General features: G+C 36.8%; 2 protein-coding genes across 2 annotated transcripts; both read right to left on the reverse strand.

The window, feature by feature from the left end:
* Window positions 1-6470: 6470 nt before the first annotated feature.
* On the reverse strand, window positions 6471-13619 carry LOC121740378 (UDP-glucosyltransferase 2-like). Its single transcript, XM_042133059.1, has 9 exons — window positions 13478-13619; window positions 13234-13321; window positions 12212-12377; window positions 11514-11708; window positions 11143-11362; window positions 10573-10789; window positions 10265-10484; window positions 6725-6828; window positions 6471-6634 (listed from the first exon to the last, which is right to left on the reverse strand). Exons 1-9 carry the CDS (start codon window positions 13616-13618, stop codon window positions 6474-6476), a joined length of 1512 nt encoding a protein of 503 aa, XP_041988993.1. The 5' UTR covers window position 13619; the 3' UTR covers window positions 6471-6473.
* A 13947-nt stretch (window positions 13620-27566) lies between these two features.
* Window positions 27567-40188, reverse strand: LOC121740375 (UDP-glucosyltransferase 2-like). Its single transcript, XM_042133054.1, has 9 exons — window positions 39971-40188; window positions 39040-39127; window positions 32505-32670; window positions 32110-32295; window positions 31575-31794; window positions 30851-31070; window positions 28864-29083; window positions 28590-28693; window positions 27567-27804 (listed from the first exon to the last, which is right to left on the reverse strand). The coding sequence occupies exons 1-9, from the start codon at window positions 40115-40117 to the stop codon at window positions 27638-27640; spliced, it is 1518 nt and encodes a 505-aa protein (XP_041988988.1). The 5' UTR covers window positions 40118-40188; the 3' UTR covers window positions 27567-27637.
* Window positions 40189-57349: the final 17161 nt, after the last annotated feature.

Below are 57349 nucleotides of genomic sequence, written 5' to 3' on the forward strand. Positions count from 1 at the left end.
CAGACATCACTATATACTAGGTCACCCGGTTGTAGTTCTGGCCGACTTGATTTCTGAAAAGGAAAACGAGATTGCTTCCCATAAGCACACGCTTCACATATAAAATTATTTTCATTCCCTTTTTCAATGTTTAAGCCTTCAACTATTCTGTTCAAACTCATTTTTTTAATTTCTTGAATGTTCAAGTGCCCCAATCTGTCATGCCACTTTTTCAGATCACTTTTGTTTGTTTTTTGTACTAAATTGCATGTGTTCGGGATGATTGTTTTAATGTCTTATTCATATAAATTATTTGATTTGAGTTTTCCAGACATTACAACTTTATTGTCTTTATAAATTAGGGCGTTTTTGTCCTTTTTTATTATAGAATAGCCCTTTCTAGTTATTACTCCTTCTGAAAATAAGTTTCTTTTTAGGTTAGGTACATGCAGTACTCCTTTTAATATGCTTTCCTCCCACTGACCATTAACAAGTCTTTTTATTAAGATGTTTCCTTGTCCACATACTTCTATGGATTCTTTGTTTCCCAAAGTCAATGATTTCTGCATACAAGTGTATTCTTCAAATAATTCTTTCCTATAGGTCGGTTCCTATAGGTATCCACCACTATCGAGTATCCAGGTTTCTTCTTCTGTATCATTACGAGCACACAATTCTTCAGCGACATTAAATGCGAGCATATTCTTATCTTTCTGCACTTTCTTTAGTGCACGACACTCTCTGGCAAAGTGTCCCCTTTTGCCACAGTTGTAACATTCAAAACGATGCTTCGCGGGTTTCTCTTTCTTGTTCATCCTATTTGGTTCATTTCTTGTCGATTCCTTCTTTGGCTTGTTTTTAGCTATAAGAAAAGCCATTTCTTGCTCATCTTCACCAATATTATTGGCCTCCTCATCAAGCAAACGTGCAGTTAAGTTGATCAAAGTTTGCTGTTTAGGATCCAGCGACATCCAAGCTTGCCTAAGTGATTTGTACTTGGGCGGTAGAGTGCCCAAAATTTTAGTGATAATAGCAGTGCCACTAATGCTTTCACCGCTTTCCTTTAGCTGTTTGGCAAGATTCTCAACTTTAGCTATATGTTGAGCTACGCTATCACTTGGTGACATTTTGTACTGGTAGAATCTTTCATGGATATACATTTTGTTCAACTAACTTTTTTGTTCGTAAATTGATTCTAATTTAGTCATTATTTCGACAGCGGTGTCACAGTTTTCTATTAACGTAATTTGATTTAATTCCATTGATGAGGTTATGATGTACATAGCCATGCCATCATCCTTTAGCCACTTACTTGCATTTCCTTCAGTTTTCTCTGCAGAGATATCAATTCCTTTTGCTTTCAGTGCGCATTTTATTTGAAACTTCCACTGGCGAAAGTTTTTTCCATCGAATTTGTCCACGCTCAAAGTTCGCTCCATTTTGACTTGGGCGTGCCGCGTGCGTGCTAAAGTCAAAAATGCCCTTATGATTTTTTCTTTACTGTTTTCTAATTTCTTCAGTTTTAATAGTTAACTGGGCCCATAACCTTTTGGAATAAGGCTTTTTATATCAATAAAACTGAGAATAACTACTGAATATTGTTTTATTTAAAGTAACTCACATTTGCACAGTAAGAAATCAGAAATCAAAAAGAAAGCAGGAAAAGACGCCATCTCATAGACATTGACATTAACTTTTTTACTATTCCACAAAACCAGAGGCAAAGACATAATGGCTATTCAGCCAAGATTAAAATTTTCTAATGCAAACTTAAACTTAATAGGAACTAAATCGGGAATCATGAAAAATTGGTTTGCTAGGCATGAAATGCAATTTTCAAATGTCGAGTACAATATTGATATACCAGATGTACCAATATCCTTAAGAGAAGCTGTGTCACGGGAGTCTTTATTTGGAAGGCAAGGTGCCAAATATGTATTTGTAAACCAGCACAAAAACAGTGCTGCACATTGCACAAATAGACTAGGACCAATAATTTTTAAAACAAAAAAAAATATACAGTAGGATGAAACACATTACAAAAGGAGGAGAATATTATAAAAATTAAGGGAAAAATAATTTACGGGCTTATAGCTTCAAACTTGGTAGGAAACGAAATAACAGCAACAGATTGGGGCTGGAAGCAACATCAACATGGCATCATACCCAAATTTACAACAAAGGAGATTAATTCGGAAATATTGCTCCAAACAATTTTCTGCAAAACTGTGAAACTGAATGTAACAGTTTAAAATGTGGCTGCCAAAAGCATGGTTTAAAATGCACAAATTTATGTTCACATTGCCATGGTTCTGAATATTGCTCCAACATTGAAAAAGAAACCTACGAAGAAATTAATGACTCAGAAGAAATTGTGGATGTGCCATCGCAGTCTGAAACTAATAATAATAATAATTTATTTATTTTCTCCCAAAAATCACAGTGTAGTAATTTGTGGGAATATTGGAGAGGAAGAAGAATGGGAGAAGTTTGTCGAATGTAACGATAAAGAAATACCGTCAAAAAGACAAAAAGTAATGGATAAGTAATTTGAATTATTAAAATACGAACACCCAAAAAAGCCCAAGGTCCGGCACCAAAGTAAGGTGTCTCAGTTTTTTGTATACTTTATTAGTAAAAGAAATGTATATGTGTTATTGCCGCAAAAAGTGGCTTAAGTAAAAAAAATGCTATTTTATTATTTTCAGGCGTACTTACCTAACAATTTTAGTTTAAATTACTTTTATGAAATGTTTTAAACAATCACTAAACATACAAAAACACTTACTTTTTTCCTTTTAAGAATAAAGATAGGTACTACAAATTCTGTCTGCTAAAAGTAATTTACAATGAACTCTCTACAAGGAACACGTACACACCCTAAAGTATTATGACTTATTTTTGTTACACCCTGTATCATGGGCGCCGGCAGGGCGGTGCCAGGTGGTGCTCTTGACTTCCCCTTGGGAATCTTGGGATCAACAGGAATTATTGAAATAAAAAGCAATACGTTGGAAGCCGTACAAAGATAGTTCGTGATGTTTCGGCACTAAAATATGTATAATATATTCTGTTGACGTAAATAGAGTCACAGTTGTTCGTAAAAAGTAAAAGGAAAAGAAAAAAAACTAAAATCTGTTTTTTTTCTTTTCCTTTTACTTTTTACGAACAACTGTGACTCTATTTACGATTTTTCCTCGTATATTTTGTGTATCTAAAGGACCACGGTCTACTTTAGGAACACTGATTATTACCATTTGACCAATATTCAAGGAGTTTAGTTCCTTATGAGCTTCATTTCGTTGCGATTGTATGTTTTCTTCGCTTTTGCATAAAAAACAAAGAATCTTTGAACCGTAGCCTTCATTTTCCTCGTCATAGAACCATGACCTGCATGTATGTGCCCCAGTTCAATCCCTATGACACACAATACACGTGAAGTTCGGCTCCAGTTTCTCTAACTCTTCAGTTTCAGTACAGTATAAATTGTTGTCACCTGGTTGTTCTTGAACATGTGACTTATTTTTATTAGCTGCAGATTCATTCCTTAATTTTTTTGAACAACAGGGCTTTAATTCAACATTTGGACCACATTTAATTTCAGCAGGAACTTTAATATTTCTTATTACACATTCGTTAATTTCAATCTCTGAATTTACAGGCCTTCAGGCATATGAATTCAGTTAGACTTAATCCACAATAGGTATTGTTTTCACTGGTGGATTTTTGCAGCTAGAGGTCTTGTAATTGTTCTTCTGTTTGAATATTATTAAGAATCGAAAAGGTATAACTGAACCATTTAATCCAGCTTTAGGATTACAGCTAAATAAAGCTTTATGTATGGAGATCTTCCAATTATTCGATGAAATGAAGCATTTTTTTTATACTGAACATGATAGCATCCTACAGACCAATTTGTCGATTGTTGTCTACATTTTTTAAATATTTTCGACATCCTGGTTACTTCTTTCTATACTGCCCTGGGTCTAGGGATGCCTAGGACTCCCATGAACTATTTTACACTCAGGCAGGCCACATTAAAGTTAATTCTTCGATAATTTTTGCTGTGAATTCACGTCCATTAACTTTTTTTATTTTATGATTGTAAGATGTAAGGTGCAAAAATCATAAATATTTTCATTACTTCCATTGCAACCGTGATTTTTGTGATTTCCTGTGAATTTTTCTTTCCCTCACGGTGGCAAAGTGGCGGCCATTTTATTTTTAATCGGGCTCGTATACTAATTACGTAGACTCCAATCATCAAGACATTATGTTTTGATTTTCCTGGAATAAAACATAGAAAAAGAAAAAAGTTTGGATTTTTTGTGTACATAAGTATTTTTTTTGTTATTGGCTTTTTATGAAAAGGTACTAAACTGATTTTTGTTTTATGTTAAACGATATTAGTGGTTTTAGCTAGAATAAATTCCTAAAATTCATTGAAGTTGCTTATATTCATAAATCATTATATTTGCGGTATTTAGGTTATTGTTAAAAATTCACGCCTGATTGAATGTAAATGCAATAGTGTTTAAAATAAATTTAACACAATATAAAAGACAAGTATTCAAATATTTTTATTGTTATATTTTTTCATCACTTTTTAAATCCATACTCACTTATATTTTTATAAAGGCGGAAGGTCCGTCTATTTGTGACCTCTTCACGCCTAAACCACTGAAACGTTTTTGCTTAAATTTGGCATGGAGATATTTTGAGTCCCGGGAAAGGACATAGGATAATTTTAATTCTGGAAAAATGTACGGTTCCCGCTCTATAAAACAAAACGGAGTTGCGGGCGTCATCTAGTAACTTATAAAGACACCTAAAGACAATATTATGCGAGTGTACCATCGAGGAAATTGATTTCTAGGTAGTTGACAGACCAACGTCATTGGTCTAATCATGTCAATTAAATGTAAATTGTAAAAAAAAAAACCCAGCGGACAGATCACAATTAACATTGAATTGACATATTCGACCAAATAACGTTGGTCTGTCAATTGCATAGGAATCAACTTCCTCGATGGTACATTATAATATATACCCAAGCAGCAAAACAGTCGAATAAGGATTTTTTTACTCAGCCTTTAATCGTATAAGAGCCGGGTAACCGTTCATAAAACACCTATTTATCGTATAATAGCGGTTATCTCGACTATTTGGCAATATTTGCTAATGTGTGCTTTAAGGACGTCGAATAAACGTTTACAGCACTATGTTTTAGCCCTTTTACTCCACCTTTTAGCAGATGCTGAATTAATATGGCTAAAATACTCATTATTCGATCGTTTGATCTCTAACAGTCGTATAATAGCTGTAGAATAGATAATTCGCTGAATTGGGTGCTTTTATACAGCCGTTACTCAGCTATCTTTTATGTTTCTATAAAAGCTCTATAAACGCAATCGAATTGCTTATGGCAACATTGCTGCTGTTACTGCACGCTTACAGACTAACTCTTATAGTAGAATTAAAAACGTTCGTATAGGAGCTGTAGTGTAATTAAGAGCTGTTATACGATATTTACGAAGCGAACCCTAAATCCTGTTATCATGGCGACACCTTGTGCTATAAATGTGGTGACCAGCACTCTTACTCGACTTTTAATGGAATAAGTTAGCTGTAACTGCAACTAGATTATCAATGTGGACAATGGCAGTAAAAAAATATATTTTAAGTAAATTTAATTATATTAATTAGTCTTCAAATTTAAGAAAATAGGCAGCGCATGAATGTTTATGTAAAAATGCCTTTGGGTTTATCAATAAAGCTTGTTGCGCATGATGTTTTGGAGTAGCTACACGAACAGTAAAAATAATCACATATTGATTTCTCAAAAACTTGATAATATAAATAAGGATTGAGATGTAGTTTAATAACTATAATTTTTTTACATTAAATTTATGTAGCACACAAGCTCGCACTCTTTACAGCACTAATTTGTCGAGTAAAAGCATTCTATTCGCTGTTATAGAACTAAAAAGGAGAATAAAAGCAATTCGTCTGCTATTATAGCACACTTTATCTGTATAATAGCAAATCAATTGCGTTTATTGAACTAAATATCCTATATACGCATTTTGGTTACTCTTAAAACTCTTTTAGTGTTTTCTACCACTTTTACTCAAATCTTACAGCATCTTTTTGTTGCTTACTCAGCGCTTATTCCACTTTAATAGGACTTTAGTCTGAATAATTTGCGCCTTTTTCGCGTCGAGTAAACGTTTACAGCACTTTTACTCGACTGTTTTAAGAACTTTTATAGAACTTAAAGCGAAAACAAGAACGTGCTCTCGACCATTATAGCACGTCCATTTGCTGCTTGGGTACGCTACACAACTACTTAGTACTTACTAGCGACAACTGGAAAGAACTGCCTTTGCAAGATTAGGGTTAAATAAGTTTCTATAATTACTTTCAATTATTTATATTACGCCATGTTGTTAGCCACATTTAACCAGTTAAAAAAAAGAAACAGAGTATGGTTTTTAGTCATTTTTTATTTTTTCACTTTGCTTTAATGACATCCATACTTTCTTCACACCGCTGAAGACGATCAAGAAGAAGAGGAGAAATAAGACCAGTTGGTCCAGCATCAGTATTTCGTACCAACTGTAGAGCTGACTTTTCGAACGCAGGTGTTGTGCACCTGAAAATAATGTTTTTCAGTTTGACTATATATATATATATATATATCTTGGTGCCAAAATACTTAATGACTAAGCGGTATTGCTTTTACCTTTGCTTCGTATGGCTAATTCTACGTAGTGCTTTATTAGCTGGGAAGATGTTACTGGACGGCTCATAAATAAATAAGACACTTCTTTCGCTCGCTTGTAATAACTGAAAAGTAAATTGTTGATTAATTTTTACTTTTTCAATGAATGCAAATTACAGGCCACAACAACGATATTATAATAAAAAACCGGCCAAGTGCTAGTTGGACTCGCCCATGAAGGGTTCCGCAGCAGCAATAAGGTTTATTTCTATGAAATGAAAAGGTTTTTGGTTTATTTTTATATTTCAGATTGTTTAATCAAAGTTAAATTGAGGTTTACTATTTATGACGTAGAAAAAAAACTACTTGCTAGATCTCGTTCAAACCAATTTTCGTTGGTAGTTTCTATAATAATGTACATCATATATTTTTTTTAGAATTGTCATGCCCCTATTTTAGAAGTTAGACGGGGGGGGGGGGGGGGGGGCGGCACATTTTACCACTTTGGAAGAGTCTCTCTCGCAAACTATTCAGGTTAGAAAAAAATGATTTTTTTTTTTTTATTATTAAATTGGGGCCGTCTATGGACTGTTCGTCCATATCCTTTTTTTGTTATTTTATTATTTAGATTTTTCGCACCAAGGATAATTGAAATAATATTATAAATTTTAATTAATTGTGGTCCATCACGCCATGGACACTTTTTTTTTTTTATAATTTTTTTTTTTTTATATATGTGTGTATATATTTAATAGAATAGAGTATAATATGTTATACATATAATAAATAAATATATATATATTTATTGTTTTATAAATTGCATAATAATAATATTAATGTTTTGAACGGTGAGGTCCCAGTCGGTGTGGCGGCCAGTAGATCCGACATTTTCCGATTTCTTTAGATTTTATGCTGCTCCACCTTTGCCTTTAGATGTTGTGACATTGGCTTGGTGGAGAGGGGTCACTCAAGCTGGGTGGAGTTTCTAAGTTGTTAAAAAGATATCGTTCTGTGTCGAATCTACCCGCTATGTGGCTTAGGACTTTATCGTTCCTGTCTTTTATAGCCATTTTTATATTATAATCTTTTATGTGTTCGGTTGACACCTCCGTGGCTCTTTTTATGAAGCTTGCCACAGCGTCTCCATCAGTGTCAGTGTAATAGACACAGGTGTTAGTGTGCCGGGATATAGCTACAACTGCATGAGGAACGCTATCATGGATTGCCAGCTTTCGGGACTTGGTCTGTATGATGATCACCGAAGGACTCGTTAATCCCTGAGCTTCATGGATTGTGAGGACGCGAGAGTCCGTTCCCGATCCATAGCCTGTATTAGTGAGGGCTGCTTTCTCCTCTTGTGTGTGGACAAGATACAGGGTATTTAGATCGGTTTTAGGTATTCTCGCTCCTGTATACTTCATTAGCTTTAGGGACCGCACAATTTCCTTCGATGAATAGATGTTATTATAGACCATGTTTAAGGCGTATGCCACATCCATAGGGCTCCTGTGTGTGCAAGACAACTCCTGGGTGATGCTGGTTACCAGGTTTGGACGAGTGTAATTAAGTTTAAAGAGGTTTTCACGCTCTATAAACGGAAGTTGGTTAATATCTCCAATGAGGATGACATCGTTGGCGCCTGTTAACTGATTCGCCATGACGATTGAGCCGAAATGGTTCATGAGGGCCTCGTCAACTATCAACCTTTTGTAGGTTCCTTTTGTCCCATTTACCAGCAAAGAGGCCATGGTACGAACTTTATCTTTAACTTTGTTGCCAGTTCGTAGCGATAGCCTTTGCTTTAGATCCTCGGCTGCTTCGATTGTAGTTGTTATTATAACGTCTGTTTCCTCATTGAAGTTATTAATGATCCAAGTTGTCTTCCCACATCCAGGAACCCCATTGACCCACGAGTAGTTGATAGGTTTCGCGAATATGTCCCAGTCCATACTGGATTCGGGGTCCCCAGATAGGACTTCTGCCATTTCTAGTATCCTGTCTTCCAGCATTATTCTGGTACATTCCGCTATTACCACTATTGGATCCTCAGATTTTGTGATAAATTTGAGTGTTCCCGTGCGTTTTGTCTCATCCTCGTCCAGAACCACGAATCCGCAGTCGGCACTTAATGCCGCCATATACTGCCCTGTCATCGCCCCGGCAATTATTGTGGAGGTGACATTGTCGTATATGGCAGCTTTTGCATCCTCGAGTCTCACTTCTAACAGCTTTTGATTTTTCCGCTGATAGGCCTGCATGATCTTATTGCAGGTCAAGAGCTTTATGGTCTTGTTTGCTCTTATTATCGCCTGGAACTCGAGGAAGGCATTTATTATATGATCTTCGGGGTTCTGGGCCAGTCTGAGTTTTGGCGGGAGCACTTGCCCGAGATCGGCCCTATATCTTTTGTTTTTATTTGCCGGTGTTTGTGTAGATGGTTCCCTCAAAAAAGCCTCCATTGCTAAAGCCTGCCGATTTGTTTGTGACGAAGCCTTGATCCGAGAAAGGGTGTTTTTATCCTTGATCATTCTTTCACGATGAAGTACTTTTTTGATGGATCCCACAAACGCTTTTAATTTGGCCATTGAGTTTAGAGACTTCTTAATTTCATTTTTATCTCTCTCTTTCTCATCCTCTTTTTTGTCCTCCCGTGATGCTTGGAGTCGTTCACTTGCGGAGGATGAGTTCGCCTTATTGCTGGGTTGGGAAGCTGCTGGCTGATCATCACGATTCCTTTTGAGGAAGCTTAGGTCATCCCCTCGGTTCTCGTAGACGATTATCTCATGATGTTCTGAGGCTTTTACTATTCCATAGTAATTTGCAGCCCTGCCTTTGTCCTGTCCCAGTGACATGGCGTCTACGCTGATTATGCGTGGGGTGGTACTGTATCTTATCCCCATTGCTCCCAACTCCTTCAAAGACGAACATGCCCGTTCAAAGGCTGTTTGCGCGTCCCATTCGAATACTATTATCGTTTTGGTGTCTGATTTCAGTACTCTGCATGGTTGGCCAGGTCTGAAGGTAGTTGTTGGGAGAGCTAAATATTTGCTCATTTTCATGTTCGTCTTTGATGTACTTCCGTTTAGGATTGCTGCTAGTCCCGGTGAGATGTTGACGTGGTTGGGAGTGATAAGACGGCTGTATGTTATACCCAATGTTTCCGTTGGATTTGACATAAAGAGAGGGATCGGCCTTAGTTTAATTTTCGGTTCCCCGTTTAGTCCACGGGCTAGTAATTGTTGGGTTTGCTCTAGGGTCGGCTGTGTTACAATTTCGGTCGAAACTGCCCGTTGTGTTTCTGTGTGTGCCTGTGATTGTGTTGGCGCATGTATTTCTCAAAACAAGAAACAAGAGAGAAAAAATGATATTAGAAACCTCAATATGATTTTTGAAGACCTATACATAGATACCCCTCACGCATAGGTTAGATGAAAAAACATTTTTTTTGTTTGGCTGTGACATACGGACGGACAGACAGACACAGACAGATAGACATGACGAATCTATAAGGGTTCTGTTTTTTGCCATTTGGCTACGGAACTCTAAAAAGAGCCTAGTTACCTTGCATTGGACATAATTTCTCTAATAGCAATATCGAGCTTATCTGCCATGTCTTCCGAAAAGTCGACCCTCAAACCATAGCCATCTTTTGCTGCCCGATTTGCATTACTTGGCTGATCCCCATAGACTGGCACTGCCAATATTGGCACTCCATACTGCAATGATTCTATTATACTTAGAAGACCACCGTGGGTGATGAACAGCTTAATATTTGGGTGAGCTGTAAAATTTGAATATGGGTATATTATTTACAATCACTGTGAATTTCGATATACATTCAACTATTTTAATTCCCCTACAAAACATACCAAGAATACTTGTTTGTGGCATCCAATGTTTAACGTAAATGTTCTTCGGTAACTTTTCAGTTGGTCCATCTTTCCACAGCACAGTGTATGGTAGCTGTTCAAATATCTTTGTTAAAGCTTTTTTGGTGCTTTCTGGGAAATATTTTGCCTGAACAACTGATCCCATACTGAAATAAATATATCCTTGTTTCGACGAGTCCAATAATTCTTGAAGATCCTAAAATGTTATCAATTAATGTAGGTACTATTAGAATTTATTTTAAAGTTCTTGATACTTCTAGAAGGCTTCAAGGAGAGAGACCCGGGTCACAATCATAAACCTATATATTAAGTCTATGGTCACAATAGACATGTTCTGTCTACTCTGCTCGGGTCGTCCTTTTAATCGGCGTCAAACTAACGTCGAATAAATATTTATGTCCACAAATTCCACGACAAAATTTATTATTGTCGTTTGATAGGTCTGTATCTGTTAATTTGTCTGGAAATTATAATTTTGCAAACTCGTGTCGCAAGCCAAGATCAATTTTAGGTCCCTAAGCCATCGTAGTAAGTTTAGATAATATTTACCTTTGGCAAGGGAGGCGCGTCGTCTATGTGGTATCCCGCGATATCTATAACGTTTGGCGGTACGCTCTGAGCAGGAGCAAGCGATGGATGTGAATTTACGAACAGCACAGATATGTTATGCTTCACTTCTTGCAGCGGGGGCAGGGTAATCTGCCTAGCCTCGGCTATAGGACCAAAATTCTTTCTGTAGTCGTTCTCAGTTATTGACATTTCTACTAACCTGAAATATAAGCATATTAAATGATTGAAATTTAAAATTGAGAATATTTAATAGTGTTATCATAGTATAACAATCGGATAATTATCCGACCGTTTCTCATACGACTTCGATGTGACGCACAATGGTAATCAAAATGTAAAAAAAAACTTACAACTCGTTTATTATGAATGCAAAAAACATTATCGTGTTTTTGATGCGCTGCCACAAGCTCATCGGAATATCGGCCTCGTTTAGCATCAAAGGTATTGTCGGTATAGATTTGACAGAGTCCACCAGGTGCTCCATATACGGAGACAAGGTCGTGCCCAGGAGCAAGATCCATGGAGCTTGCTGTACTGCAGCGTATCTATAAAATTAAGATGCTTTTTGGCAGGAGCGCAGAAACAATCTGTAGCGTTATTTTGCGTAATTAATGTGGATTCTTTTTCAAATATTTTACTAAAGTATCCTTGCACATAACTACTTCTTGTTTTGTCTTATTAACATATTTTATGTTAATTATAAAAAGTAATAAAAAATTCACAGATACTAACGAATTTAATTAACCACAAAATGAATTTTTAGGTAAATTTTTTTGTTTATTAAACGTTGTTTTTAAACAAGAAAACTCACGTTTATTTTAAATATAATATGAACATGTAGCAAGATGTTACTGTATAGGAGTTTTCTATTTCCTAAAATATATTCTTAAGCTTTGCGGACTTAAAAAACAAATTCAGACGGCCATTTCTCTTTAATGTGTGCGTATTAGTATACGCACATATTAAAGAGAAATGACCGTCTGAGACCGTATAAAAATATGATAATATTATGATATGAAAATAGCGTCTAAAACCAATAATATCATACCCAGCATCGGCGTCTGTGATAAACCACTCATTGATGACAGCATCAAACTGTTTGATGGTGAGGACGTCCCTGACTGCGGGCGACGAAATCACCGTGTTTGACACGTTCCGAGCAAATTCCTTTATCAAACTCATACCCATCGTACTTTTGTCCAATACGTTTATTCCTGAAATAACACGGATTTAAATGGCCTCATTAAATTTAGCGCTTGTCCATAGTTTTCTCAAAAGGTAGCTGTTTTAGTAATTGCTCGGTGAAAGTTGCCTGGCACCCTTGTGAAGTAGAGATATTGGATATATTGTATCGAATGAGAAAGGGCTCCCACATTCTCGCCTCTTATTGCCCGAATTCACAGTGCATACGAAATATCTGCCGATTTCTTTAGATCAACACTTTTTCTTTCATTATTAAATATATCTACTTAAAAGCTAATTGATCTTGTCCAATTAAGTAAATAAGTAATTTACTTAATTGTATAAGTTCAATTAAGTAAATAAGTAACAGGGTAATTGAAAAAAAGGGAAAAATGATTCAGTACCTATAAAGATTGCGATAATTATTGTTAAGGTTTTATGCTATGAACTATGTATCGTTATATTAATATTTTTTTATTTTTTTTATTTTATGAAATAAGGGGGCAAACGAGCAAACGGGTCACCTGATGGAAAGCAACATCCGTCGCCCATGGACACTCGCAGCATCAGAAGAGCTGCAAGTGCGTTGCCGGCCTTTCAAGAGGGAAATGGGGTAATAGGGGAGGGAAGGGAAGGGAATAGGGGAAGGTGGGGAGGGGAAGGGAATAGGTTAGGGGATTGGGCCTCCGGTAAACTCACTCACTCGGCGAAACACAGCGCAAGCGCTGTTTCACGCCGGTTTTCTGTGAGAACGTGGTATTTCTCCACCGGAGAGACCCATTCGGATGCTACGCATTCGGTAATCCGGTCGAGCCGGCCCATTCGTGCCGAAGCATGGCTCTCCCACGTATAAATTATTATTATGTTTTAAATATCGATACACAATACCTTCAATAGTCTCCTGTAAATGACTGACGTCGATGATGGTTAAATTCTTCACTGGTTTTGTTTCTGGATAAACTGTTACCAATGTGATCTGAAATCATAATTTTAATACAATATGAATAAAATTGAACTATATAAGCAATCTCTTTGGAATGAAATGACAAAGACAAAGTATCTACAAATTTCTATACCGTAGCGTCGATGATAAAAATAATTGTTTATTATAATTTAAGGCAATCTTGGGTACCTCATGACCGGCTTGCAGTAGCGGTTTAACAATTCCAAACATTAAATTGTAATGGCTTCGGGATGGTAGACCCTGGATGCACAGGATATTATATCCCTGTACCAGCCCGAGACACGACAAAAGTATTATTCCCACTCTCATTGTTACCCTAAAATATATCTTTAAATTAACACATTTAAAAGTATTTTATAAATTATATAGAAAGGGCGCTGGGTGGAGTAAAAATGGACCAAGAGAACTTCTGACAATATTTGAGTTGGATATCATACAACAAAGGCGGAACTCACATTTTGCATACTTTGCATTAACTCCATCCAGAGCTTATAGCTCTATACTAATAGAATTAACGTGACAGCATCGATTTCCAAGCAAACTCTCAGCGACTTTTTAAAATTTTTTTAAAATTATACTAGAAATAATAATTTTTAGTCGTTGGTTGTCAGGTGTTTTTAGTGTTAAGGGTCAATTCAGACGCGGCGCGGCATAAATTTGTATGGATTTGCCAGATTTCTAATTGCGCGAGGCGACATGCCAATCTATCAATTCAGTACTTTAGAAATGCATCTACGCGTCGCGTTGAGGTCTGAATCAACCCTTAGGGTCAATAGGCTACTTGACCTAATTTTTTTCTTCATGCTAATCGCTTCTTAATCATTCATTTTCACAAAAAAAACTATTATTTTAATATTTAACATACTAGAAACCCATAAAAATACTGATTGAAAAATATGCCTTATAAATGGCGCCGAAAACACTGTCCGCCATAGTGTGACGTCATACGTTTTGTATTTTAAACTCTCTTTATTGAAAATTTTTTTATGTGCTAAATGTACGTGTCTAAAAGTGCCCAAAAATCATAATTAAATAAGAAATTATAAATCATTTGTAATGTTGAAAACTTTTGGAGAAAAGTTTTGGCCATTTCATTTCCCGTCTACAATAAATGGAGATAATATATAAAACTGATGTTTTATTTGAATTATTCAAGAAAATCTATTTTACAAATCTTTCTAGGCTTATTCTTATTATTTATGTACAAATAAACTTACATATAACGAGTGCGATAAATAAAAGATATTAAATTACGAGTATGATGACGTCACATCCAAATCGGAAGTACCGCAAAAGCGTTTTCGTCAGTACAAATCATATTTTCATAAAATCATATTTTCAAATCGACTTTATTTATCAATCATAAGCTTTTATTTGATGATAAGGGTGAAATGCGGTTTCCTAGGCCAAGTTCTACTAGAAATATGGATTTGTTCAATGAAATTGAATATAGGTCAAGTAGCCTATTCAGACCGCAACGCGACGCGTAGATGCATTTCTAAATTTCACAGTAATAATATACACTTTTCATGCACTTATTCCATTTTTATTAACTTATTTTTTGTTTCACACAACCGGTTTCATAAACCGGATAAAATCATCAGGTTTATCGAACCCGGTCCGGAAGCAATTGAAATCTGTCAAATCCATACAAATTTATGCCGCGCCGCGTCTGAATTGACCCTTAACACTAAAAACACTTGACAACCAACGACTAAAAATTATTATTTTTAGTATAATTTTAAAAAATGCCTTCAACACTGAGTTATAAGTACTACGTACTACAGTCGACACCGCAACGCAATGCTTGGTCACATTCAACAGAAGCTATATAGCCACAGCGCACTAGTCGCACGCGAGCAGCTCTTCTCGTGCAGAAGAGCTCGCGTGCGACTAAGACGTACAACAATGAAAACAAAAACAAAAAGTCACAAAAATTGGGTTAAGATATTGCAAAAATTATTCCAGTAAATTCGAAATACAACGGAATGACATTTCATCGGTATTAGCACTCTTATTTAATTATTTTCAACTAAAATACGAACATTCAATTACTAAGCGAAGACGCGCGCCATTTTGCACTGTCATAGAGTAGTAGATTCAGAGTGTAATGTGGTTATTGTAGGCAGAATACAGATCTATGATAAGACGACGATGAATGAAGTACTCACGTAGACGAGTTTGTATTTTGGTAATATTTAAAATATTACGTACATTATACATGCATGCGTATTGCGTACATTATAATATTTTTTTATTGTATTTGGGTCCATACTTAATAATAAATTTTATTAAAAAAATATATTTTTAATTTATCCACTTACTGAAATAAACTTGCGTGCAAAAAAATCGACCCACCTCTCTCCTTATGATTCAAACGGTAATAACTCAAGAAATATAATTAGTATTAAATAAATGTTGGAATCGTTTTAACGGTAGTACAATAAGGATTTAATTATTGCTATAGTTATTGTAACTTTGTGTTAACACTATTAACACAAAGTTACAAAACAGCACCACCTCAACCAGTAACACAATGTTTTTGAAACCCATGACGGAAAGCGAAGTAATTACAGAAATTTTGCAACTTAAAAACTCTAATTCAGAAGGATATGATGAAATTAATACTAAAATAATAAAACTATGCATAAATGAATTATCAAAAATAATGACTTACCTAATTAACCTGTCATTTGTAAATGGAACTTTCCCAGAAGGGAATAAAACTGACATTAATAACTATCGACCCATTACGCTGATACCTATATTATCTAAGATATACGAAAGGTGTATGTTTAGAAGAATTTATGACTACTGCTGTAAATATTCTATACTCTCAAAAGATCAGTTTGGTTTCCAGAAGGGCAAATCTACGACTCTAGCAATTTTCTCACTTATAAAAGCTATATTATCAAATATAAATAATGACAACCTAACTACAGGGCTATTTTTTGACATATCTAAAGCATTTGACTTAGTTTCCCATGAATTACTTTTACAAAAACTTGAAAAAATCGGCATAAGAGGGCCAACTCTACGATGGATAACTTCTTACCTTTGTAATAGACAACAATGTGTTATGGTTACAAGAATAAATAAATTTAATATATTAACAGATTACTTGTCGGAATATAAAAAGAATGTGTGTGGTGTGCCTCAAGGAAGCGTCCTGGGCCCTCTGCTTTTCCTTTTGTATTTAAATGACGTAGTTACAATTACTAAACATAAGTTTACTCTATACGCTGATGACATTTCTATTATTGTGACATCTAATAAAAAACATAATACAATTAGAGACCATGAAACTGACATTAATAATACTATTGACAAATTAATTAAATGGCTTGACATGAATAATCTAAAAATTAACCTAAATAAATCAAATTATATTCAATTTAATAAATCTCATAGCAACAGACATAAAATAAAACTCAATACCCCGAAAATAAAAGCAGTAAGTCATACAAAATTCTTGGGACTTATAATTGACGAAAATATTGACTGGAAACAACAAATAAATGAATTGACATGTAGCATTAATAAATTTGTATACGCATTAAGACACATCAAACAATTTACTAATAGGAAAACTGCCATTTTATGCTACCGCGCTTATGTAGAGTCACTGCTGCGTTACGGTGTAATAATGTGGGGCAATAGCACACAATACGATAAAGCGTTTAAGGCTCAAAAAAGATGCGTTAGAGCAATCTGTGGACTTAAACCCGATAAATCATGTAGGCCGGCATTTAAGGAATTGGGCTTGTTGCCACTACCGGCTCTTTACTTCTTTGAGACATGCATGTTTGTTTGGAAACATAAAGAATTATTTACTACGGCAGGGGAGATAAGTGATCGCAGTAGACGGGACCCCCACCGACTAGTAGTGAGCGACAACCCTAGATTAAGCAAATTTAACAATAGCTGTATTAATATGTGTGTCCAGTTATACAATAGAATACCGAAATATATCAAGTCGCTCAGCACAAGAATGTTTAAAATTAAATTATATGAATGGATAGCTAACCAGAATTTCTATAGTGTTAAAGAGTTTTATAATAAATTGACTTAATAATATTTTAATTATCAAAATCATATTGACATCTTTTAAATACTTATATATTTATAAAAAATGTGTTAAATTAATTATTATTGTAAACTAAGAATAATGAACTGTAATATTATGTTATGTAATGTTTTATGTGTGAGATAGAATCGAGTAGTAGGACTAAAAAATATATTAATTATGACCTTATGTGTAGAGGCCCTAAACAGTGATGAAATCAAAACTTTTTCAATTTTGCACGCTATTGTCATAGCAAAACATGCTGCACTGTATCAATAACTGTAACAACCCATGTAACCATGTTTTTGAGCAAATAAATATGATTATGATTATGATTATGTAATTGTAAATTGTTTACTAATTTTACAGCCTTAAAACAAAAACCGGTCAGTTTGGCATACCATTTCAGTAGGCGATTCATGACATCTTTCTTGTAAAAAACACTAACAAATTGATTTCAATAGCTCATAGTGCCACCCATTACCCTAATTTAGGTTTCCATCCGGGTTTTCCTTGACCTTATCAAAGTTAAGATGAACTCCTGAGCGATACCATGCCGACCTTCTTGTACAGCCACCTGGAGGTCCTGAAGGGTATCTGCGGCAAGAGTCCGGGCCCTGACCCTCCTTTTGAGTTCTCCCCATAGGTGCTCAATAGGATTAAGGTTAGGACTCCGAGCTGGCCAGTCCAAACCCGAAATTTCGACGTCGGAGAGATATTGACGAACTTTCGCAGCAACGTGCGGTCAAGCATTGTTCTACATCAATATGAAACCTTCATCAACAAAACCAGCACATAGCACCGCATGTTGTCCTAGTACGCCCTGAATGTATCGATAGGTACTCAAAGTGCCAAGGCGTGGCCCGGTTACGAACTCAAGATTGGTTTATGCATCAAAAGAAATCTCGCCCCATACAGTCCCCGAACACCTACCAAATGGAAGCCTTTCGTCAATGCACGCCTGCGCAAATCATTCTCCTTATCAACGGTATGCTTTTCTGCGACCATCGTTACCATAAAGACTGATTTAGCTTTCATCAGAAAAGAGCACGACCCGCCATTGCTCCAATGAAAAATCAACATGAGAACGTGCGAAACTAAGCAGCGCTTGACTGTGTGCTGGGGCTAATTTTGGACCGTTAGCGAGTTTTTGTGTAGTCAAACAGCTGCCTGCAAGTCTTCGACACGTACACACCCTAAAATATTATCACTTATTTTTGTTACACCCTGTATAGTAGTTGGGGAGGGGAAGAGGGGATTTTGGGACAAGCTCAAGCGTGTCAGATTAAGCTTGTATAGGCTTCCGACATGTGTCTAGTTATCATGGTATAGAAATCAGATTTCTGACATGGTGGGTTAATTATATTTTTTTAAATATTAAAATGTCTTCGGATCTGTCAGATTAAGATAGGGGATATTTTGTATACCCCAAAGAAGCTTCCATATAAAGCACTGACGATTCAAAGGTTTGGTAAGCCTGTAGGGACATTTCAAAATATAAAAAAATAAAGCTTCATATTTTCTAATAATAACTAAGCTTCGCAGATATTTTATTTTGCACTAAACTAAATGATTTAGTTTTTGTTGTCTAAAATATATTTATAATTAACCTAAATAAGCAATTTTCTGTATAAGTATATTTTCTTTTTGAAAACTTTAAAATGGCTGCAATTTCTGAACCCACCGCTAAAATAAAAAACGCTCTTATTATTTTTTTATCAGTTTTACCTAGTGTAAAAAACCTACGAGGTCTCCATGACGAGTGACTACAAAATTAGCACCTTCCCTCCCCTTAGTAATCACCGCCCCGCCTCCCACCGCTCATGCCTCAATGCCTCATAATAACTATTTGGTAATTATTACGTATTATTACTAATTATTATATCATCTTACATTTTAAATAGGTACGTGTTGGTAGCGGTTCGATAAACGATAAGGTATTTGCGTACGAAATCAAAGCAAAATATTTTAATTCACCAAAACAGTAATACTTACATTAAGTATCTGTAAAAAAGTAATATTAAAAAATCTTACCTCAAGTTAGGGATGATCTCATAATTTTAAGTTTATGATTGTAATAATATTATACATACAACTTGAATTATGAAACACGTTCGCTGCAGGCCAAACTTTTTCATTCAATGACCAACGACCAGTTTTATCAACCAAATTACCTTACATTTTTTACTCGTATGAACCGTTGTTATATTCATTTTTTATCTAATGTCTGTGGCGTTATAAAATGCAGTAAGCCGCAGCGATTTTAAAGAAGTAAATGGTACGATGTTTTTCACCATACTCGAAAACTAAACAAAATTACTAGTCGCCCTATTTTTATAGTTATTCTTATTTTATTGGATTTATCTTGACTGGTAAATGTTTCTTTAAAAGTGATAAATAAAACCGGTCTTAGGTTATCAACTTAAAAGAAAGTTTCAGTTTTCCTATTTCTAATAGACTCATCTTTATTAGAATTTGTGAAACTTGCGTTCTCTCAGCCTGAGCTGTGCTCTTGTATATTCCTGTAGCTTCTCAATTTTGATATACTTAACAACCTTTATTTAATAAATATTAAAAAAAAACACTGATAAATTAAATACCCCTTAAAACAATCTTTTGACAATAAATAATTAATTAAATTAAGTACATAGTTCAAACTACAAAATTAACAATAACAATATATTATACAGGTAAATAATAATAAAGTAATAATTAAAAAAAAACTCAATCAAAAAGACCATTCCGCAGCGCACTATGCTAAAATGTTCCCATCACGCTGGCCGCATTGCCGCGTTGAATGGCCAGGGAGACATGTTGGGCTAGGTACGCGCCGGAGGGTGGATCGTTGCCTGCTTCCCGCAAACGTCGTCCGAGCTTGCGAAAAAAAGCTTTTGCTTCGTTGCACAGTTGCACCACGGACCTCCCGTTTCGACGGCAAAAGGCACAAAGAGGTATTGACTTTCCAAGTCCGCATCCTTTTTGTGCTTTTGCCGAGCAGCGTGCTCAGCGGCAGATCCCGCATTTTGGGCAGTGCCAGAAATGTGAGAAGTGGCGCACGTGGTATCCCATAGGAGGCACCGACCTTTCTTTCAAGGGATCAGGGAAAGGCCGTCCGGGCGTTTTCCGTCGTTTCGGCTCAAGCCAGGGGGCTCAAGCACGCATGGTACATCTGCCGACACCAAGGCTCGACGGAAAATGTTGTTGAGGGTGTGGTGTCTAGTAAAACGACCAGCAGCTTTAATACAGCTGAGCCCGTGGTGGTGGTACGCGTCAATCTCAGTACCGCAGGGACAGCGATGAGGCTCCCACACTTCGCAGCCTAGTCTCAGGGCCACTGCTATTCTTAGGGTGTTATTATCAAGAAGGGTGCCGGCGGGGCAGGCAGTTTCTGCGTCGGTCAAAAAGGGGCATCATCTGCATGCTGCATCTTGCACCTTGGTTTTTTAAAATGTTAGTAACAAGGTCAGCAACTCCATTCGACGACGCAAGAAATGCCGGCAAACCAACAGATCCTATGCTCCTGATGCCCAAACCACCGTGTTTTATCGGTAGCGCAGCCTGTTGCCATTGCGGATCATCTAGAGAAATATTGAGTATTTCTAGCGTGGATCGGATAATACTGTCTAACTGACAGATCTCCTTGGGAAATCGCCAGGCCCAATGGGGGCCGTCCTAATAATTACATAAGTGGGTAGTTGAAATTATTCGAAGGCGGACGTATTTAATGTGTCTCTGCATTATAAAATTAATTTTAACTACTTAAACGGATAAAAACTGATGAAAACTTTTTGTAATGGCTGCAAGGCTACGGTCAATCATGGTTTTCACATGAACTGTGTGAGATGTTTGAAGATTTACCCTCTTAAGTGCCTGTTGCTGACTAAGGAGCAATACAAAGATTTTACAGAAGACTTAAAAACCACTTGGCTATGCCCGGAAGCGTATGTAATACTCCAAGAACAGACAATTCGGAAACACCGGTTCGAGGTACACCTATAACGAAAAATTTTTCACCAATCTCTTTTGTGAACACCAAACGAGGAGGAAGCAATACAAACAAAGAAATGGCTACAAAATCGGATGATATTGCAGTTTATTTTAAGAAAATTATGGTTAACATGGACAAGCAAATGACAGAATATCGGCAACTCCAAAAAAGATTTATTAACACAGAAACAGAATTAAAAAAACTAAAAAAAAATTAAAATAATGGAGGCCAAAGCTAATAAGATTGATACACTAGAAAGTGAAATAAAAGAACTGAAAGCTAAAAATTCTATTTTGGAGTCCAAATGTGCGATTTCATGTGCAGACATTCAAGCGAAATCATTACAGAATAAATCGGATAAAGTGCCATTAAAATTTGCAGAAATAGACAAGTCCAGTCAAAAGGAGGTAGTTGTAAAATCTCACGGTAAACGAAAAATTTACAGTGTGGCCACGAAAACAGCGACTTCGCTCGAGGCTCAAGAAAGTTCAAATCAGCGTCACAAACATTACAGACGACGAATACACTAATGAGGGCACTGAAGAAAAGTAGACACTGGTCAAAAGGAAGTCTCGCTACCCCATCAGTGAAGTAACGAAAGGAGGAAGCGAGAATGTCGAATTTATTACAGGAACCGAACGTAAGAAGTATTTGCATGTTTGGAGACTTCAGAACGATACAACAGTAGAAAATTTAGAATTGTATATCAAAAAAAATTGTGGAAATCAGGTGCAGATAAAAATAGATAAAAAAAACACAAAACGGAACGTGATTATGCGTCATTTGTCATCGGAGTTCCACAAAGTAGCTACGATAAAATTTACACACCGGAGGTTTGGCCTGTAAATATTGAATTCTCGGAGTGGATTTGGTTTCGTAAGCCAACAGCATACAGACCAAAAATATCAAAGGATAAAATAGAAATATTTTATCAAAATGTCAGAGGATTAAGGACAAAGCTCAAAGAGTTTTGGATCGGAATTGAGTGTTCAAGCGTGGACATATTCGCAATTACGGAAACATGTCTTAATTCGTATATATGTGACGCGGAAGTAGTATCCGCCGAATACGCAATAATTCGTTGCGACAGAGCGGACGGACGTAAACAAGGGGGCGTCTGTTTAGTTGCCACACCGCGGTTGGTGCTAGAACAGGTTCTAATCGACGTGAACATCGATAGTTGTAACTTTGAATTCGCGAGTGCAACAGTGTACATTAGAAATACGAGTAAGGTAAGAAATTACTTTTTAATTATTTTATCTCATTTTCGACTTATATTCCTTAGAAAAAGTTGTTCAACATTAAGGAACTCTTCCATAATATGTTAAAGGCTGAAGTAGTAGCCTTAATGTTCATTATTCATTTATAAAAATGTATCAGCAGTATAAAAAAATACAAAATTATCTTTTAACTATCAATTTCTTTATTGGTTTATAATTATCTTATCTATAGGAATATGCCATTGTCTATAATATTAAAAAAAGAACATAAAATTGTCTTTTAATTATCAATTCAACTATTAATTCTTCATTGGTTAATAATTATGTAATCTATATGTACGTGCTTTTGGCATATTATTAGCTTAAAAATGGCGTATATTTCAGAGATCTCTAAATGCATCGAAAAAATTAAGTAAAGATATTGTGAAAGCGTGCGTAGTTTTACATAACATTGTTAGAGAGAAAGATGGATACAGGAGTCAAGATTTGATTATGCCTCAAACTACCACTGGTTTACAGGCTTTACCTTCAAGTAATACGGCAGGCAACCGAAACGCAAATGAAATAAGAAACCAGTTCGCTGAGTACGTCTTTGTAAGCCCTGTGGGTTCTTTTCCATGGCAAATGGCTAAAGTCTAAAAAGGATAAATACTCAGTGATGCTCTTCCCGATGGTGGAGTCAGCACTGCCGAGGGATGTCCTCCGCGCCTGGCATAGAAGCAAACCGCCATCCAGGGACATATCTACATTTATGGAGTTTCTCAGTATCGAAGTAGAGTCCGAAATAAGAATGAATCTATCTGGGACAAAGGCGAGTCGTACTTTAGATACACCAAACCAGCCGACGGCATGTTTTATTTCATATATAGAAAAGAAAGACAATTTAAAACACTGCGCGGTAAGTTGTTTATGGTGTGAGAAAAATACCCATTCAACAGTAGAATGTTTTCGGCCGTTAAAAATGTCTCTTAAAACGAGAAAAGAGTTTGTAAAGAACAAAAGGGCATGTTCGATATGTTTAAGAACGAACCACTTAGCCAAAAAGTGTAGATCATTTCCTAAATGTCTGATTTGCAGGAAGAGGCATGTTATGATCATGTGTCCAATTCTGGAAGAGATAGAGTGTAAGCCGAAGCAAGATAAAGAAAATAAACAGAAACATGCAACAGAAGTGAACAGCAATGTAGCGTGTTACAGTACTTATTCGGCGACTACAACACTACTTCCAACTGTAATGGTAAAAGTGGCAAATAAAAATAAGGAAGTAACTGTTAGAGCACTTGTCGACAGCGGTTCGCAAAGATCTTACATTACTGAAAAGATTGCAAAGTCACTAGACCTCATGCCTACTAGGCACAAAGTCATTGCCCAGAGTATGCTAGGAAGAGTCAAAACCAAAGCAAAGAAGTGCAATATACACGAGATACCAATTAGTAGTATTGATAACAAATTTAAAACTAAGTTATCAGTTGTACAGCAGAGTCATATTTGTAGTCATTTACCTGGGTTAAGTTCTGTTAATGTACTAGACCATTTACGAGAGAAAGGTGTGACTGTACTTGACTCAATTTTTCATGACGTTCCCAATGACATTGACTTGTTAATAGGTGCTGACTTTTCTGGGTCGATTTTGACAGGTGAACTGATGCAACTTGATGACTTGACAGCCTTGAGAACAAAGTTGGGGTGGTGTGACCAAGGACAAACATGCTAAACACATCGCATTATTTAACAAAATTTGATATTTCAGATATTTGGTATTTAGAAGCACTAGGTATCATATCTGCCTGCACGGTAGGCAGCAGCCCCTTGGCGGGGAGGGTTCTACAAGGAAAAAATAACAAATTTGAACATCAGGGCGGACTTAGATATGACTGATGCGACCAATACGCGACTGAACTGACTGCCGACTCGGACGCAAGACTTACCCGCGATTGAAGACTTCCATGCAGGCTACTTGACTATGACTTAAGCTGACCTACCGGTCCTTCTTTCCGGGGGAGTGTGACGAACGCGGCATGAATACTCTTTTTATGATTTATTTGAATTGAGAATGGCTGCAGTTTTTACTTGTCTATTATTGCTACCTGACATTGTCACTTATGACTATTTTGCTTCCTACATAATATTGTACACATTTTTCTATTTGTTTAAGGTTTAATAATTATAATTTCTATCCTGTCCAAGCTGTATTTATTATTTAGCTGAACCTATCACAGTGGTACTTCTGGTAGGCCGAAATCCATGCTGCGCGTGCGACAGTCGAGTCTGAACCTGCGAAAAAATTCGAGCATTAATATCGACTCGAATATCTTAGCCGGAGAAGACAGAACTGCCACTGGTCTAAAATTAGTTATCTCTGATCCCGTAGAAGATTTAGGGACTGGAACTACCCTAGTAGTTTTCCATCTCTCTGGGAAGATGGCAGTACTTAAACACTGATTATATATGTGTAGTAGTGACTTTTCAAACACAGATCGACAGTCTCTAGATATGTACGGTGGAATTCCGTCTGGGCCCGCACTTTTCTTTGGTTTTAATTCTTTAAGCGCCTTACGTACATCGCCTAAGCCCAAGTGATGCAGACCATCCTACCTAGCATACGCCAACGAGATATCTCACTCTACATGTTTTCTCGATGTTTGATGGTTTGTCTCTTCATCTCTAATCACCCTAACATGACAAACATTTTTCTCGCGTAGATCTATCATCGAAATAACACATTTTTATAGAGTTTGGTCGAGATAATGTCGAGATTTTGACATTATGAGACGAGTAACCACTCGTCTCATAATGTCAAAATTTAATTATCTCGGGAGTGAGATATCTCGTTGGCGTATGCTAGGTAGGCATATGAGTACCATTATCTCCCACCTCCTTCATAGCTTTAAGTACATCTAACTCAGGGCGTCGAGAGCTGTAAACGGAATGAAATTATCCTGTTATCAATATTTAAATTATATAAAGGAGTCCAATCTACTTCAGCTAACAGACCGTACAACATCAATAGATTAGCTTTATTGAAATTCCAGCATTAAGATTCATTTGGCGGCGGTGGGTTATTATTTATTCCTTTAAAACTAGATAACCTGGAGGACAAGCTCAACTCCACCTCGAGCGGAGGATGGTATTGGTCAACAGGTACTAAAGGCTCCGCCGCTGTGAGTACCCTCGCTTCATCGTTATCTACCAACGAGTGCAATACTAAATCTAATTGCCGGCCCATGCAATTACCTACTGTGTTAATCTGAGTGAACTCACAATAAGAAACAAAATACTCGTAGTAATTACTTACATTAGATGCACAGGAATACATATTAAAATCTCCTAACACGACCACTTTTTGGTACTTATCACATAATTGTTCTATAATTTTAAACAATAACAAATATTCATTATCTGAACAGTTAGGTGGAATGTAAACAACACACAATAAAAACATTTGCTTACGAGTATAGTAACAGCAAGCATTTCTTTTGGAGGTACGCAAAGTCTCATGTTTGTATCTTGTCGTCGTATTGCATCCGTCAAGTTGTACAGTAGATAATCCAAAGTACTTGTGGACATACGAAAGTAGTTGAAAATTTATTTTTATAGGCACGCAGTTTATTGTAAAGTATGTAAAACGCTTCACCAAACATAATATCTTTCGATCGGTAGCGGGTGTACCCAATATTCTCTGCGTCTCTTTCTTCTTCTTAAGTATAGCAGAATTGGAAGAAGATGCCGACGATTAAAAGGGGAACATATTGTAGTTTTAACACATTACTGCCATAATATTTATTACGATATAATATGCCGATATACGAGGCTAACTTGGCCTTACCCTCTAGATGGTATCGAAACTGGACGTCGCTTGATATTATGTTATTTGTTAACGCCAAGTAGCCTCGTTAACGCCAAGTATTTCAATGCTAGGAGAGATGGTTAAAGATGTGCCCTCAAAACGAGGATATACGACCATTAGTGGTGAACGCGCAGACTTGTGTCTTGGCGGGGTTGAATTGGTCCAAGTTACGTCTACCCCATTCAGAGACCTTCTCTAATGAATTCTCCACCTTAGACACAAGTTCGTTTCGACTCTCAATTACATTTAGCCGAGAAATATTTGGGGGAGCCTGTATAAACAGCATCACCTGTACTATCATCCGCATAGCAATGAATGCCGTTGGTCTATAACATGTCATTGATATGCAATATCAATAGGGTTGGCGATAGCACACAGCCCTGAGATCACCAGCATCAACAGACTGAGTTTCCGAGCATTCGCCGTCAACTATGACCTTTATGCTTCTGTCTGCTAAGAAACTTGTGACCGACTTGCATAATTTCTCGGGCAGCCCGTATGATGGTAGCTTTGATAGCAGCGCTTTATGCCAAACCCGATCGAAGGCCTTCGCAATGTCCAAACTAACGGCCAATGCCTCTCCCTTCGACTCAATTGCCTAAGCCCAACGATGAGCTAGGTACGCCAAGAAATCACCAGCCGAGCGACCCTTACGGAACCCGTACTGTTTGTCACTTAGTAATCCCTGGCTGTCCAAGTATCGAAGAAGCTGGCGGTCGATAATGGATTCCATTAATTTTGTGGTTCCGCATAATTAACTTAAGGAAAATAAGATTGTAAGTTTATTCTTATAATTTTATTATACTTAATGTTCTTTTTTACAATGCTTTGGATTATTCGTATGAAATAATTTTATTATTAAATTATAAAATTACTTTGACATTGACAATGAAATATATAAATGTGTTACACTTTTTATAACATGCATCTAACACGCTTCTCCATCAAAAATAAAATATCTTTTATTGCTGACCCCAAACTAGCAGTGGATCACTTGATCGAGGTCATTGCACTCGCGCACTAGGCACTAGGGTTGACAAATTTTTTTACGATAAAATATTTAAATAAAAATGTATGGAAGCAAAAAAATTGTCTTTCAGCGCTGCTCACTTTCACATTCACAATTTTTTATCACTTAGTTTTATTACATCCTGTAGATTTCATTTACAAAGGTAAACGCCATATTATTGAAATAAAATTACATTGTTTACTGAATTTTGAACTTTATTTTCGCTAGTCTATTCGTGACGTAATTTTTAAGTTTCCTCAGTTGTATAAACGTGACGTAGATTAAAAAAAGTAAAAAGGCGATCTGATCGAGCATCCATATTTCGTACCATTCCAAATCGTGCGACAGGCGTAGGTGGGCAGCACCTGAAGAAAAAGAAGAAAATATTACAAATAGTCCAAATTTATGGGTCAATGAATGCCTGCAATAACATTGAAGAATACAATCTTATTGTACAATAAATTACAATAAGATTGAAAGGTGCTCTGAACCCAAACTATCAATAAAATTGCACAATAATGCAAATTTATTTTTTCGTGCAATGTTTTCATGTTCGTTCGAAGTAACGAGCAGCAAGATTTAACTGCAGCAGCTGTAGTGTTGTTTGTACTTAAACTTAAGCGAACACATCGTTCTTTAATATTTTTATCACGATCATGATATTCAATTCTCTTAAACAGACGTTACTATTCAAAAACAAAGATTGTAGAGCTCCCATAAACAGTTCATTCGCATTGGCGAAAGAGTAGTCTTAAGGGCGTTGCCAATTTTGTATGAAAATCCGTGGTTTCAATCTAAGGCAGTCTTTACACTTTTTAGAATTTTATTGCCCAATATTACGTATTCTGCAATATTATTGACGGTGGAGGGTAGATATTGAATATTGTGCGCTGATTGAACGAAAGTTTGAGCACGTTTAATTTTTATTGACCCATATTTTATAATTGCATAGGGCCGGTATTGAACAATATTTTTTAGTCTGTTTCATCTCGAGGAGAAAAACAGGCGCGCGTGAAAAAAATGGCAGAACAGGTCAATCTAAAAGTTGAGGAAAGAGAGTTTATAATCGAATGTAATCATTTTTTAGAGAAATGCCGTCTCTGTGGTATGTTAAACTTTACGAAAGTTGTCCACGTAGGAGAGTTCATACCTTTTGTGTTGATGGTAAGCTCAATATAATGGAGGATGAGCTTCTTCGGATCCACAATGCGGTTGTTAAATAAGTGCGATACCTCCTTTGCTCGTCTACAATAGCTACAACAGTCCATAATAATATAATATATTGCATAAAGTTTCTGCTATGACCATATAGTTATACTTTCCATTAAAATTTAGGAACCAAAAAATTTAATTTCTTTAAAATTTTCTTCTTAGTAAGCCTTGTTTTCGTTATATACCGTTTCGTTATATGTAATTGAATCTACCTTTCATTTGATAATATCTCCTGTAAAGCATCGTATATGTCTCCTGCCATGTTTGGTGAGAATGGCACTTCGATCGCGTAGCCCGCTTTCACGGCGTTGTGAGAGTTGGTGTGTTGGTCTACGAACGAAGGCACTGCTATCAGGGGTACTCCAAACTTCACCGCTTCTATCGTGCTGAGCAGACCACTGTGTGTTATGAACACCTTTACATTAGGGTGAGCTGGAAAGTCACGTATGTTTTGATTCAACGTCTTTGTGTATAAGATTTATTCCACGTAACATTTTTCTTTTTACGACCTCTTTTTGTTCATATTTTTTTAATTCATAAGCCTTTGTTAATAAAAATGCAATGTGTCGTTATACGACAAATCACAAACCTTTTGTTGCTAAGAATTAACGCCTTTTCGTTTACATAATATTTTATTAATTATTATTTGTTAATATAAATATTAATGACTTATGCACAGGCAAAAATAGTAAACGATCACCAAAATACAGACCACCATTTTAATGTAAGATGATAACCAAAGATTTAACATCTTGCTATCCTACTTATGCAAAATGAATCCAAATAAATCATTATTAAACCAAAAAATATAGTAAACTAGCTGTCCCGGTGAACTTCGTGTCACTTTAATATCTTCCCTGGACTTTTACGAATATTTGAAGACTAAAATTAGCCCAATCCGTTCAGCCGTTTTCGAGTTTTAGCGTTACTAACACAATTGACAATCCATTTTTATAACATTTTAATGTAAAATGATAACCAAAGATTTAACATCTCGCTATCGTATTTATGCAAAATGACTCCAAATAAATCATTGTTAAATCAAAAGTAATAAATGATCACCAAAATTAGTAAATGATCACCAACACTAGCATTTTAATGTAAAATGATAACCAAAGATTTAACATCTCGCTATCGTATTTATGCAAAATGACTCCCAAATAAATCATTCCTCATCATCATCATCATATCAGCCTATAGTCGTCCACTGCTGGACATAGGCCTCTCTCAATGAACGCCAAGATGGCCGATCTCCTGCTACTCAGGAGATCGGTCAATAAATCATTGTTAAATCAAAAGTAGTAAATGATCACCAAAATAAGTAATTGATCACATTATACTAGCATTTTAATGTAAAATTATAACCAAAGTATTTTCATTTAGCTATCCTATTAAAAAATGAACCAAAAATTTTTTATTGCTAACCGGAAAATAATAAAAACCAAATTTGAACTACATTTTAATTTAATAATAATATAATTTTTAATAATAATAATAATAATCTAATGATTATGAGATACTTTTATCTCCATACCAAGTTTCAGCAAAATTGGTTCAGTCATTTGGGCGTGAAGAGATAAGACAGACAGAGAGACATACACAGTTTCGCATCTATAATATTAGTATGTATAACTCTCATCATCCATGCTAATATTTTAAACTGGAAAGGGTCCGTCTGTTATCTCTTCAGGGCCTCTATCATGAGCTCTTAAATCCATTCTCTTTACGTCCTTATACTGACTGTATAAGGACGTAAAGTGAATGGATTTAAGAGCTCATGATAGAGGCCCAGGTCCAAACTGCTGAACCGATATTATACGTGGGACGTGGGTGCCCGGGCCTGCACGGCGCTTGCGGTGCCACCGCACCGCAAGCGCCGTGCCTGCAGTCCCCTCTCACCGGAGAGACTGCAGGCCGGAGACAATATAATTATAACATAATTTGGAGTTATCATATGATAATATTATGCTTACATTATTTGTCAATCGTAGTGATTTATTTGGACAGAAATATCGCATTGGTTTGCTCGTTAGGATTTGGTGATCATTTACCTACTATATTTGGCGTTCGATTACGATTGGAAGAAGAATAGCTGGTAGTATTGCAATTTTAGACTTTATTTTTTTGGTAAACAAGTTTAGGGTATCAGAACATTTTTTGATGGTCATTATATTTGTTCCCAATATTAATTTATCTTACCAAGTATACTTGTCTGTGGCATCCAAGATTTAATATGTACGTTTTTAGGAACATTGTTAATTGAAGCATCTAACTTCCATAAAATTGTTTGTGGCATGTTTTTGAACACTTTAATCAATTCTTCTATTGTGCTGTTGTGTAACATATCTACACGAATAATGGAACCCAGGCTAAAATAAACAACTCCCTTAAGAGATGCATCTAACAATTCTTGCAAATCCTGAAATGGGACAAGTTTTATCATTTTTATTTGCCCTTGAAATTGATATATCATAGCGTTCCTTAAACAATTGTTATGCTTAATTTATGAGCATATGATAATGCCATTCACGACTAGGACTACAATATTTTAACATCATTCATTCATACATACATAAGTCACTAGATGTTTCCCGCAACTCGCTATCAATGGCGTCTCTTACTTACTTATAGAAAATTTCTTGAGCACTAAAAATGATGTATTGTACATTGGATCTATTTTTTATGATCAAAATGTTTACAGTTGATTAAATATTAACCCCCTTACTAATAAACGTTGTATAAGCTTTGAATAGTTATATAGTGTTTTGTTCCTGTCACACAAGTGACATTTTTTAATTGGATTGAAGAAAACAAAACACTGTATAACTATTCAAAGCTTATACAGCGCTTATTAGTAAGGGCCAAGGGGGTCTGACATTCAGAGTACACAATATTATTATAAATTATAATTACTATGAACGACCTTTGGCAGTGGTGGAACTTTATCTGGAATGTGGTATCCTCCAACTTCAATTGAGTTCGGTGGAAGACCGATAGCTGGCGCATAAGATGGATGACTGTTCAATAACAATAGAGACACGTTGTACACGGCGTCGTAGAATGACGGCAACGACACGCCTCTGGCTTTTGCTATGGGCGCAAAAATATTATTGTATTCCTTCTCCGTTCTTGAATCAAATTTCCTAAAACATGCAAATTTATTAATAAGGCCTACAATAACCATTGCCGTAGAATAATCATTGTGCTTATCTGAGTAAAAATTAACCGTGAATTGATATGAATTATCTATTTTGTCCTTCATATTAATATATCAAATCGTGATATTTTGAATAACGATTAACAATAACCCAGTCTGGCGTAAGTGGGCTAGAATGAATTTTGTAAAGTAATGAAATGCTTTGATATAAGTAATAATATTTCCCTCGCCCAATATTTTTTTTTCAAATTATCCTAAAATCATCTTCTAACTTACGTATGAGCTCTAAAAGGTATCATACCAGGTAACTCTGAAGTAGGTAAATGTATTTACAAGTCTCGTTACAAAGTTCATGGGTGGCAGGAATGCTGTCATCAGGAATGGCGACGCTGCCAAGTCTCTCGTGAAGTCCACCAGTCGCTGTACTTCTGGATGGATCAGGGTGCCGCAGAGAACGATCCATGGTACATTTTGAACAGCGGCATATCTAGAATTGTGATATTTTTGTGTAGACTTGTTTGTTACTGTTACTTTATCTATTTGAACTGTAAACGACTTTAGAGAACTCTTACGCTGCTACTACCTTAATAGTTGCATATATTTTCTTGCATTTGACAATTTTTTTGTATAAGTTAATGAATAATAATAAAAATTCACAAAATTTTGTATTTATAAAAAGTATTTAGAATTCATTACCCAGCATCTAAGTCAGTGAACAGCCATTCGCTTAATATGGCATCAAATTGGGTATTGACCAAGGCATCTTGCATCGCCGTGGTGTTGAGAACCCAACTCGAACGCCATAATGCGCTTGACCGTACAAAATCCATTTTCCAAAAGTCTAGTTTGGTGAAATCCATTTCTGTGAAATACAAAAAACCAACAAGTAAACAACGAAAGGAAAAATTCTTAAGTTTTTAGTTTTGTAAGGATCTCTGTTAAGAATTTATGAATTTGATTAGTCAGTAAAGTACCAATTTGAATTGCCAAAGCCAAAATCTTTTATGCACATTCCTTTGCGTCAGCTCTGTAATCCAAAATAGTTATAGGCACCCTAGACGATCATGCAGCATGACATGCGTGCTGTCAAGCACGTGTGAGATATTATCCGTTTTTAAACATATTTATGAATATAAATGGCTATTATTTCAATAATAGTCTTAAAAGAAATAATTATTTATGGTAACAATGGTCCTTATTTAATAAATTAATGATATTTGGACGACAAAATATATAATATTATAACATTTTATCTTTAAACAGACAATATTAATTAAGTTTCCGGTTATGATACTTTTGTTACAAAAAGTAAATGATTTAATTAAAAATCTAATAATTGAATACTTGATTTATGATGATTTTCAGGATAATTGTAAATATGAATCATTGTGTTTATGATATTAGATACAAATCCTAGTAGTCAGACGTGGGGCAGAGTGACACGTCATTGGGATTGTATATAAGGCGGGTTGTCTGATGGAGGGGCTCACTCTCTCTTTTGTCGTAAGCCTTGTCACTCTGCCTCCTGTCAATGTGAATTGGCTCTGAGTACTTCGAACAAAGATAGTTATAAGTTAAGCATTTAAAATATTTAATTGGTTTAAACGCTTCTCGGCCTTTTGGCTAAAATCGAAGTATTAATATCTGTTCTTTTCAGCTTAATAATAGGTTTGTCAGAAAAGTTGTTTCGATTGCTTATGAAAATGAAGAAAAGCTAAGTGAATTGTACTTGTAAAGTATTAAAGTGTTTGTATTGTATTTACTAGTGTAATAAATCATGTCTTATTACTGGTAACATTTTAAACTTTCGCGTTGCATTATAATTAAACTTAAAACGTCGAGAAAAAGTATGTACTCGTAGTAGCATTACTACTTAAATAAGTCGCGTTAAGTCCCGATTAAAAAGTTTAAGTTTTCTTATTATAAACACCAGTGTGTTTATAATTTAAACAATACTTTTAATTTGCAAGCCTAAGCTATTTTTGACACACGCATGATCGTTTATTGTATTGATTGATGCGAATGACATGCAAATTACGAAAAATTAAACAACTTGTCAATCAATGTACAGACATTGATTGACAAGTTGTTTAATTTTTCGTCCTGCAATATTATGTGCATGACATGCACGCGTGATCGTTTCGCGATCGGCATGTCATGCAACAATTAATACTGTCACGTATGTATATTGTATATCATGCTGAATTACCATCACAACGTCACGTCGTAACAATAATGTGACAATATTTTAAGGATCAATTGAGACCGCTACGCGACGCATTGCATTTCTAAAGTACTGAATTGACAAATTTCAATTGCGTGAGACGTCTTGCAAATCTGTCAAAAACCAAATACCATTTACCAATTTAGAAATGCATACAAATTCGTGCCTATGCGACGTCTTATGCAAAGTACTATCAGAGAAGTTGATTCCTAGGCAGATGGGGGACCTACGTAGTTTGGTCGCTTTACGTCAAACCCACCCGACAGATCACAATCAACATTGAATTTGACAAGATCCGACCAAATGACGTTGGTCTGTCAACTGCTTAGGAATCAATTTCCTCGATGGTACATTTTGATCGTTAGTCTAAAATTAACCGTGTCTGAAATATTTTGATAGGATTATTATTTTTAACAAAAAATTAAAACCGACTTCCAACGTAAAAACGATAATAATACGAACTAAAAAGTATTAAATAACTCTTTCTCTATAATAGTGCCTTTTTCAGAATTCGTCTAAATCTCAACTATTTCTGTACATACTACAGTCTTCATTACTTTTTTTTTTTTATTAAATAAGGGGGCAAACGAGCAAACGGGTCACCTGATGGTAAGCAACTACCGTCGCCCATGGACACTCGCAACATCAGAAGAGCTGCAGGTGCGTTGCCGGCCTTTTAAGAGGGAATACGCTCTTTTCTTGAAGGTTTGCAGGTCGTATCGGTCCGGAAATACTGCTGGTGACAGTTCATTCCAGAGTTTTACAGTGCGCGGCAGAAAGTTACGCGAAAAACGCACTGTGGAAGACTGCCACTCATTAAGGTGATGAGGATGGTATGTTTTTCGCGTGGGACGATAGCGAAAAGTTGCAGGTGGTATGATTCCGAACAATTCCTCAGAGCACTCCCCGTGATACAACCGATAGAGGATGCAGAGTGAAGCTACATCTCGGCGTAATTCCAGGGGGTCCAAGCTGTTTGAAACACTATGGCAGTCAACAATTCGAGTTGGATACGATGAGGAGGGAGCAGTTGGTATTTTGGCGCCCCTGCCTAGAGATGAGAACAATATTCCATATGAGGCCGAACCTGCGCCTTCCTCCAGGATCTCATCATCAGATCACCACTTTTGTGAACATGGTACCAAATTCGAGTTAAACCCTATACAACACAAAAAGAATTTTGAAAATCGGATCACAAATAGCTGAGTTGTCGTTGAACATAAAAAAAAAGGTACATACAGCCGAACGTATAACCTCCTCCTTTTTGAAAGTCGGTAAAAATCATAGGAACTCGCGGAATCAATACCATCACACAGCACACTCCTGTGTTTAGTTATACTTATTGCTTTACGATATTACGTCTCAAGCATAATTTAGCGCTAGCTATTATTATATAACCTTAGCTATTATTGTATAACCTTGGTGTGTCATAATGTCGCATTAACATTACTGGAATGCCAGCGTCAACTTTTGCGAAGGCACTTTTGATAAATCTAGAGCAGTGGTGCCCAACTGGTATTGCTCCAAGGGCTATTTTGAAAATCCCGATAAGCCACGCGGGAACCACGAAGTTTAAAATAATTGGCCAAGTGCGAGTTGGACTCGCGCATAAAACAATCAGACGGACATTATAATACACATTTTCAATATCTATCTGGGTACAAAGTACACATAACCCCCGCGTTCCAGATGACGTTAGAAAGGCTCACGCTGACGGCTGAAGACCGCAGTTTTTCCCGTTCCACTAGCATGTGAGCGTCAGTGATACAAACCCGGAACGGAATATGGAGCGTTTTGAGCGTTTTGAGAAAAGTTTAAAAAAAGAACTATATTTTTTTTATACATAGGTACATTGAACCAGATTGAACCGAACTTGGATATTACGATCCTTTTCTTCAAGTCGTAAATAAAAGTAATTTTATTGTTTATAGGGTAAATGACTAGTAGATTGGACAGTACTAGTCATTGGAAAAAGCACAAAAACACCATATTTAATAATGTTGCTTTAAAAACTGACTGTTTTTTTAAAAAAACAGGCATTCTTTTACTTTAAAAATAGGAAATTTTTAAAGCAACATTAATAAATATTGTGTTTTTGTGATTTTTCCAATGACTGGTACTGTCAAATCTACTAGTCATTTACCTTAGTTACATTTATTTTACAAATAAAATACATAATATTATATTTGTTTCATTTTTAGTATTAAGTACATTTTTTTACTTAAGTAATAATTATTTAATATAGTTAAACTTTTATTATATTTGAGTTTTCACATTGAATCATATTTAAATAACAAAACCCCATACTTTGAATATTGACTATTGTCACAATATACATATAAACGTTAGGTAACAATACCGCTTAATGCTTAGTCAAGTACGACTTACTCGTAAGTCAACAGGTATAGGAGAGATGAAAATTAGTATTAATTATTTTAATTTATAAGAAATCATTTGACCTTTCATTTAAAACAATTTATTTTCCAATCAAAACATTTCATTAAATGTTATTTAATTTATTTAATTAAAATATTATTTGTAATGAAATAATATAAAGTTTTTTTGTCTCTACTCTCTCTTGAAAACTTTCCGAACATGGCTTTCGCGATATAGTTACGTTAAAAAAAAACTAGAACGCCCACTTTGACCCATCTTCGTCAATGGTCGTTTTGAGCGAAACTGATGACGTCATGAGTGACGTCATAGCCGCGATCAAAACAACCCCGGTCGCCAAAGGGAACGGCAGAAGGAGACGTTTTGAGCGTTTTGCTCAAAATTAACATCATCTGAAACGCAGCCAATATAATTAAGGACTTTAAGAAAAAATCAAGTACCTACCTGTTGCCATTATTGATATAGAGCAAAAAAGGCCAAAAAATCACGTTTATTGTATGGGAGCCCCCCTTAAATATTTAATTTATTTTGTTTTTAGTATTTGTTGTTATAGCTTCAACAGATAAACATAATCTGTGACAATTTCAGAATTCTAGCTATAGCGGTTCTTGAGTTACAGCCTGGAGACAGACGGAAAGACATCGAAGTCTCAGTAGTAGGGTCCCGTTTTTACCCTTTGGGTACGGAACCATAAAAAAGCATAAGCGATGTAAAGGAAACTAGGTAATTTAGTTATTGTTTATTTAATTTATTTGACCCATATTGTTCGCGGGTGCTTAGATAACAGGCAGGTGCCCGCAAGCTAACGGTTGGGCACCACTGATCTAGAGATTTGAGGAACTAAAACAACAAATCACGTGACAATATAAGAAAAGATGTATTTTATAACGGAATCATATAATTTTTTAGTTTTTTGCGACAGGTATACGTATCTTTTAATCGCTTACGGATTTCGTCAGTTCGCCCGTGATCACGGTAGCTAGTAAGTAGCCGAAACGTGGGGAAGGAAACGTGACAAAATCCATATGGGATTAAAACATACGGAATAACATGGGCGTGCACTCCTTGAAGGCAGAAATGCAGTGCATTACTTGCCATTCACGGATATTTTAATTTAACTTTCGTACGTTTTAGATGACTCATGACGTTAATTATTAAATATTAATAGTAAAAAATATAGTAGAAAAAAAAAATGAATACATAAAAACGCCTAAATTTATAAAATAACATCGAAGGTGCCAAGTGCGAACGCGATGGTATGACTCAAGGTCAAGGCATGCAGCCCGCGCGCGGCAGACCTAGGCTTATGTATGCGTTAAGATTTTCGTGTCCGTACATAGTTCGTCATCGCACAATAACATGAATATTTGTACTGAAAGTCCTGCGGCAGAGCCCAGCAGTGACGCCAACTATAGGGATTTCCCACTTTTAGTAGGAAAAAAATAAATATACAGTCAGTATTTTAGGGAGTAAAAATATTTAGGGATATTCTTGGGCGTAAAATGTTTGAAGCAAAGATGTATATTTATTTCGTTTTTAGTACTATTTTTATATAAAAATGACGCCATGAGTGACGTTTTCGCCACGACCACAACAATTTCGGTCGGCTGAAGTACCTAGTATTTTCAGCGTTTTGATCTCTTAGTGGAAAGCACTCCAAGTAATAAATTATATTTGAATTCTAGTTGAGGGAGTTCTGATTGAAATTCAGTGGGTTTTCAAGTTGCTTTAGGGGGAAATTTTTTGAAGAGTTGGCATCACTGGAGGTGCGGCCGACGGCTTGGCGCGCGCGGCGCTCGGCCCTCGGGAGTTATCGGATAATGTGCGGTACCGTACGTGCGGTATAATCCGAGTAAAAATAATAGACGGAAATCTAATTAATTAATTACATACTTATGCACATTATGCATTCTTGTTTATTAAGGTTATCAGTTGTTTACATAGCAGAAATGTTTTGTGTTTTGGGAGGCCATTCAAGGCCATTTGCTTTTTTCATGTGATTGAGCGCTGTTGTCTGTTACATATTATTATTTTTGTTGCGCCAGTATATTTAATAGATAGTTTTCTAAGCAGGTTTTTTCACACAATTTGAAAGTTTCAAATACTTAAGTAGGTACCTACATTTAACAGTTTAATATTAAGAAGTGCGTTTTTTGATTTCTATAAGATATTTGAGGTGGCAGAAATCTTGCATATACTATATTTACATCGGAACGTTCTGTTGGCTATGCTAAAAATCTGTATAAAAGAAAAAGTTTTTGTGACTGTTAAAAGTAATAAGTTCACAATGTTATCAATAGATGTCGCTAGCTGCGTTGTCGACGTTAGCTAGATCGCGCAATTAAGATTTTTTTCTGACTATATAAATAGGCCATGATAACAATCTGGATAATAGTCTTTGCAGTTTGTTGCCTGAATTTATTATGCAGTTAGTAATATCATTGAAGGTTAGACTCTGTTCAGTGACCGAGTACCGACTACACTGCTTACCCTGTGTCAGATTCCTATGCACGCCGCTGCGGAATAATATACCTAAAACAGCTGCACTTAAAACAAACTATATACACTGCGTATAAATTTATTTTGTCTATCTTTATAAGAAAAGTGGTATACCTGACCAATAATGCGCAACCGAACTTATGTCAATGTAGCGCAGGTTCGTTGGTGGATTCGGTTCAGGAAACGGTGTAACGAATGTCACCTGAGAGCAAAATGTCTATGTCAATATTGCATTTCTTATGGTCAATAATGTCAAAATCAATATTGATAAAATAGTTATTTTTAATGTGCAAAATTTATAATATTATAAACTGTACTAGATGATGCCCGCAACTCTGCCGCACGAGAACCGTACATTTTTCCGGATAAAAAGTATCCTATGTCCTTTCCCGGAACTCCAAAGTATCTCCATACCAAATTTCAGTAAAATCAGTTCAGCGGTTTGGCCGTGGTAACAGACAGACACATTTTTACATATACAGTGTGTAATAAAAACTAGTGATAATACTTTAGGGTGTGTACATGTTCCTTGTAGAGAGTTCACTGTGAAAGTAGCAGCTCTGAAAGACGAACATTTTTTTTCACTTTTGTATGGGCAAGGGCCCGAGCGTCACGAGTTTCCTCATACAAAAGTGAAAAAAATTTTGGTCTTTCAGCGCTGCTACTTTCACAGTTAACTCTCTACAAGGAAAACGTACATACCCTAAAGTATTATCACTTGTTTTTGTTACACCCTGTATAATATGTATATGGACGCTTCACACCACGTCAGTCAGGCCCCGTGCTTAGTACCTGAAAGACTTGTGTTACAGCTGGTACCAGACAACTAGGAAATATATTTAATAATTTTATACCGTACTATACATATTACATATATTTAAGATTTTTATTATATACATATTTAATACACATCCAGACCCGGGAACATTGAAACCTTTTTGTTCCGTGGGCGGGATTCGAACCCGCGACCCCCGGCTTGAGCTGCCACACACTCAACCGATTAAGCCACAGAGGTCGTCATTATTAGTATCGATATTTTACTTACTGTATGTCCTGCATTAATTAATATGTTTTTTATTTCTGAGAGTAGGTTGTAATGGCTCCTTGAGAGTCCCGACTGGAGACAAAGGATGTGATAGCTAGTCGCCGTCGCCGACACCCACAGTACTACCATGTAATGTAGTAACACCATTTCTAAATGGAAATCTAAACTATCAGTAACTGATCTAATTGTAAAAGTTTATGGAAACACAAGTTTCACACCGAAGGCCGTTAGCTAATTAATATATTATTAACTATCGTGAATATGATAACACCATTCACGAGTCACGACTAAGAATATTTTACATTCTTACATACATAAAATAATTACACTCGATGTTGCCCGTAACTTGCGTTCAAATATGTGCAGTTTCTGCACAAGCATTCTACTAATAAGCAAAAAAGAGAAGTAAAAATGAAATATAATAATAATAAAGAAAATATAATGAGGTTTAGTCGCATTTTGAAAAAGGCACTAGTGAAGAATTTAAAGAATTATTTCATACTTTTTAGATCATTTTAAGAATATTGTTTTTACATTGGAAGTCGGTTTAAATTTTTTGTTAAAAAATAATAATTTTACTCTTTTTAGTTATCTACAAGACAAGGCTTTATGCGTAGATAACCACTACGAATGTTAACTATCCATGTTATATTACTGTAATCGAAATTTTGGTAAATGCTTGCAGTTATCTAAGCGATGCTGCAATTTCCAAACTTTTATCTTTAAAGGTTCAGGAGTTCTGTTTAGTGCCTTTGGATCAAGAGACACCTTCGTATGAAATTTCACTTATTCGTAACATATATTTAAGTTACTGGGAACAACATTTTAACCACTATGTGGGTTTTGTTAAATTTCAAGAATTTCCCTCGATTGCTCATGGATTCCATCATCAAAACACCACGTTCGTAAATTGTCATACAAAATTAAGATTATATCCTATAAAACAACACAAGAATTTTGAAAATCGGTCCACAAACAGCGAAATAATCATCAAAAATATTTGCTTCGATGCAAAAATTAACGAAAAGTACTTACCAATAATTGGGTCATAATGTGATGACCCAGGGTATAATTATGGTTGTGATGATGATGATCAATCAAATTGATGTATTGGCTTACGATTTCAGTTGTTTAAACAACGCCAAAATCCCCGAACCAGTATCTATAAGGATTCAAAAGTTCTGTTTGGTACCTTCGGATCCAGGGTATAACCTGGTGCGAAATCTAACTTTTTGGTAGCATTACCCTGAATGCTTCAGAAAAAATCAAAATCACTATATGTTTCCATATAAATTTCAAGGAGTCCCCTTGTTTCCTCATGGATCCCATCATCAGATCATCGCATTTGTGAACATGGTACCAAATTCGAGGTAAACCCTACACAACGAAAAAAGAATTATGAAAATCGAGCCATAAACGGCTGAGTAATCGTTGAACATATAAAAAAATTGTATACAGCCGAACGTAATACCTCCGTTTTGGCAGTCGGTCAAAAATAAAAATAACCTGACCGTTCGAAACTGTATTTTTAGCGTTTTAATTACCTATTTACATTGTTTAATTTTGAATAATTGTTTGGGTACTTAATTCTTAATTGCTTTTAACCCTAGAAAGATAATCATATTTTGCAATACGGAAAAGATAATCATGCGTAAAATTTACGCATGTATTTGAATTAGTTGTAGGTCTGGGTTTATTAATTTATTTTAATGGATTATATGTTATCACGTAAACACATATATTAGAATAATTAATACTGCACATAATTTTTTAAACTCCTTTATTTGTATTTAAAAAAGTCAAAACTTGAATGAAACTCCTTCTATAAATCAATAAAATAGTATAAACACTTACTCTTTCCAATGAAGACTTATTTTTTATTTTAATGATCAGTATCTTTTTTAAGTAGAAAATCAACAGTAAGCTTTTTTTTATAATTTTAGAAAATAAAGTTAGTTACATATAAGTAAGTTACAAACAGCTTTGGCACATATCAACATTATGCTCACTTTTTTACAGTTTTTGCAGGACACATTTGCCTTTCTCCTTTTTCAAAAGGGAAAAAACAACCATAAATCCTTTTTTTTTTTGCTATTGGCTCATTATTATGGTCTTCGGATGTATCAAGCACTTCAATTGGCAACATATAAGAGATATTGTGTCTCAAATATCTCTTCAAAGTTGGTGCTTCTAAGCGTCTACGCATAAACATATAAGGCAGTCCCAAGCTAAGATTTTTCATAAATGTTATGCTACTCAGAGAGCCACATTGATGTTAATTGTAAAGGAGAAATCCTTTACAATTAACATTATGGCTGTAAATTACATAACATGCGTTAATGCACGCAATATTTATCATTCCATAAAATAAAGCCATAGACCAGATGTCCCTTACCTAGGACATTAGAGAACACATTTGGTCTAGCGTGTCAACGCCAACTTTTGCTTGATTATAATACATAATCATTTCTAGTCACTCTGCACTTCATCTTCACTTTCGTGGTCCGCTACTTCACTGTTGATATCCTTGCAAGGAAGCTCTTCATCACTTTGCATAAGAGCGGCCAGAATATCGTGATATCTAAATTGGTACTCCCCATTGTGATATATATTATCCATAATATCAATAAAAATAAAATTGTAATGTTAGTTAAGATAAAAAGTATTAAAAGTAACGAAACAAAAGAAAACGGTCATATAAGCCAAAATCATAAAAGTCACGATAAAGATAATCATGCGTAATTTTGACTCACGCGGTCGTTATATTTCGAAATTGGTGACACATACCTTTTTGAAAAGTATGCCACTCGGCAGCTCCCAGTGACGAATGAGATGTCCTAAAAGCACAGCTATGGATTCGCGCTAATTAGAAAGATAGAGCAATTATACGAAAACGCATGCGTAAATTTTACGCAGACTATCTTTCCAGGGTTAAATACTAATTATTATTTTTCTTCTTTACTTAAAGGCCTAACATCAATATTTTCTGTCAGATTAATAAAAGTCAATTTTCATGATTTTTTGTTTCAAAAAAAAAAAATTCAAAAATACAATGTGTGCAAAATAATTATTCTAGTTACCTGAAGATTTAAGTTGAAAATTAAAATCATTATTCTTTTTTAAAGTACAGTTTTTATCTTCATACTATATATGCTTAATTTCCTGGCGAGTGGGAAATAAAAACTTGTTACCTACTCTGCGCAAAATGAAGTGTTGGAAACAAAATATATTTTCTGTCAGATTAATAAAAGTCAATTTTCATGATTTTTTGTTTCCATTGTCCATTTACCAGACCGACCATCTTCTCGAAACAGGTATGCTGCCCCCCCCCCCACCTGGAAAATTGGTACAACTCATTGCCCCCATAGTAGGATCCTGAAAACGAGATCAATTATAAACGTAGATTGTATAATATTTGCAACTTTAAATTGCAGACGACGATTAATTCCAAAATATATAATAAGCGCGGGCCACAGAATACAAATTACTCACGGAGAAGAACATCAACTTCATACTACAATATTCCCCGGAATTTACTAACACCATCTATCGGGCTGCCCCCACCAACTCACCAACCCGCGAAATTTGAACGTATGGCAATTTATAGGGAAACTAGTTGCTTGCTTCGGCGTCAGCCCCCCTGTATGCAGTCTAGCGGTCTGAGTCCCGAGTTCTGCGTTCCGCGTTCTCTGTAACCTATGTGGTGGCTTAGAAGTTAGAACTCTTTACACGCCATAGGTCGCAGACCGTCTGCTTTTGTGTGTGCAGGGTTCTAAGCCACAACATAGATAACAGAGAACGCGGAACACAGAACTCGGAACTCTGACCGATAAACCGCACGCAGTGGGGTCGACACCTTAGATTTTAATTTAAACAAAATTAGGTTTTGTGTTAGACACTAGTAAGAAACTTGAGGCACGATATCATATTAGCAATTACTAAATTTAAGTTTCTCACCAATGTAGGCTAAGTTAGCAATAATACCAACATTTTTAATAAAAGTGATTTATTTTCAAACGAGCTTTTGCCCGCGGCTTCGCTCGCGTTAAGAAGTATTATTATATACAAACTTTCATCCCCTATTTGAACCCCTTGGGGTTGAAATTTATCAAAATCCTTTCTTAGCGGATGCCTACGTCATAACATCTACCTGCATGCCAAATTTCAGCCCGATCCGTCCAGTGGTTTGGGCTGTGCGTTGATAGGTCACTATGTCAATCAGTCAGTCAGTCACCTTTGAGTTTTATATATATCAAATATTTATCAAACACACTTACTCTATATAATCTTATATATATTATTATAATACAACAATGTTGGTACAAAAGACCCAATCTAGTCTTATTCTTATTAAGTACCTGTAGACTCAGGTGAGTACGGTTTTAACCAATGGTTTTAAGAGTGATTAGGGTTATGAAGACATTGGCGATTCACTATAGTAGGGGAGGGAAGGTGCTAATTTTGTAGTCACTCGAGCGTCATGGACTCATGGAGACCTAGTACCTAGGTTTTTTACATTAGGTAAAATTGATAAAAAAATAATAAGAGCGTTTTTTATTTTAGCGGTAGGTTCAGAAACTTCAGCCATTTTAAAGTTTTGGAAAAAGAAAATATATCCAGAAAATTGCTTATTTAGGTTAATTATAAGTATGTTTTAGACAACAAGGACTAAATGATTTAGTTTAGTGAAAATAAAATATCTGCGAAGCTTAGTTAGAAAAATATGAAGCTTTATTTTTTTTATATTTTAAAATGTCCCTACAGGCTTACCTAACCTTTGAATTGTCAGTGCTCTATATGGAAGTTTCTTTGGGGTATACTATAGTTTGTGCGTTATAAGATGATATGGGTGACAGTTTTCATGTTCCTTGCTACGAGTCCAAATGTTGAACGAGTATACAAAGTTTCAAAACATAACTCATGATGGCAAAATATCTCAATCTTATATAGAGGTGAGACTAGAGAGCTTAGAGAATACTATGTTCTTTCTTCTTTTCCCTTAAATTTTAATTATATTCCAATTTTATTATTAATTATTAAATTACACATATACTTAACACACAATATATTTAAGGATTCTGTGAAAATTTCAACTGCCTGCCTGTTGTAATTATTGGTATCGAGCAAAAAAGGCCAAAAAATCATGTTTGTTGTATCGGAGCCCCCCTTAAATATTAATTATATTTTTTTTCAGTATTTGTTATTATAGCGGCAACTGATATACACAATCTGTAAAATTTCAGAACTCTAGCTAGAACGGTTCTTGAGATACAGCCTGGAGATAGACAGAAGGACAGACAACGAAGTCTTATAGTAATAGGGTCCCGTTTTTACCCTTTGGGTACAGAACCCTAAAAACGGTGACTTGATAAGTAATGGAATTGAAGAAACTCCTCGGAATTTACAACGACAACCAAAGTGATTACCAATTCTAGCAAAGGTCGATCTTTAAAACTTTTCCTAATATTCGTAAACGCTTATCCAAACCCTGGATGGATATTGACCACTGCGTATCTCAATTCGTTACCAGCCATGGAAATTTTAAAGTCAAACTTTACGGATCTAAGTTACTAGCATCGGTCGAGCACATAGGTAGAAATGGTAGAATATGTACGACCGAAGGCAGTATGTTTGAATCATGTTCTCTGGGAGAGTTTTTTCTGCCAAGACGAAAGAACTACAATGCTAGACAACCTACAGTGTAAATCTGATGTCGCATACTACGGTGATCGTGGACAGCAGGAACTTAATCCGTGCCTTCAAGCGTTTTTGTCATAATTATTATTGGCAACAGTCTAACACAACAAATTCCAATATTAATTATTTAGCTATACTTAGTACAGTTACAATTTTTATAATTATAGTTTATTTTCGTGGTGCATTAAAAATTTCGTGTGTAATGTAGATCCAAATAAAATAGTCGTAGATGGTTGTTCAATTTTGTAAATCTCGATTTTAATAACATACATTCACGCGGACGGAGTTGCGGGCAACAGCGTACGGTAGGGCTAGAGTAGTTATTATTGTGAATTGTAGTAATTTTATGATGTAAGACTTTCTAGTAGGCAGGTATAATTATGTTTGTTTTGCTATAAAGAGATTATATTTGTGACGATTTACGGCCGTTCCCAATATTTGATCTATCTCTGGTTTTGCCCTACTAGAGATAGGAATAGCTCACATTAGACATTAGAGACATATATTTTATGTCAATAGTGAGCTATTCCTATCTCTAGTAGGACAAAACCAGAGATAGATCAAATATTGGGAACGGCCGTTAATGTACAGTTATGAATATTAACTAATATATTGTCGAACGTAGTATTTGTCATATTTGAAGTAGTTGTCTATTGAGAAAATATTGAAAAGAGCTATGTAGAGATTCGTGCAATAATAATCTAAATAAATGTTTAGAGGACCTTTAGGTGTTTTCTTCATGGTCATTCTTTAGCCGGATGAAGAGTTAGAACTGGATGCTATGGATTTACAGTTAATAAGAGTTCTTTAATCTAGAAATAAAGCTAGATATAAATGGTAAGAAAATTCAGACTAGTTGCCTTGACGACACATAAACAAGAAGTTGAGAATAAAATATTTTGAACCTAAAGATATGGAGGGACTACTACGTATACAGAATTTTATTCAGAAGTCAATAGTTAAGGATCATGCAAATTTTCAAGGGTTGTCTAGGAGTACATTAACGCGATCTTGGTTCAAGGTAAGACTTGAAAGCTTAGATAATATATGGTCACAGTTTGAGAGAAACCATTATGCGTTATTGAATATGGACGAGTTTAGAGATGACTGTGAATATCTAACGAGCATGGTCTTTGATCAAGTAGAGAAAGTATTCATGGAATACAAGAGTGAATTATGGGAGGCTCTCTTATTAATGGAAGATAATGCTGCTACAGATGGTTTGGCTAAAAAACGAAAGGTTGATCATTCAAAGTTTATTAATTTGCCAACAATAGAAATACCAGCCTTTTCTGGGAAATACACAGAATGGCCCACCTTCCACAACTTGTTTGACACACTAATACATAACAACTCTGATTTAAATAATATCCATAAGCTATACTATCTTAAAAGTAAAATTACCGGAGAGGCCGAGCAGCTATTAAATCATATCGCTTTCACAGACAACAACTACGAGAAATGTTGGAATTCATTGAAAGCAAGGTATTGTAATAAACGGTATTTAGTTAATAATATAATGAATCGTTTATTTGGCCAAGTCAATTTAAAATTTGAAGACAGCAAGGGAATAAAGCAGTTACTAGATACGACAAACGAGTGTATAAATGCTTTGTCTAATTTAGATGTTGATACCTCGACGTGGGAGATTATAATTATTCATGTTGTATCCGAGAAACTCGATCAAGAAACGAGAAAACAATGGGAGCAGAAAATCAGTTTTAATTTTTTAGATAATTTACCAAGTTTAGGAGATTTTTTACAATTTTTAGAAGCTAGATTTAGTTCTCTGGAATATTTAGAGCTAAGAGAAAAAAAATCTAAAGATGATCGAGCACAAAGGACACACGTTTTTGCAACAAAATATATTACTGTAACTGCCAATAAGAAATGTCCATACTGTGGAGGAAGTCATGTCCTAGATCAATGCCCTGAGTTTTTTAATCAAGAACATATTGATAGGATTGATTTTATACGGAGTAAGAAATTTTGTTATAATTGTTTTGGTGCCTATCATAAGGCTAAAAGATGTAGGCGTCACAATGCCTGTCAGAGGTGTAATCGACGACATCACACGTTGCTACATGCGGAAAATAGTTTGCCAAGTTCTAAAATTCGAAACCGTAATTATTATTATTATAGTAAGAACATAAATAATGGAAAACCATCGATCGGTAGCAAGAATATTAACAGCTTTTCGAACTCTGTCGCACCCGTAGACGATGGAGAAGTAATATTGCCTACTGCGTTAGTAAGAGTAGAGACGAAGAAAGCTTGTGCATCTCTTGGAACATTACTTGACCAAGGATCGCAAGCCTCACTTATTTCCGAGAAGGCTGTCCAGTTGTTAGGACTTCGCAAGATTCCTGTAAAAAGAGTCGTGTCAGGAGTGGGGGGAGAGGAACAGACGTTGTCAGTCGAACACATGGTCGAGCTAACGATACAGTCCACTGCTAGAGAATTTTGTTGTAAAATCCAAGCCTGTGTTCTGAATAGTTTACCCTCAACCCAATCCTCAAACTCTACTGACAGAATTAAAAAGAGTTGCTGGCCAGATTCATTATTTTTAGATTTAGCTAATCCCAACTATGATAAACAGACTAATGTAGATTTAGTATTAGGTGCCGATGTGTATGGTCTTATTTTGCAAAATGGCATCACTCGTGATTCGTCTGGCAATTTGACCGCTCAGAATACAAAACTTGGTTGAGTTGTGTCGGGTAGAGTACCAGCCAAAACTAAGTACACACAACAATATGCTCGGGAAGGTAGAAGGTACTTTTGATACGAATTTTGAATTGTTAATTTTTTCTATAATATTATTATAATTGTTCGGGATTTTTGTGTTGTTCAATAAGTAATGTTAAGTTTCATACACTTAAGGTTTTAATTTATATCAATTATTGTACTATGTAGAAGGTTCTCATTTTTGTTTGTTATCTAGGTAAATTAGGTAGCTTTGTGTAACGATTTTATTGTTATTGTGATGACGTACAGTGTAGTCTACACTGTGCAGGTATCATGGTGGGCGGTTTAGGAGTTATGAATATACTAGATACATTCATGGTGGGCGGAATGTCGAACGTAGTATTTGTCATATTTGAAGTAGTTGTCTATTGAGAAAATATTGAAAAGAGCTATGTAGAGATTCGTGCAATAATAATCTAAATAAATGTTTAGAGGACCTTTAGGTGTTTTCTTCATGTGGTGCCTCCTGTAATGTCGACAAACGGCCAAGATCAGAGCTGAGAGAGAGTGGGCCAAAATTGAAGCCGGTACATAGAGCACAAGTTTTCCATGTTGTTGCTGCAACGTGTGGATATTGTAAGGAGGGTCACAAGATAGAAGAGTGTCAAAAGTTTCGATATTATACAGTCCACGGTGTTTTCTTCATGAAATAAAGAAAACACCGTACCGGCTATGGATTCTACTCACACATATGCCTTTAGAGCTAAGAGAGCGGAAGACAATTGCAGATCAAAGACAAAAGACACATACATTTGCCACCACTGTCGTGATATGTTTATACTGTAAAAGGAACCATACGCTAGACCAGTGTGAAACGTTTCGAGAAGATGAATTTGGCACTAGATTTGAATTTATTAGAAGTAATCATTTATGCTTTAATTGTTTTAGCTCTTATCACAGGGCATCGCATCAACAATGTTTTGGAATCATTCCATTAATGTTACAACACAATGATGCATTTTCATTTATATTTTTTAATTTTATTTTTAACAATCTTAACTAGTTGGCGTGCCGTAAGGATAGACACTTCTAGATTTTCTATTGGTTCCTCACCGATCTGAAATTATCTGCAGGTTGGCATCACTGACTACATATGGGTTGTGTTTCCTAAAAATATCAGTGTACTGTCAATTGTGTGACATAAATCAAAATATCTTTAAACCTAAGCGATCATTGGCCTAAGCGATTAGGCCAGTATACTGGTAATAGTTTAGGGACACGCTGACATATTAAAAACTTGTCAAACTGAAAACTGACAACTGAAAGAGTTTTGGCGGCCATGTTACTTTGAAACTACTTCTACTTTTTATTGTTGGTGTGGTTTTTATTATTTTTTCCCAAATTGTGTTATTTGGGTTTTCGATGTTCATTATTGGTAAAATATTGGCCATTAAATATCCGTTATCGTGCAAAAGTGCAGGTAAGATGTTGTCAAAACCAAAATTTATAATTCCTGTGACATTTGGTGTGAATGTCGATAAATAGGGCTATTTCTTCCGTGAGTTTTAACTAAAAAATCGTTATAATATAGCGCGAAGCACTAAGCAGGCGCCTCGCGCCACCCCTCGCACCGCATCACCGGGGCCAATCATACCGCTGAGACGCTCGGGTCGCGATCGACGACCAATAACACGCTCCGAGTATGAGTATTATCTGCGCGCGCATGTTTAAACTGGAAGCGCGCGCGTCGGTGATCGCGTCACGACAATCGCGTTCGCGCCGTGCTATGTGCAACACGTACAAGTCTCTCGCAGCCCGAAGCCGGTCATATGTAATAATAATAGTTTGTATAGTTTTCATCAGTGTTGAACTCATTGTAAAGGTTCAATAAACTATTTCGAACTATAAGTGGCAGCCCAACGTTTGGCCGAAAAGTTTCCGAAAAGTTTAAGACCTAGGTTTCCGAAAAGACCTAATAGTGTAACGGTTTTTTCTCCGCGAACTAAACAGTAGGTGTGGCCTATATAGTTTTCTGTTTAGTTTTGTTCCGCGAACTGTTAACACTACGTGTGAAATAATGACTTTCTGGAAGACCTAAGACTGTTTCGGGTATTCTCCGCGAACTAAACAGTGTGCATCTCCGCAACGGTGTAGTTTTGTTCCGCGTTCTGTAATAACAATAAGTACGTGTGTACAGTGTATGTACATAGAATCTTCTAGAATACCTAAGTTTTGTCACCGGTATTCTCCGCGAACTAAACAGTGTGCATCTCAACAACTGTGTTAGTTTTGTTTTCGCGAACTGTATTAATGACAATACGAGTGTTAAATGTTAATAGACTTTTCTAGAATATCTTTGTTCTAGTACCTATTCCGCGAACTAAGCAGCCGCGCGTGTGTCGACTGCTGTGTTAGTTTTGTTTTCGCGCGCTAATAATAATAATAGTCTAAAACATTTCGTTCTATACGTTCCGCGAGCTAAACAGTAGGTGTGCTGTGTTACTTTGTTCCGCGAACGGATATAGTAATAATAGTGAAATTAGTGACTTATAGAATACCGAATACGTAAGGGGGCGTCCACAAGTTACGTAAGCCTCGGTGCTGTGTGGAAGCCTGGACTATAAGACTTTATTTCGGTTCTGTTCCGCGTACGTGGTGACTTATCAAGATGAACACCAGATCAGCCCATGCGAAACAAGCGAGTTCGTCGGCTGTCCTCGAATCGTCCGTGGACGGGACGCCGACGCCGCCGCCGGTTTCGGCGGACACGTCTCCATGCGCTGCCGGCGCTGACGCCGCCCAGGTGCCCGCGGAGGACCCGCAGCCAGCTGGTGGTGCGGCTGCGGCCCCGGTCACCATGACAACGGATCAACTTCTATTACTCATAGACAGGTTGAGTCGCGGCGAGCCTGTAAGTACATTACCAATTTCTACTGGCAATTTCGCCAAGTGCACGGCTCGTTTTAACGGAGAGAATAACAGTAACGTTGAGGCGTTTATCGATGCAGTGGAAACTTATAAAGAGTGTCTCCGTATTGACGACCACAATGCCCTACGTGGGTTGTCAATGTTGCTGACGGGATTGGCCGCTACTTGGTGGCAAGGAGTCAAGGACACTACGTTGTCGTGGCAAGCTGCTTTAGAGGCTCTAAAGCAAACTTTTGGACCTCGCTTGCCTCCTCACAAACTGTATAGGAAAATTTTTGAACGAGAGCAACGTGTAGACGAGTCTACAGATTTGTTTATTTGTCACGTTCGAGCACTTTTCGCCCAGCTCCCGCAGTTTACACTGACGGAAACGGTACAGCTGGATATGGCCTATGGATTGATGCACCGTCGAATTAGAGAGAAAGTCCCGCGTGCTAACTTTACTAGTTTCGCCGAGTTATTGGCTCAAGCACGGCGGGGGGAAGATATTATAGACGAGAGTAGGCCGCGTGTCAATATGGATACGAAACCAGCGCCGTATACTTCGGCGACGGCTCAGGCGGAGCCTATTATTACTACGAGGAAGTTTCGGCCTCAATGCAAGTACTGTAAACAGTACGGCCACCTCAAGGAGGATTGTCAGCGAATTGCCAAGCAGGCAAAGACTAGAGATGGTCCAGTTGAAGGAGCTTCGCGTTCCCCTGCGGTCACGTGTTTCGGGTGTGGGACACCCGGAGTTATACGCTCGAACTGTCCAACGTGTAAGGAGAAAAAATCGAGCGCGCCGCCCGTGCCATCTAAGAGTACATTTCAATCGGTTTCCGCGAGTTGCGCTAATATTGATTCGCGTGTGCGTCCGGTGTTGCGTGTACAAATCTGTGGTGAATTCGGTAATTTAATAGTAGACACTGGAGCTAAACATTCCGTAGGAAGTGTTAGTCTAAGAGCCCACTTATTTAAGCATGGTTGTCAGTTCCAAAATGTATTTACTGAATTAAAATATGCGGACGGTCGGACCTCTGCGCAAAATGTTGAAATAGCGCATGTTAATGTAACGGTGCGAGGCGTAGCGCGAGCGGTCGATTTTATTATGTTGCCGGATGCAACCGAGAGCCTGTTAGGTATGAATTTTATAGAGGACATTGGTATGGTACTAGACTTCGATCGTGGTGTATGGTATGTGAGACACGATAGGTCGCCGGAGTCGATTATTTTTGAAACCAAGCCTTTACGGCCCCTTACCTGTTCGTCTGTGGGTCTTCGCGATGACGAGGGATCCCATCTTTGTCTGGACGAAAGGGAACGTCTGTCGGACCTTCTGAATATCCACGAGGATATTTTTACTCCAGGGGGAGGACCGAGTGATTTTGCCGTACATCGTATAGATACGGGAGATGCGGCGCCAATTGCTAGTCCGCCGTATCGCGTTTCTCCCGCTAAGAAAGACATTATTCGTGAAGAAATAGATAAGATGCTGGAAGATGACATCATCGAAGACGCTGAGTCGGAGTGGGCCTCTCCTGTGGTTTTAATACCGAAGAAAAATGGCGAAACCCGGTTCTGTGTAGACTACAGAAAGCTTAATAGCGTCACACGGACTGATAAGTATCCACTTCCGGTTATCGACGAATTACTGCAGAACACAAAAGCAGACTGCGTCATGTCAACGATCGACTTAAAAGCTGGGTATTGGCAAATTAGTGTCGCCCCGGAAGATCGACATAAGACGGCGTTCACAACGCCCTTTGGAACGTTCCAGTTTCGCCGCATGCCGTTCGGCTTAAAAAATGCACCGGCGACGTTCCAGCGGTTAATAGACCGGGTGAGGTCTGGTCTCAAGGCCGTCTGCGTCCTGGCATACTTGGATGATATCCTCGTTATATCACCAAATCTGGAGCAGCACCTGAAGGATCTTCAGCAGGTCTTCGAGCGCCTTCGCCTGTTCAACCTGAAAGCAAACAGAAAAAAGTGTTATTTTGCTAGAAATGAGGTTACTTACCTGGGACACGTCGTTTCTTCAAAAGGAATCGAGCCGGATCCTACGAAGGTGGAAGCTGTGATGAATATGAAGCCTCCTACGAACCTGAAAGAGTTAAAAACGTTTTTACAAACCTGCTCCTGGTTTCGGAAGTTCATACCCCAGTTTTCTGATCTAGCTCGTCCGTTGACGGAACTTACCAAGAAAGATCGACGTTGGATGTGGGGCGAGGACCAGCAAAGAGCCTTTGATGAACTGAAGGTGCGCCTTTCAAACAGTCCCATTCTTCGACAAGCAAGTTTTGATGAGCCGTTTGTTTTGCGGACAGACGCCAGTGCCTATGCTCTAGGAGCAGTATTATTGCAAGGCCCCTCTCATCATGAAGAGAGACCAATTGAGTATGCCAGCCGGCTGCTCACTGCGGCTGAACGAAATTATCATACCACCGAGCGAGAAGCCTTGGCGGTCGTTTGGGCTTTGGATAAATTCCGAGGGTACCTCGAAGGAGCCCAAGTTCATGTGGCTACCGACCACCAACCATTAAGATGGCTTTTGTCATTAAAGACACCCAGTGGTAGATTGGCCCGTTGGGCGATGAAAATTCAATCGTTTGATCTCCAAATCAATTATACACCTGGTAGAGTTAATCTGGTCGCCGACACTCTCAGTCGTCCAGTGACCAATTTAGCTGAAGAAGCTATTACGGGATCTTGTGGTATTTGTCCCGTAGTCGTCGATTTGCCTCAATGTAGTCCAGAAGACATTCGAAAAGCTCAATTGAATGATTCTGAGGTGAGCAAAGTTATAGAAGATTTTGAAAATTCGGATGACCCTGCAGCAGCTGTACGCTGGACTGACCGGGGCTATTATATTGAACGAGGAGTCCTGTATCGATGTGATCCGGACGGAGTGTCCGAGGAACCACAACTGGTAGTCCCAGAGTCGTTAAAGGCAGAGATCATGAAAGAACTCCATGATGCGCCCACTGCTGGACACTTAGGCTTGGAGCGTACGTTGCGAAAAATTAAAGAAAAATATTATTTTAGAAATATGAGGACTTATGTAGCTCAATACCTTAAATCCTGTGACTTGTGCCAAAAGTACAAAGCGACGAATTTAAAACCTGCTGGTCTGCTTCAGACACCCGTGCTCCAGCAGCGATTCGAAGTGCTTGCGATGGATCTTTTCGGACCCCTTCCTGAAGCCGAAGGCGGAGAAAAGTGGGTTTTTCTCATTGAAGATACGGCGAGTCGGTGGATTGAACTATTTGCACTGTGTGATGCTACAGCTGAGTCGTGTGCAAAGGTTTTGATAGAAGAAGTCTTCCTGCGTTATGGTTTACCTCGTCGAGTTATCTCGGATAATGGTAGTCAGTTTGTCTCGGCAGTAATGCAAAAGGCTATGTTTGTGCTTGGAGTCCAACAGGCCCTAATTCCTGTGTATCATCCGGAAGCAAACCCGGCGGAACGTAAGAATCGAGAGCTGAAGCAGTTACTTGGTATTCTGGTGGGACCAGAACATCGCCAGTGGCCCACTGTACTACCGAAGGTTCGTTTTGCACTCAATAGTGCCTATAATCAAGGAACGGGTCAGACTGCTGCATATCTTACCTTTGCTAGGGAGATGCGCTCCCCTATAACAGTCCACACGGACCTACGAGATATTGTGTCCCAACAAAATTTCGTTCCCCAGATTACGCCTTACCTGAAGGAGTTTGCGCGAATTTTGCTTGATGTTAAGCACCGGGTTGAAGAGCAACAAGATCTTCGAAAGGCCAGTGGTGATAGTAAGAGACGAGAGAGTCCTTCGTTTGCAGAAGGGGACCTGGTCCTCGTGGATGCCCATTTGATGAGCAATGCAGCCAAGGGGTTTACCAGTAAATTTGCCCCAAAACGGGAAGGTCCCTATCGTGTCGCTCAATTAGTGAGTCCCACGTCATTCATTGTTGAGGATGCGAACGGAGTTGTACGAGGCAAGTACCATGCCAGCGCCCTCACACCGTATGTTGGTCCATCCACTGTCGTTGTACATCAGCGCCGCCGTGGTCGTCCAGCCAAGTCACAGACGGGTCGTGCTTTTGTGACTTGGAGGGGGAGGCTATAGCGCGAAGCACTAAGCAGGCGCCTCGCGCCACCCCTCGCACCGCATCACCGGGGCCAATCATACCGCTGAGACGCTCGGGTCGCGATCGACGACCAATAACACGCTCCGAGTATGAGTATTATCTGCGCGCGCATGTTTAAACTGGAAGCGCGCGCGTCGGTGATCGCGTCACGACAATCGCGTTCGCGCCGTGCTATGTGCAACACGTACAAGTCTCTCGCAGCCCGAAGCCGGTCATATGTAATAATAATAGTTTGTATAGTTTTCATCAGTGTTGAACTCATTGTAAAGGTTCAATAAACTATTTCGAACTATAATAATAACTTTATTATCCTATTCATTGTGTCTTTTTCAAATTTAAATGCATCAAGTTTTATATTCTTTTGCCCACTTTTAAAGCAATTATTGATGGTATTGCCTGGTATTACTGATAGTTGTCTACTCATACGCCATCTAGTTACTAAAATGGAAACTGTTTGACAATGAAATTAAAAAAATAAGAAAATACCTCATAGATGTTTGAACAAAAACGTTACATTGTTACGTTTATTAAACGTTATTATCGATAATTTTAAATATTTATTGAAAGTTGAAAGTAAGACTCCATCATAACTCATAAGAAACAGATCATTAGAGATGACGTCATGAGACAGACCATGCTACAACTGGTAACTCAAGCCGGGGGTCGCGGGTTCGAATCCCGCCGACGAAACAAAAAAGTTTTTCAAAGTTCCGTCATGGATGTGTATTAAATAATACGTAAGTAGTAGATTAAAATAGATAAAGTTTTATTCTAGCATTCTTGTTTCTGTTCTTTAACCAACTGGTTAGTGAATACTGAATATGAAGGTAGATATGTCGCAGCCGGCTGGTTAAAATAGCCGTTCAATAGATAACAATTAAGATACATTGAAAAGGTCGGTTTTGTTTTTAGATTGTCATTTGTTTTTATTAATCTGCATAACCCAGCGACCACATAACCCAATAGACGCCTAATGTTTTGATTTCTCATAACAAATTATTGTGTCAATGTGCTCAGGTAAGCGACGCGGGGGGAGAGGTAAGAAATGCATTACGATTGGCCAATTCAAGTTCACGGCATGTCATAAATCAGAACTAGTGATGGGAAGTACGAGAAGCGCTTGTCAAAAGAAATAAAAAAAAAACAGTACATATTTATTTTAATTAAAGTATAGAATGAAGAAAAGACTTTTATTAATTGTAGCAAGCTTCTAAAAATATACAAAAACGTCTTCGGATTATATTAAAAAAGTACCTATACTTACCTAAGTATATTTAAAAATATACTTTTTTTACAAATTATATAATTTGTAAAAAAAGTATCTCTCGTATATACTTTTTTTAAACTTTTATAGGGCAAAAATTCTGTAATATTATATGATTTTTGCGAGACTTTTATCGTTTACGCAGCACAATAGGAAAAATCACCCGATTTTGAAACATTCTTGATTGGTGCTCCGCTCCTATTGGTCTTAGCGTGATAATATAATATAGGCTACATAGGATATATAATAAAGCCTTCCTTGATTAATACTGAGAAAACATTTAAATCGGTCCAGTAGTTTCTGAGATCAGCGCGTTCGAACAACAAACAAACACTTCAGCTTTATATTTATTATGAGTATAGATTATTTGACTTGCTAATTCCGCCACATGATTTCTAAGTCACAATAAAATTGATGGAAATTTATTTCTAAAAATAGTTGTTCGCCAATAAAACTGTTTGAAGTTTTAGTGACTAAAAATCTTTACTTGGTTACTTTCTTTACGCTTTCATGATTACTTCGCAACGCCGACAAAAAACAACGCTTTGTGATGGGTAGATAGTATTAGTACTAGTAGATGGATGGTTTATCCATATTTCTCTTACTAAAATTGGCAAAAACAGTGTTGGTCTGCAGAGCTTAGTAATCGTCGACAATTTTTATTGCTATTTTTTTTATGAGATAAGGGGGCAAACGAGC

The sequence above is a fragment of the Aricia agestis genome, chromosome 3 (assembly GCF_905147365.1).
Source record: "Aricia agestis chromosome 3, ilAriAges1.1, whole genome shotgun sequence".
NCBI classification, from domain to species: Eukaryota; Metazoa; Arthropoda; class Insecta; order Lepidoptera; family Lycaenidae; genus Aricia; species Aricia agestis.

Excerpts from the sequence above, each read along its gene's own strand:
- LOC121740378 (XM_042133059.1), bottom strand. The coding sequence starts at position 13,618 with ATGAGAGTGGGAATAATACTTTTGTCGTGTCTCGGGCTGGTACAGGGA. Across the intron at positions 13,322-13,477 it reads TACTGCAAGCCGGTCATGAG|ATCACATTGGTAACAGTTTA; the intron begins GTACCCAAGATT and ends TTATGATTTCAG. Across the intron at positions 12,378-13,233 it reads TTTACAGGAGACTATTGAAG|GAATAAACGTATTGGACAAA; the intron begins GTATTGTGTATC and ends GTGTTATTTCAG.
- LOC121740375 (XM_042133054.1), bottom strand. The coding sequence starts at position 40,117 with ATGGTGTTACTACATTACATGGTAGTACTGTGGGTGTCGGCGACGGCG. Across the intron at positions 32,671-39,039 it reads GGTTGCGCATTATTGGTCAG|AAATGGATTTCACCAAACTA; the intron begins GTATACCACTTT and ends TGTATTTCACAG. Across the intron at positions 31,071-31,574 it reads AAGTTCCACCACTGCCAAAG|GATTTGCAAGAATTGTTAGA; the intron begins GTCGTTCATAGT and ends GTCCCATTTCAG.